The sequence below is a fragment of the Rana temporaria genome, chromosome 8, assembly GCF_905171775.1.
Source record: "Rana temporaria chromosome 8, aRanTem1.1, whole genome shotgun sequence".
NCBI classification, from domain to species: Eukaryota; Metazoa; Chordata; class Amphibia; order Anura; family Ranidae; genus Rana; species Rana temporaria.
Window position 1 is genome coordinate 161,384,360 of NC_053496.1, and position 72,089 is coordinate 161,456,448.

At 43.6% G+C, this 72,089-nt stretch overlaps 1 protein-coding gene across 2 annotated transcripts; it reads right to left on the minus strand.

The window, feature by feature from the left end:
• Nucleotides 1-2,002: 2,002 nt before the first annotated feature.
• On the minus strand, nucleotides 2,003-46,710 carry LOC120909310 (membrane-spanning 4-domains subfamily A member 4A-like). Of its 2 annotated transcripts, XM_040321057.1 has the most exons (7): nucleotides 46,623-46,709; nucleotides 35,421-35,687; nucleotides 30,136-30,249; nucleotides 23,432-23,488; nucleotides 19,642-19,785; nucleotides 11,180-11,302; nucleotides 2,003-2,812 (listed from the first exon to the last, which is right to left on the minus strand). In XM_040321057.1, exons 2-7 carry the CDS (start codon nucleotides 35,673-35,675, stop codon nucleotides 2,678-2,680), a joined length of 828 nt encoding a protein of 275 aa, XP_040176991.1. In that variant the 5' UTR covers nucleotides 35,676-35,687; nucleotides 46,623-46,709; the 3' UTR covers nucleotides 2,003-2,677. The 2 variants fall into 2 exon arrangements, with proteins under 2 accessions (XP_040176991.1, XP_040176992.1); XM_040321058.1 differs by lacking the exon at nucleotides 19,642-19,785 and having other exon boundaries at nucleotides 46,623-46,710.
• Between the last annotated feature and the right edge of the window lie 25,379 nt (nucleotides 46,711-72,089).

The window sequence follows — 72,089 nt, forward strand, 5'->3', positions numbered from 1 at the left end:
ATGCCATTAAAGTTCATGTGTGTATAAAGAAAGGCATTAAACTATGTATGTGATCACTATAAAAAAAGAAGAAAAAATACATTTATAATGCTATATATATATATATATATATATATATATATATATATATATATATATAGTAAGATTGGGGTGATCAGATTCCAGCTATAGGTGTGTTTTCCAGTGAGTATGCCAATCCAGAACTGAGTTTTTAAGGGCCTGGTAGCCCACTTTTATTTAAAAGCACAAAAGTTCACAAATACAACAGTATTTCTGCACCTTGCATAACCAACAGTTTAGCCTCCTGGCTTCCATACTTGCCATCCGGCTGTTTCAGGCCTTTAGCCTAGGCCTAAGTTCTGTTCCTCAGAACAAACAGTTTCCTAGGGATAAGCTCAAACCTCGCTTTCTCCCGATAAGCGTCTTGCTGCTCAATCATCAAACGACATCTGCCTCCTGCAGACATGCATGCCCTAGCTGCAACTAAGGATGAGCTCCGGCGTGTTTCCATAGAACACGTGCAGAGCCGCCAGGAAGTGAGCACGGCGCTGCGCTAATCACAGCCAGGGAGACATTTCACGATCCCTGCAGCCGAGCATCGGGACAATGTCTCCCTGGCTGTGATTAGCACAGCACCGTGCTCACTTCGTGGCGGGCTCTGCACGTGTTCTATGTGAACACGCCGGAGCTCATCCTTAGCTGCAACCCATGCAGCATCTCTGACTCCTCTCAGAGGGATTGGGAATCCACCTGATTCCCAGGAACAAACTTCCTGTCTGTTGGGTGGGGCTCTGAGCCATGTCAGGTCAGAACTAAATAACTCAAGACACAGCTGTGTAATTAATGTCTTTCTCTTCAAAATCTGGCATAAACCAGCAATCTTTCACATAGCACAGATTCCCACCATCACAATATATATATATATATATATATATATATATATATATATATATATACATCCAAAAATGTTTTGCCTTTCATTTCTTATTTAACCTCTTATGGATGCTCCACACTGATATACTGCAGCAGGGTGGCCCTCCTGCGTAAAATCACATACCTGTACTTAATTTCTGGGTCTGGGGCGCACGCCGTTAGCGACCCGTTCCCACTGTGATTAGACACAGTGGGAGCCAATCGGCACGTCCGGCGGACCTGATTTCTACCGGGACCCGCCGATCTTTCTCAGGAGAGGTAAAACAGCAGTCTGCCTATGTAAACAAGGCAGGCTGCTGTTCTGTGAGAGGGGAAGATGGAGATGCTAAGCAAAAACACAGATTTCTGTCCCCCCCCCCACACACAGTTAGAAAGCACTCTCTGGGAGCACGTTTAACCCTTCAATTGCCCCTGATGTTAACCCCTACCCTGCCAGTGTCAGTACAGTTGCAGTGCATTTTTTAAGCACTGATCACTGTATTAGTGATACCACCAAAAGAAAGCTCTATGTGTCTATTTGTGGGGACAAAGGACATCGACTTTATTTGGGTACAGTGTCGCACGACTGCGTAATTGTCAGTTAAAATAACGCAGTGCTTATTGCAAAAAATGACCTGGTCACAAAGGGGGACCTTCTGAAGTGGTAAAACTGAATATGTTCTTTTACAAGGTGAGTGTTCACATGTACAGTACATTAGGTCCCTGCTGCTGCATAGAACAAAAATCAAAAATAACCAAGCTTCAGCTTTAAAATTGGGATGTACAGACACAAAATATTAATAAAGCAATGCGCACACTGTTCTCTAATGACGTCTATCAGGCACAGGAAAAAAAATATAAAATAAAAGAGTAAGTTATCCTTTAAAGAAATCCAACCTTAGGCCCGGTTCACACCTTTACTGTGATGGAGTGAAATAAAATGTCTGTTATCTTTCTCCTAACCACTCAAATATTGCTTTCCTTTCTTTTATTTCTTGTTGCGATGTGTGTGTGTATATATATATATATATATATATATATATATATATATATATATATATATGTGTGTGTACACATATACACACATACATGTATGTATATGTGTAATTTTGCATTACATTAGTATTATTTTCCTTGAATGAAAGTCATGACAGTGTTAATCTTATCCCAGAGTGTAAAACGAGAAACAGATGTCTTCCAACCCCCTCCCACCGTGTAAGGGAAAAATGGCCCCCATGTCCTGGAATGTTTGCATCGTGGCAAGGAAGAAATGTAACGAGAGAATATTATATGTGGATGAGCCAATCAGATGCACCCATATGTGATGATGCTTGCTTATGTCACTTTGGCTATAAAGCTGTGATTTCAATAAAGCTCTTCCCTTTTTTCTGTTGGAGACAACAGAGACTGCAGTGTGAGATTTCTTCTGCATGCATGTGCTCACATAATCATGAATTTGGCTCAGCGGCAGAATAGAACATGTATCCTGGAATTGAGGGAAAATCTATTACACTACATTGGCCTTTTAGGTGCGGTATCTTTGAACTTTAAACACACACTTATTAATTCAAGTGCTTTACAGGTGTAGCAAGCAGTATTAATTAACACATCTAAAATGCACATGTGTGAACCTTAAAGTTCAAATCAAGTGACATTATCTGACCACAGTTTACAATAATATTTAAAACGTATTCTTCTTATGTGGGTTGAACTTCTATTATAAAGCTGATGCATGCCATAAAAATGTATAGGTAACGTGCTCTTATTAAGTAATAGGTAGTCTGACATTGTTTGCTGGTTGTGGTTGCTGTGGTTCTGCTGGATATCCATAAGTAGCACCAGTCATGGAAACTGCACCAAGATTCACGGCAAACGCACCATCATTCCGTATCATGAGTTGCTTAAAAAGAGGTAAAAAAAAAAAAAACATGAGCATGATGTTCCTTAAAGTCAATGTATAGTATTTTCTGTATTATGTTTATTTTAGCATATACTATGACATATTACAGACGTGATATCATATGCTAGGTGGACCTGTAGTATTAAACCTTCTGTACTTACCCTGTTTTCCCCAAAAATAAGCCCTACCCTGAAAATAAGTAGGGTACTAAAGTTTGTCGCCATTTCACGGACGGATGCAGTTTTAAGATTTGACATTTTGGGTATGTGTTTAGTTGGCGCAACCTCATCTTTTATATTTTACTGAACAAATTGGGTATTTACTTGTGTTTATGTACCCTAACAATTAGCTTTGCTTACATACAGTAGAATCATTTTTTGAATATCTTTAGGTGAAACTTTTTCCAGGTCCTACTATGACCAGAAGTTATCAATTGGCCTTGCTGTCCTTGTTCTCACTGATCCAAAACTGTCTTGCCACCTGCCAATTGCTATCAAGCTCTCGTTGCATGATGACACAGCAATATAAAATTGTCCAGCAGCAGGACATATTTAATGTGGAAGAATTGGCTGAAATGTACTAGAGACAGGGAGGTGTGCAGATGACACAAGTAAATTAGCCAGCAGCAGGACATTTTAAATAGCAAGGCTGGGCCCAAATGGACTAGAGAAAAAAAGCACAGGCTGGGGCTTTACTACAAGGATTAAAGGGGTTGTATCCTATGCATTAAGGTGAAAAAACTTCTGGCAGTGACTGGCCCCCCCCATTTTACTTACCTGAGCCCTAGAATTTCCCTCAGCGGAGACACGCTCTTTCTCTGCCCGTATTGGATAGATCTATAGCAGCGCTTCTCCTAGGGGGTTATACGATGCGGGGAGGAGCCGCAGAGGGACCCCAGAAGTTGAGGATCGGGGCCCATTCGTAAAGCTTCCTCTTTTTTTTTAAATAACAATCCCTTTAAGATACTGTAGGGGACAGAGCAGTGTAAAACTAACTAGCCACAATATAGGCATGCACCAGTTATCCCTGATTAAAACTAACTTTTATTATCTATGGGTATAGGGGGGGCAGTAAATATGAAAAAAAAATATATAAGCAAGTGTATAGACAGGTGAAGTCTACTTTCTCCACTGCAGGTGGCGCTATCTCCAGCAGCACCATAGTTGAGAAGAAAGCCAGGAGGAACATGGTTTACTGGGGAAGCGATCAGACCCTGGCGACAATCTTGGGTTAGGCAGAGGCTTTTTAAGGGCCTTTCTCCCAGGTTTGGTGCGTTTTTTTTTGGCAAGTTGGTGGTTTAGGGACAGGTAGCACTAGGTAAAGGTTTCTGGCCAGGAGGGAAAGTGTAGGGTCGCATCTCTTCTGGAGACTTCGCTGAATGAGCACTAGACGGTCAGGCTGCTTCTGTTCCCTCTCTATAGATGTCAGTCCGGCTGGAGTCTGCTTTTCCGTATTGTTGAAAACTGTGAGTACACCTGGCTGGGTAGCCTGCGCTCCAGTTTTGTTGTGATCTGTTGCTGCATTACTTCAGTACAAATTTTGACACCCCATTGTGTGAATTGACGCCACACACACTGCACCCCACCTACAAGTGGTTTAGGTGCGCACTGTCATTACATTTTGTTTTTTTTTAGAGACATTGAATACCCAAATTTAGGCCCCCCCAAACTAAAAAGGGACCATATCGTTATAAAATGAACATGAAATTGAATCCCCGCTGACAACAAAAATGCATGTGCAAGGGATGTCAAAATGCAGGTACCCCATAAAAAAGGATTATAGTTCTGCAAATTGTGAAAGTAAAACTCATGGCATTTCTATTAAATCACCAGTAGATGGCAGCATAGAGTTAAAAGCCTGAATGACACAGAACACATTTTAATGAATACTGTTAATAACAGGGGGAACCAAAAAGACTGACCATTGTTTCTGGTGGGAACGGAATACCAGTTGCTACCCAATCTATCAGTCTGAAGGTCATGTGTTTGTGTCATTGCAGGTAAGAGGCATAGCTCCCAACTGTCCCGGATTTTGAGGGACTGTCCTGACTGGAAGCAATGTCCCTCTGTCCCTCATTCCTCCTCATTTGTCCCTCATTTTGGTCAAATCTATAGAGTTGTATATAAAATGCACTTTTTATCTTTTAAGTGTTTTCCAGCCCTAAACCTTTCATCTGATTTCTATATTGCTGCATTTGTAAATTCCAAAAGCCAATATAAAGAAATAGTAGTAGTAAAGAAAGCACTTGTGGGTTTAACCAATCTTGTTTTTTTTTGTACAATTCTCCTTTAAGGGGGCATAGCAAGGGGTGTGTCCTATGCCTGCATACTTTTGCTGATAGGTGTCCCTCATTCCCATCTCAAAAAGTTGGAAGGTATGAAGAGGGAGTATAGTTAAAGCTATAAACAGGATGACATTGATTTAATTTACATCCCTAATCAGTAAAGGCTTCTGTCGCTGTGTGTGATTAACCACTTAAGGACCGCCTCCTTCACATAAACGTCGGCAGGATGGCATGGCTGGGCACAAGCACGTACAGGTACGTCCTCTTTAAGTGCCCAGCCGTGGGCGTGCGACGCGGTCCGAAGCTGGAGTCCCGCGATCGGTCCCCAGAGCTCAAGAATGGGGAGAGCTGTGTGTAAACAAAGGGGTAGATTCAGGTACCTTTTGCGCCCTCTTACAGAGGCGCAGCGTACCGTTTTAACACTGCGCCTCCGTAAATTACGCGGGAATGACGCGGGAATGACGGGTATACTTAGCATTGGCTGCCCCTGCTAATAGCAGGAGCAGCCTTACGCGTAACCCGACGAACGTAAACGACGTAAACTGCGTACGTAGGGCACACGTACGGTTGTGAATCGGCGTTAGTATGCAATTTGCATACCATACGCTGACCACTACAGGAACGCCACCTAGCGGCCAGCGTAAGAATGCAGCCTACTATACGACGGCATAAGAGCCTTATGCCAGTCATATCTTAGGCTGCAGTCGGCGTATCGAGCTCTCTGAATCAGGAGCAGTCGATACGCCGGCGCAACTAAGCAATTGCGCTGCGTAACTATGGTTACGCAGACGCAATTGCTTTCTGAATCTACCCCAAACTTCCCCTGTTCTTCACTGTGGCGCCGTCATTGATCGTGTGTTCCCTTTTATAGGGAAACACAATCAATGACGTCACACCTACAGCCACACCCCCCTTTCAGTTAGAAACACAAATGAGGTCGCACTTAACCCCTTCAAAGCCCCCTTGTGGTTAACTCCCAAACTGCAATTGTCATTTTCACAGTAAACAATGCATTTTTAATGCATTTTTTGCTGTGAAAATGAAAATGGTCCCAAAAATGTGTCAAAATTCTACGAAGTGTCCGCCATAAAAAAATTGCTGATCGCCGCCATTAGTAGTAAAAAAAAAATAAATTAATAAAAATGCAATAAAACTATCCCCTATTTTGTAAACGCTATAAATTTTGCGCAAACCAATCGATAAACGCTTATTGCGATTTTTTTTTTTACCAAAAATAGGTAGAAGAATACGTATCGACCTAAACTGAGGAAAAAAATATAGCAAAAAGTAAAAAATATTGCATTTTTTTTCAAAATTGTCACTCTATTTTTGTTTATAGCGCAAAAACTAAAAACTGCAGAGGTGATCAAATACCACCAAAATAAATCTCTATTTGTGGGAAAAAAAGGACGCCAATTTTGTTTGGGAGCCACGTCGAACGATCGCGCAATTGTCAGTTAAAGCGACGCAGTGCCGAATCGCAAAAACTGGCCAGGTCCTTTAGCTGCCTAATGGTCCGGGTCTTAAGTGGTTAAGAACATATCAGCACTTGTGCAATTGTTTATCATTTTCTATGAGGACATTTTTTCTGTATATGAGAATGTTATTATTACAGATAAGGATCCGCTCTGGCGTGTTCACAAAAAGCCCGCCAGCTCTGTGCAGAGACCGCCAGCACTGCGCTGCGCTAATCACAGGCAGTGAGACGTTTCCCAATCTCTGCAGCTGCACATCGGAACAATGTCTCACTGCCTGTGAATAGCGCAGCGCAGTGCTCACTTCCTGGCGGGCTCTGCATGTGGGCTTTGCGAACACAGATATAGATGTGTATTATTATGTATGAACGGAATAGCAGTTGCTACCCGGTCTATCAGTCTGAAGGTCATGTGTTTGTGTCAGTGCAGAAACGTTTCAATAAAAACACTCCCTTCGCACATCGGAATTATTGACCATACTTTCAGCATATGTGCAACACATGCATAAAATAAAATAAAAAATTTAAAACGGCGCATGAATTTTGAGGGGAATCGCACGCAATTTTTTTTTCAAAAAATTACATGAGGTCCCCGACCCCAAAAAAAAAATGTGCAAAGTAAATAAAAATCTAGAGAGTCCTTTGTCAAAAAAAAAAGTCCCTTGAAGTAGATCCAACGTCACGATGATTGCCCAACCGCTGACCCAGAGGACAAAAAAAACAACCCTCACTGACGCTTTGCTGCCACCGAATGACAGCAAGGCCACCTGATGACATCACCAGGTGATCCCACACCTTTATGAAATAATTGATTGATAAGGTCATATGCTACGTCATCAGAAAGCATAGGGTTTAACAATAGAGGTATTGTTATATATTGTGACAGGAAGTCAGGTAAATCTGTGGTTGTTGTCACAGACGGGAGATACATTTATGCCTTCTGTAGACAATACGCCAATTGTTATTAGGCATCGGCTGCAGAAGTAGCCAGAAAAGGTTTAAGGGCGTTGGAAAACTTCAGCTGTTCAGAATGAGGCAATTAAGGCCTATATAAGTAATCCAGAGGATTGCCACTGATTTGCTCCATCCTGAGGCTTTGTGAGTAAGGAGAGCAGTAGCTTAAAGTCTTCTGAGGAGGTGAGGTGGTGATGGATTTTTCTGTGTGACAAAAATCAAAAAGAGACTATTGTTTTTCTGCTGTATTACCAGCAGTGTCTGCCCAGCACTAGGCTGTGCCAGACTCCCTAGATAGGTTCCTGTGTGGTGAAGGTAGACGCCCCAAGTGGCTGGGGTTTATTTTATGTTTGATTTTGTTTATGCTGTTTGGATGCTTGCACTTGTTTCCAGCAAGATGGAAGAATAAACCAAAATATTTGTTTTCAACCGTCTTCGACTGCCTGTCTGTATAAATTCAGTGTGTAGTGAACCCATCCAGGGAGTCACACACCCCGCTACCGAGCTAACCCCTTACAATATAGAAACCTAAATAATATTGCACATCATATTGGACCGCAAAGCCCTCATAAAAGCACCCCCTCGCACCATATTAATGCTTTAACATAGGGTTTGTTATGTATTTAGGGGGGACCCCACACCATTTAATAAAATTAGTCTTTTAAGGGAACCCCACCACAAAGGGATTGTTATGGATTTGGGGGGGGGGCATGCTGTTATGTTTAAAAAATAAATAAATGCTGGTACTTTTTTGGGGGAATCTAGCTGATACCAGATGAGTCATGGACGTTAAGGATACAGCAGCCACTGGCTATTCATTGGCTGTTAAGGATGCTGCCAGCTGCTGATGTTAATGTAGCACCCTGGTCTTGAACAGGGATGCTGTCAAATCTAATTTGCTAGGTGGTAACTAACCTGGCCATTTGTTGGGCAAAGAATCAGGAGATCTCCTAACTCTGAGTTTGATGCACCTCTCTCCCTTACCACTGGGTGGCATTGCCACCTATGGCAGTGGAATGATAAGGGTGCATAAGAACTTGGAATATTAGTGGAGGTTGCTCTAGCCAATTTGGTCCCATAGCCTGCTGGGAGAGCCTATTTATTTAGGAGGAGCCAGATGATGGAAGTTCTGTTCCACCTGGGTGGCTGTCAGGATGGACATGCAATGAAAACTCCCGGCTGCTAGGCAAGAAGCCTGAGGTCTATCCGAGAGTTCCCTGGTTGTTAGGCAGTCTGAGGCCTACCCAGGATAAGAAAGAGCAGCGTAGGGTTGGGGCTTCATGTCGGAAGCCTACAGAGAACCCCTCTTTGTCAGAGGTGAAGGGACAGAGTTGCTAACGGAGGACAACCATTCCTGTCACCAGAGGCAAAGCTTGAATCAAGGTCAGAGGTAAAGGGGAAACTGGCCTCTGTCACCGTCAAGGGAGAATGCTCCTATTATCAGAGTCTGAGGCCCCGTACACACGTCCGAGGAACTCGACGTGCCAAACACATCGAGTTCCTCGTCGAGTTCAGTGTGGAAGCCGCCAAGATCTCGGCGGGCCGACTTTCCTCATTGAACAACGAGGAAATAGAGAACATGTTCTCTATTCGGCCCGACGAGTTTCGAAACGGAGCATGCGCAGTAGGTCCGGCGTGGGAGCGCGCCTAATTTAAATTGTACCCGCCCATTCGATTTGGACCGCCTTGCGCCGGACATATTTTAGATACACCGCCGCAAGTTTCCAGGTAAGTGCTTTGTGGATCGGGCACTAAAACTGAAAACTTGCAGCGGTGTAACGTAAACGGCTTACGTTACACGGGCGCAATTGTACCTGAATCTGGCCCTAAGTCCTGGTAAATGCCCATTTCAGAAGTTGGTGACGGTGGCACGATTTGGTGGATTAGCAGTCATATATTTGTTATAACACGGAGCACTGCATCACTGGACTTTTTTTATGGACACAGTTTATTTTATTTATTCAATATAACTGACACTGGAAATTTGGCATATGGTATTTTTTTTATTTTTATAGGTTGGATTTCTTTGCGTATATAGCATGAATGTTATTATTTATATTGGGTTCACCATCGCAATAACAAGGTTGTAGGATTGGCGCAGCAACACATTTTTTTTCACATATATTTTCATACACTTTACCATATTGGAAGTGTACACAGTACTGCAGCAGATCCACAGTATACACAAAAAAATAATAAAAAAGGTTAGCGCCGGTGACACATAATATATATTTAACATGCAGTATTTTAGTAGTGTTTAGTAGTAGTAAATTGCAATTTTTTTTTTAATAAATGCTAAGAGGTATTTAATCATGGATCTTAACCCCTTCAATACAGGGCTTTTATACCCACCTCCATACCAGGCCTATTCTGGCACTTCTCTCCTACATGTACAAATCCTCATTCTTTTGCTAGAAAATTACTCAGAACCCCCAAACATTATATTTGTTTTTTTAGCAGACACCCTAGGGAATAAAATGGCGGTCATTGCAACGTTTTATCTTATTTTTCAAACGCCTTTTTTTGGGGAAAAAAAATGGTTTCATGAATTAAAAAATAACAAAACAGTAAGTTAGCCCAATTTTTTGGTAAAATATGAAAGATGATGTTACGCCAAGTAAATAGATACCTAACATGTCATGCTTTAAAATTGCACACACTCATAGAATGGCGCCAACATTTGTACAGGTTTCCAGTTTAGAGTTACAGAGGAGGTCTAGTTGCACACGCTCTAACACATGCGGCGATACCTCACATGTGTGGTTTGAACAATGTTTACGTGGGCGGGACTTACGTGTGCGTTTGCTTCTGAGCGCGAGCTACCGGGGACAGGGGCGTTTTAATTTTTTTATTATCTATTTATTTTTTATTTTACTTATTTATTTATTTTTTACGCTTTTTTTTTTACTTTTTTTTTTTTTGATCGCTTTTATTCCTATTACAAGGAATGTAAGCATACCTTGTAATAGGAATGGTGTGTGACAGGTCCTCTTTAAGGAGAGATGCAAGGTCAATAAGCAATAAGACCCCACTCTCTTCCAGGCTGAATATTATAAGATTGCGAAAAAAAATCACAGATCTCATGCTTACTAGCCTCAATTTTGGCTCTGTTTTCTTACGGGTACCCAGGCGTGACGTCATCACATCGCACCCGGGCCTCCGACGGTCATAAAGATGGTACGCTTGGCACGCTTTCCCTTGCCATCGGGGGCCCGGGAAAGGATCGCCCTGCGCCGAATAGGAAGCATAGAGATGACTGGTGACCAGATGGTCACCAGTCATCTCTATGCTTCCTATTCGGCGCAGGGCGATCCTTTCTCCGGGCCCCCGATGGCACGGGAAAGCCTGGAGAAGCACCGGATGGTGGCGGGAGGGGAGGGATGTCCCCTCCCGCCGCCTATAAGAACTATCAAGGGTCAGAACCGCCGCTATGATCATTCTTATGGTGAGCAGGATTGCCGCCGGAACACAATGATATCTGAATGATGCCTGCACCTAGAGGCATCATTCAGATATCACCACACAAAGTCCAGGATGTCATATGACGTCCACCCAGAATAGGAGATCCCCTTTGTGGACGTCATATGACGGTGTGCGGTATTGAAGTGGTTAGAGTGGTAGATATGCTTTGGGAATGCAGTCATTTGTCTCTTACCTGGGGAAAGGTGGAGTTTAACTTTGACATGGACATACATCCAAAAATGGAAATAGAAAATGTCACAAACAATAAAAGGCCATTTGCCGCCAGCAGAAGTGCAGTAACCACAAGGCTATATATCTGTCAATAAAAAAAAAAAACACAACAATTAGCTTTTTAAAAGGAAAGAATAGTGTATTACTGGTGTGTACATATTTTGCAATATCAATTCAGCCTTCATATAAGTTTCTTTCAATGGGACTTTCCCATGTTAAATTTTTTTTTTTCTGTATTTCCCTACTATTACAGCAGACATAATGGGTGGGGAGGATCGGCAGCTCTAAAATGCAAAGGAGTCCTGCCCCTACACAGTATTATAAGTCAGTAATGGGGAAGATCAGCCACAGGCAGAGCTTCGACAATATCAGTGACTAGTTATTTGCGTCCTACTTGCATTTCCAAGGGACACAGCTTCCACTGTTCAAATCCTCTTTTACCTACTATAACATCAGAAAATGCTTCCAGAAATGTTATTAACAGGTTTTATTACCTTAGGTATACCTTATATTACCTTGCAGTAGGACTGTGAACGTACCCCAAGGGTTAACTGCTTCTACATCTAAGAAACACAGAAAAGAGGATCTATTTACTTAAACCTCTGCACTGATAGACCAGTTCCTGCAGCCTTTGCTTTCTATCAGGGACTGTACTTACCGAGGCCGAGATGCTGAGGACGGCTCACCTTTGCGACCCAGCATAGTCCGCCCTCTGGAGTTGGGACAGAGGGGGGAAGGCACAAGGAGGCACCGGTGCCGGAAGCGGGGTGGTAGACTTGGTGCGTTGGTAGTAGCTGAGCAGACGTGGTACACTGATGACAGCTGAGGGTTAGGCAACTACTGACAGGAAGTTCAGGGTTTGTAAACAGGAACCGAAGACAAGTCCGGGGCACAGGCCGTAAGTCAAGGGCTGGAGAAGGCAGGGGAAGTCCGAAGATACAGGCCAGGGTCAAAGGGCAGGAGACAGCAGCAATCCAAGGTACGTAAGCCAAAGGGTCAGAAGTTCCGGGTGAGAGGAGAGTCGTCAGGAAGTCCGGGTCAAGGCAAGGAGATGTGGCAACAGGTAAACACACTAAAGCTGATGACAAACCAGCAACCTGTCCAGGGGAAGCTGCTGGTTTAAATAGGGGCGTCAGGCCTCTGGTCCCAGGGCTGCCGCGTGCGCGCCCGTGTACACGGCGCACCGCTGTACCGCGCATGCGTGTGCAATTCGCACACAGGCATGCGGCGTAGCACAATTCTACCGTGCATGTGCGCAAATCTGTCCGAAGTAGAACTGGTACCCTGACACTTTCCCATGCTGTCTAAGTTGTCTAAGGTCCTTATGTTATCAAGACCAAGGCAGAGTGCATAGCCCTGCAATGGACATGATGCTGCCAAGGGGCAGTCCACCACTAGAGCATGGTGATGCACCATCTGCCGGGGGAGCTGAGTTCCTGGTAAGTTAAAGTGGATGTAAACCCAATTTTTTATTTTATTTTTTTGCTGTCACAATGTAGAGTATAAGGCCTTGTACACACCATAGGTTAAACAGAGGACAACGGTCTGATGAACCGTTTTCATCGGTCAAAACGGATCGTGTGTGGGCCCCATAGGTTATTTAACCATCGTTTTAAAAAAAAGCCAACTTGCTTTAAATTTAACCGATGGATTCCTAAACGTTAGGACAAAACCGATCGTTAGTAGGCACGACCATTGGTTAAAAACCCACGCATGCTCAGAATCAAGTTGACGCATGCTTGGAAGTATTGAACTTCGTTTTTTTCAGCACATCGTTGTGTTTTACGTCACCGCGTTCTGACACGATCGTTTTTTTAACCGATGGTGTGTAGGCACGACGGACCATCAGTCAGCTTCATCGGTTAACCTATGACAACGGTCCATCGGTCCGTTCTCATCGGATGGACTGATCATATGTACGCGGCATAAGATTTCCTATCATCTGTGCCTAGTCTTGCCACAAAGAGTTAATCCAGCTCTGAGCAATCCTATTTTCTTTTTTCAGTGAGATAAACGAACAAACAGGAGAAAACTTGTGTCCGTTCCGCCCCCTTGCTGTGAGTGACAGGTTATTTACATATCTCATGCACTAGACTGGAGACAGGCTTTATTTTTTAATTCCCACCCCCACTCCTTTTCTGAAGTCATGCGGTTACTTTTCTGTATTTTGACTGGATGGTAGTAATCATGGCAGAATTTAGGAGAAAATGTATGTTGACAAGGGGAGTGTAGAGGTGGGCGGGGAATCTACTGACATCACGACTCCACCCACCGAGCTCCAGACAACAGACCCACCCACAGAATCTGCAGTTTTTCAGTTCGTATAACACACAGAGGGGAGATATTTGACAGGTAAGGATACATGCAGGAGGCATCTATATCCTTATAGATCAGCACTATGGCAGTAGTTTAGAAAGGATGAGAGTGGCTTTACATCCATTTTAAAGTGCAAAAACTCTTCCCTACACTAATCGAGCAATCCCACTGCAGGGGATAATTTTTAGACATGTGCACTGTCAAAAAATGTGTTTTTTTTGTTTGTTATTTTTTGTTTTTTTAAATGTTTTCGTAAATTCGGGAAATTAAAAAAAAAAAATTCATTTTGTTTCATTCGTTTTTTTTTTTTTTCGTAAATTTGGGAAAATCGAAAAAAAAATTCTGTTATATTCGTTTTTTTTTGCTTTTTTCTGAAATTCGTAAATTCGGGAAAATCGAAAATTCGAAATTCGGAAATTCAGAATTTTCGGATTTCCGAAAAGGCAAAAAACGAAAAAAACAGTAAAAAACAAATGAAAAACGAAAATTCGTAAATTCGAAAAATAAAAAATTCGAAAATGAAAATTCGAAAAATAAAAAACGGAAATGTTTTCGTTAAAAAACTAATTAGAAACTAAACGAATTGCACATGTCTAATAATTTTAAAGCTTCTGGGAGTTGGGCCCTAAATATAAGTTTAGGGATCCCTTTGTATGAGTTAATATTTTCCCACGTACACAAATTGATTAACAGTTCTCACCACAGCACACCACATCAGCCCCAGCACACCGCATCGGCCCCAGCACACCGCATCGGTCCCAGCACACTGCATCGGCCCAGCACACCGCATCGGCCCCAGCACACCGCATCGGCCCCAGCACACCGCATTGGCACCAGCACACCGCATCGGCCCCAGCACATCGCAGCACACCGCATCGGCCCCAGCACACTGCATCGGTCCCAGCACACCACATCGGTCCCCCGCCAAATCACATAGCCCCCAGCACACTGCATCGTTCCCACCAAATCGCATTACCCCCAGCACATGGATGAGTTTTACGGGCAAAGTGAGGAAGCTTTGGGCACAGTGGATGCATTTGATGGCCCAAGTGAGACAGTGTTATATGGCCCAAATGAGACAGTGTTATATGACCCAAGTGAGACAGTGTTATATGGCCCAAATGAGACAGTGTTATATGGCCCAAGTGAGACAGTGTTATATGGCCCAAGTGAGACAGTGTTATATGGCCCAAGTGAGACAGTGTTATATGGAACAGTGAGGCAGCCGTTTGATGGCACAGTGGCTGTGTTTGCTGAGTGCAGTGGCAGCGGATATGATAGCAGGCTCTGCTCTCCCATCAACTCTACCCCTCGCCCCCCCCCCCGCCGAGTACATGATTAGTGCGGTGGGCAGGGCTGTTAACCATCTCTCCGCCTCCGCCCGCTCCCCGCCCGCTCCCGCCCACTCACTCAAGATGAAACTGCGGCGATACTTCAGCCCAGCCTCCTGGGATTGATGACAAACATCTCCCAGGAGGCATAGCAGCGCTGTGCCGCGGCAGGAGAAAGAAACTCACGGCGAGAACACAGTGAGTTAAAAAAAAAAACATGCCAAATATGTTTAAGGGGGCAGTATGCTATAGAATGCTATAAAGTTGAAAAACAGGGTGGAATTCCGCTTTAAGTTAAAGATGCCATCAAATCCTAATGTTTCCTTCTTTTAGAGATATTTCCGAATCCCCCTTTGTCACCCCCTCTTTTTCTTCCTTTGCCCTCTGCCTTTTGGTCCTTAACCAGGCTCTAAAAAATGCCTCTCCTAATTATCAGATGGCCATTTTCCAAATGGATCCTTAGCATGTTCAGGCCGAGGTCCAAACCCCTTTTCCACCTGCACCAGCTCTCCCCATCATCTCTGTTATTCTCATTGTAATAAGTTAATAGTGAAAATTGATTGGATAATGGTAATGGCATCATGGGTAAGGGTGTCAGGGGTTTTCCATACCCACCTCTATAATGCTCACTCTGTATGCTTGAGGTCCACCATCCCCTCCCCTGTGATCAACAGTGGGTTGTCCACCTGGGGGTCTCCTTACTTTGTACAGGAAACGTTTATGGGGAACTGTGTCAAATGCTTTTGCAAGATCCAGATACATCACGTCTACGGGCCTTCCTTTATCTAGATGACAGCTCACCTCCTCATAGACGGTTAATAGATTGGTTTGGCAAGAACGATTCTTCATGAATCCATGCTGATTACTGCTAATGATACCATTCTCATTACTAAAATCTTGTATATAGTCCCTTATCATCCCCTCCAAGAGCTTGCATACTATTGATGTAAGGCTAGCCGGTCTGTATTTCCCAGGGATGTATTTTGGCCCGTTTTAAAATATTGGTGCTGCATTGACTTTTCTCCAATCAGCTGGTACCCCTTCCCATTGTCTGGCAATTACTTGACTGAGTTCCCTAAGGACCCTCGGGTGCAAGCCATCTGGTCCCAGTGATTTATTAATGTTAAGTTAGCTAGCAGCAAGGAGAATGTTTAAAAAAAAACAAGATGAATAAATAAAAACCTGTGCTCTGTGTCCTTAAAATCCTAAACTGTAAAAATCACATTCCAAAGACTGCTGCAACCCTCATATTGGAAAACAAAAATACGTGCAATTAAACATCCAAAATGGGTGCACTGTCCTTTTTAGTATAAAGTGTTCAATAACTCATCCAACCAAGCATGAAATTACATAAGATTTAAACATTCCTTTTAATGTATACATACTGTATATCATGTGCAAAAATGTCAAAAAAGCATGTGCAAAAATGTCATGAAAAGTGCCCAAGTGCAAATTAAAACAAATTATTATAAAGTTCAATACACCATCAGTCTAAAAAAAAGCTCATATAAATTCATTAAAGGGGAAGTCCACCCCAACACTAAAATCTCTACATCTACAAACATCCACGATCTAAGACTAACCTATCTAGCCCTGTAAAGAAGAAATCGCTACATGTACCTTTTCTGAAGCCGATCCGATGCAGTCCCACGCTGAGCTGTCAGGAGCGGATTTGCTGTGGAGGCAAGTGCAGAGGAGGCAGACGACAACGGAAGCTCCATAGTAAGCCTATGGGTGACGTCACTTCCCAACCGCTGTCTGCTGTCTCCACAGCAAACCTTCCGCCCCTGGAGACCAGACCGAAGTCGCTTCAGAAAAGGTATGTGTAGAGATTTCTTCTTTATAGGGTTAGATAGGTTAGTCTTAGATCGTGGATACTTGTAGATGCAGCAATTTTAGTGTTGGGGTGGACTTCCCTTCTAAATTTTCAGTGATAAATTGATAATACATTTCTTCAACTTTATAGCTAGTGCTCCAAGTGCTGCAATACACTTGCCCAGTGTGACTCCACCATTTCTCTTACCTGAATGAATAACCTCCTCATAAAAGGTTAAACACAACATGAAAAAAAATGCTCCTCGGTCCTAGGAACAATTTATCGGCTCATTACTGTATCAGACCAGTCCTGTAAGCTACAAATTAAGGTATATGGTTGTAGACCCTCTCCTGTACTATATCAGCCATCTTTAATCCTCTCTTGTACTACGCTAGCATTCTCTGACCCTCTCCCTCTCCTGTACTATGCCAAGAGTCTCTGACCCTCTCCTGTACTATGCCAAGAGTCTCTGACCCTCTCCTGTACTATGCCAAGAGTCTCTGACCCTCTCCTGTACTATGCCAAGAGTCTCTGACCCTCTCCTGTACTATGCCAAGAGTCTCTGACCCTCTCCTGTACTATGCCAAGAGTCTCTGACCCTCTCCTGTACTATGCCAAGAGTCTCTGACCCTCTCCTTTACTATGATAGCATTCTCTGACCATCTCCTGTACTATCACAATTCACTCACTCAATGATAACCAATAAAGCTTTTTTGTATCCTACATTGTGTTATGACTTGACCTGCTTGAGAGAACTTTCTCTTTGTAGCGCCTGTGTACTTTTCAGTACAGGTGTCAAATTTAGTTGGGGAATGAGAGAGTTACTTTGCTCTCATTTATATTGATCTGTTTAAATTGGGCTGTTGCCACTCCTGGACTGTCCTGTGTGTTCATGCTGTGCTCCGAAGATACAGTTCCATCTTGGGAGGCAGGTGGCGCCAGAGGGGTCCAGGCGGAGCCGCTTTCCCCAGCAGCCAATGAGAGGAGTGTTTCCCTCGCGGGGCATGCTGGGGGAGGGTATTTCTGTGGCAGACGCCATTTTTTGGGGTCTTCGCCCGTTCCTGGTTCCAGGTGCGGCACCCACCTTCAGGGTGTGTGCACATCACAGGCCCCGGTGATATGGCCTACCAGGCCGGGGCACACATGCTACGTGGAGTTCCTGACTCTGGGCCCTCATGGCCCAGAGCAACTGATGCGGCAAAGGGGCCCCAGTGACTTACTGGGTCCTTCATCTCTTATTAAGCAGATCCCAAGCGAGTTGTGCTGTTCGGTGGGGAGTCGGTCTGAGGTGAACCCGGAGGCAGGTGATCCAACAGGGCTTAGAAGAACCATTGGGGATCTGGGTGACCGGACACTGACAGGTTGTATGCTGCAAACTGTCAGTCGGTGACCCCAAAGATACGAAGTCTACCTGAGGGAGATTCAGGCAAATTATTGACTGGGAGGATTCGCTCTACCATCCATGTTCCTGAGTATTGGGCCTGTGGCAGAGGTCTCATTACTAATCTTAATTCTAATAGCCAAGTCGGTGGCAGAGACTTGTTCCTTCCCAGAGGTTCTAAGTGACGCTCTGGCTGCCAGGCCTGTGAGAGGGACCTGTCCAGGGGCACTTTACCCACTTCGGCTGAAGTGGCGACGAAGCAAGAGTTGCTATTGGAAGCAGGACTGCTTCCGTTTATCCATAGGCCTGAATCTGCAAGTTCTCCTTTCACCAACCTACTTCTATCTATCTCAGTTTGACTGTTGGTCATGTTGGACCAGTAATAAAGCATATAAAACTTCACCCTGCTATCTGGACATTCTGTTATTGCTCTTCTTCATCATCATCATCATCATCATCCCTAGACACATCACAGAGGTAACATAATTATGCCGATCCCAAATCTAACGAGCAGCTCCTGAGCGGGTAGCGCTACATCTTTTTTTGTGCTATATGTTTATGGGTCCATCAGAACTGCGTCCCATGGGTTACCATGTGGATGAGGTTTGAATACTATTAGTGTTTTTTTGAAATTTTCTAATTCTTCTTATATGGTAGATCCAGGCAACCACCTCCATTTTTTTCCTCTCCTTTACTATGCCAGTATTCTCTGACCATCTTTTGTACTACATCAGCCATTTCTGATATTCTTTTGTACTACGCCAGCATTCTCTGATCCTCTCTTGTACTACATATGCCAACAGTCTCTGACCCTCTATTGTTCTACACCAACAGTCTCTGACCCTCTCCTGTACTATGCCAGCAGTCTCTGACCCTCTCTTGTATTACAACATGCAGTCTCTGACCCTCTTCTGTAGTACACCACATCCTGCAACATCTGTACCATGTCTGCAGTCTCTACTGCAGTTAATTAGTCGAGAGACAGTCAATCTCTAGCAACAGATTAGTGATTGGTAATGATGTACTGTAACCTCTAGCAACTAATCAGTAATCATGATTACATTCATTTTTTTGAGACTGTGTGTGGTTCTCCATCCCAAAAAGCAAATAAACACAAATTGGGGGGGGGGGGATCTTAGACTCTATTTAACCACATTCCCTTTAAGCCGTTTCCATTATTTAGTGTAATTTAAGCCACAAAATGGGTGCCCCAATCCTAATTTACATAACGCTTCACCTGGCTTTCTGGAAAAAATAGTGACCCCAAAAAGTTTTTGCAAATGTTGCCAACTATGGCTATGGCCGGCCATCAATGATTGGTGGTGTTTTTCAATGTGATTTCTCAGCAAAATAAAACATGGAGGAATCAGGGATTTTGCTTTTTGAATATTAAAATGAATTAAATAGCGTTTTCGGTTTGTGGTACTCAGATGCAATGTAGTCCCACTTTAAGCTTTGACCATAAAACCTGGAAGCTGATTGGTTTCTACTTGGAACTGCACCAGATTTTGCACTGTACAGTTTACTTCTGTTTTAAGTGAAAATTATAACTACTTTCCAGTCAATAAAATATAACTTACAGGATCCAATGAGAGTTCCCCTCCATAGTAAAACCAGCGCCCATTAAAATAACTTGCACCGAATGCCAGGTCAAGTGCATTTATAATCGTTGCAGCCAAGCTGAAAATGAAGCTTATGATGTTCATGGCGAGGGAGCCTTGGATCTGTGAACAGAGCAGAGGCAGAGTAATCCATGACATGGAAGCTATGCAGGATGATGCATGCATATAGAAGTGTATATAATGTTTAGCTGTTAGGATACCAATGGTTTTCATCAGCTACTGGTGTAGAATGATACTGAAGTATAAACTGAATTTTATAGGTTTGTGAACTTTTTTTTTTAAAGTTAAACCCAGGGTATAAAAAGGAGGGATACCTCTGCCAGTCTTTCTCAATAATTTTACCCCCAGATCTCCAGAACGGGATCACATCATTGTAACAGAAGCAATGTCCCAGAGCCTTGTAGGACCCCTTCATCAGGGTTTGGTAAAATATCAGGGGTAGAAAGACCCCTGATTTGTCTCACTTTTGAAACAAAGTGACACAGTCCTCAACCTCCATTTCTGCAGCTTTAGTTGCATAGAATGAATGAACAAACAGGAAAAGCAAAAAACAAAGTTAACTATATTTCAGTTATAAATGAACACAGTGAGTGATTACTACTGAAAAGGAAAGGGCCAGTAAATTAAATATTTACAGGTCCCTTCCCCCACTCTCCATCCTGAAATGATCCCCTGAACAGCTGGCAAGAGAGGAGGGGAATCTAGCAGCATTGCCGGGGGGGGGGGAGTCCACAGGGGGGCCTGGGCAGCAGAAGGAAACGGGAACCTAGACAGGAGGGGCAGTGCAGTGGGGGGCAGCGTTTACAGGATCCCCTATAATCCCTCCTGCAGTGGCTAAAAGCTGGTGTGGAGGAGAAGCTGGCTTTCAGCTGCTGCATATGCAGAAAAAGAGTCGCCCTTGGGACTTTAAATGAGGTGGTCACAGTTTGCCACTGAGTAACAAAAATAGTAACAGTATAGATTTTTTATTAAAATAGATGTACATACATGAATAGTACAGCATGGTAGCTCAGCCAATGGATTTGCACATAATAAAAGGTAATTAAAATTGATACAAACGTTATACAATGCAGTATATACAAATGCATGCATCAGAGAACCTGACGCACGTTTCGCGAGATCATTGCTCGCTCATCAGGGGTGGATGCAGATGGAATGTATTTAAAATAGATAGAGATGTGTCACAGTGGTAAATGCACGAACAATGGCAGAATGGGCCAGAACAAACTGGCCCAATACTTACCAATGAACGAAGCCAGTGTCTCCATTGCTGAACCCCCAAATGGACGGCAGCATCCAAGGTGTGGCACGGGAGGTAACTAGGGGGGGAACTACAGTCCTCCTGTCCAGGTTTTGGGGACCAGGAAGGAAGGGACATGATCTACCTGTCACCTGCTGGCAATCAACAGTAGATCACGATTGATGGGTTGCCACACTGTAAAACATTTTAATTGTTTGTATTTTCCAGTGGCACTCCACTTATCACCTTGTGAATAACTCACTTTACCGGATATGTGACCCTTTAAATTGATATGAAAACCTCAATGTGCTCATTTAATTTTTTTTTATCCTCCACAGGTTATCTTCCTTTCTTTCTCTTCTCTAGTTCTGCGGTTCAAAATTATCCTCCAGAGGTCTCCATGCCAACTGCATCCTCGAGCCCTATGCAGTGTGTGCTGCATGCTGGAGCAGTATCTGTCTGCCTCCTCTCTGTCCTCTGGACTGGAGTATGGACTACTTATCTCTGCCAAACACCTGTCTCAGCAGGTGGCAGATCCTGTCACCAGATGACCTATTTTAAAACCTGAGTCTAGGATTGGATCATTGCTGGATGGTCTTTCCATTTATTTCCTTGTTCTCTGTATTCCTGAAGCCTGTTTGCTTTCATTCCTGATACAGTTACATCTGCCTGTTCACTGGATTACCCTTACCTGTTTATGTCTGCTGCTCATCTGTGTTTCTGAACTCAGCTTGGTTTTTTGACCAAGTTTCTGCCTTCTGAGGTTGTATTTTGCTGCCAGCATTCAATAGGGTGACCATGTGTCCCGGGTTGCCCGGGACAGTCCCACATTTTGCAGGTCTGTCCTGGGCACCTTCATTCCAGGACAATACAGTGTCCTGGAATGAAACTGACACAGCCACCCCCCCTGGGCCAATCTGATGCCCCCAAAAAAGGCTGCCACATCACCGTTTTACTCACTGACAGTACTTGTCCTGGCCGGGAATGCATGGAGGAGCACAATCCCCGCCCCCTGCTTGTTATAGGAGTAACATAATCCCACACCAGCCAATCAAGATGGCCAGAGACCCTACACCCATAAGACGCTAGGGAGAAAATGTCTATGTCAGCAAGAATGTTCATTCAGGAGCGGAGGTAAGTATTTGCAGATATGAACAGTTTAAGAATAACCTAATAAACAACTCTAGAGCTACATCTGCTTGTTTGTCAAGTAAATAAAAATTATGCATACTGTACACATGTACACTATTTATTTAATATTTACTTTTCTAACTTTACTTAGTCTTGAATAGGAATGAGCTTCATGTTCGAGTCGAACGTATGTTCGACTCGAACATCGTATGTTCGATCGTTCGTCGAATTACGAACAAAACGGGTCGTTCGCGCCAAATTTGAGTGACGCGCCACGGCCCATAATTTACTGCGGCATCGCGCGCTGATGATTGGCCAAGCATGCACTATGACCCGCATGCTTGGCCAATCACAGTGCGCAAAAAACGGAGAGCCATAATTGGCCAAAGCCAGGGTGGCTTTGGCCAATTATAGCTCAGGGGGTTTAGTACACGCCCCACACTATAAAAGGCCGCCTGCAGGGCGGCCTTGTGTAGTGTGTTTCGGCAGTTAACAGAGAACAGAGAGAGACAGAGAGAGTGTCATTTTTTGCAGGTAGATAGAGCAGGCAGGCAGGCAGGCTAGTCAGTTAATGTTACAGTGTGTAATGGATATATATACATCCCAGGTGTTGTACATATATTTATACACTGTATAGCTTAGCTAGATCAGTTCTTCCTAATTTACTGTCAGGCAGGTGATTGTGCTATTTAAATACGTTATCATAGGCATACTATAGACACCCAGCAGGTACAATATGCAGGAGCAGTGATTTTAATGATGCTTAAATAAAAAATAAAAAAATGAAAAATGTCTTTAAATATTGTACCTGCTGGGTGTCTATAGTTTTCCTGTGAAAACGTCTTTGAGAACCCGGGTCTTGCCCGAGGGAACATGTATCAATGGAAAAAAAGTTTTAAAAACGGTCGTTTTTTCAGGAGTCTTGCTTCTGAAAAAACGACTGTTTTTTTAACTTTTTTCCATTGATACATGTTCCCTGGGGCAAGACCCGGGTTCTCAAAGATGTTTTACGACAATAACTTGAATATTGGGCTTTAAAATGAGCACTTTTGAATTCGAACGTTCGAGTCCCATAGACTTCAATGGGGTTCTAAATGTTCGCACGAACGTTCGGTCCGTTTGAAGGTCCTGGTGCGAACCGAACGGGGGGGGTGTTCGGCTCATCCCTAGTTTTGAACTTAGTAAAAATGCACACTGTGTGGGCAATTATTCCAGATATAATTGCTCCGGGCTGTTCAGGTTATACTGATAGAACTAAAGTGCACAAGAATTAAATGTCCTGGATTCTTATCTACTACAGAATAAATTCAATGTACAAAAGCCAATCAAACTCTATAGACCTATTAGCAGTAGAAAGATGTTACAAAAAGCACTTACCAAACATATGTTGGGTTTAGGCTGTGCTGCGACTGTCAGCGATCCCGCAATGATATACTGTAATATAATAACATGTAATCAAGAAGATACATATTGGGCATCAAAATCAATTGCCGATGTTATTTATAGACAGAGGGTCACTTGAAAGCGTATATTGTAATCTGATCTTCACTTAATGGGTCCCTTAAAGTGTATATTCACTTTTGCACTAAAATTGGGATACTTATTATTGTATATTAGTTATATGTATCCATTTACATAGAACAAGTTTAAAAAAAAAAAACATTTCAAATTTGCAGCTTACCTTAGATGTTCTATTGTGGACAGCAAGGAAAAATTCTACTAGTTTGTCTTTGTGTATGAGAGGGCTGGACAGCTGTGTTTTCCATAATGAACCTTGTCTGTACTGTGCAGGCCAATCTTCCTGATCAATTGTAACTATATTTATACACTATCTGTCCCAAAAAAGGGTTAACAGTGTAGAGGCTGAGCTTCTTGAATTTTATTTTAACCACTTGCCAACCGAGCTATAGCTGACCACAGATCTGGGTAAAGTGCCAATCACAGCGGCTCTTTGCATTGTGATCAACTGTGATTGGACACAGCTGATTATGTGGTAAAAACACTTGCTGGTTATCGGCATTCCTTTCCTCACACTGTCACAGCGTGAGAAGAGGAGAGCCAGTAACTGGCAAGTGTGAAAGGGGGCATCTACACTGATAATTAGGGGTACTGATCATCAGTGTCCTGATTATCAGGCTGCACCTATCAGTGCAGCCTCATCAGAGCACATCATTAATGGAGAAGAATTACCTGTTTGCTAAATTTTATAACAGAAATTAAGAAAAAATGTTTTTCTCAAAAGTTTTTTTAGCAAAAAAAAAAAACAGTGGTGATTAACTCCTTCCCGTCTGTGCTATAGCCGAAAGACGGCTACAGCGCAGGCCTTAATTGCTGGGATAGCGTCCATGTACATCCTCCCGCCCATGAGCTACCTGTGTGCCCCCTACGGCGGTGCGCTTTGTGATCCCCGGGCCCAGCTAATGACAGTTGATCATGTGACATCGGAGGGACATCAGTCCCACACACGGAGAGCCATCGCCACCTCATTTGTGCCCACCAGTACCACCTACCAGTACACACCCGTGCCACCTCCCAATGCATATCAGTGCCCACCAGTGCCGCTTATCAATGCCCACCCATGCCACCTCTCAGTGCCACTTATCAGTGCCCATAAGTGCTATCAGTGCTGCCTATCAGTGTCATCTATCAGTGCCATTGAGTGCCACCTTATCAGTGCCCATCAGTGCGGCCTCATCAGCACATATCAATGAACTAGAAAAATTACCCGTTTGCAAAATTTTATAAAAAACAATAAAACTGTTTTTTTTCCTGTCTTTTTTTCCTAGCAAAAAAAGAAAAACCCAGTGTTGATTAAATACCACCAAAATAAAGATCTAGTTGCGTGGGGGAAAAAAGATAAAAACTTAATATGAGTACATTTAATGACAATTTCGCGGTCATGCAACAAAGAGTGATAGTGCTGAAAGCTGAAAATTGGCCTGGGCAGGAAGGGGGTGAAAGTGGCCAGAAGGCAAGTGGTTATTGAGGACAGGCTTAGGACAGACGCACTCTGACTGTTAAAAAAAACCTAGCATTCCTCCTGAGAAATATCTAAAAAGTAAGAAATGTTTTTTTACATTTTTTTAGGCATGCTGTGTGAATGGAAATACATAAAAAACATACTGAATGTTTTTTCAAATTTGACTGCAAAAGTGGAAATACGCTTTAAGTTCGATTTTTCAATCAATAACAAACAATGCAACACGCGCACTGTATTGTTCTGTACTTTGCAGTTGACTGAAAATATGATATAGATTTATAAATGTAACTGACTATTTAATTGACCTTTAATTACAATCAGTTCTCCAACACACATGTAGGGACATCGGGTGTTTGTCCGTTCACCGAACAGCAAACATTATGGGGCGTTTGCGGCAAATTCGAGCGCCGCGGAACTCCCCATAGTGCACTGCGAGATCGCAGGGCATTAGCAAGTTGATGATTAGTCAAAGCATGCACCTGACCTGCATGCTTTGGCCAATCACAGCCAAATACACACACACACACACACAGTCAGTCTAGTGCGGTGATGGCGAACCTTGGCACCCCAGATGTTTTTGAACTACATATTCCATGATGCTCATCTACACTGCAGAGTGCATAAGCATCATGGGAAATGTAGTTCCAAAACATCTGGGGTGCCAAGGTTTGCCATCACTGATCTAGTGTGTGTGTGTGTGTATGTTTATATATATATACCGTATTTATCGGCGTATACCGCGCACTTTTTTGCCCTGAAAATCAGGGCAAAATCGTGGGTGCGCGGTATATGCTGATACCCACTTTCCCGCGCCGAGTTTGAATACTGCGCCGACATATACAGAGCGCAGTACACTCGTGTATTGTCGGGCAGTCTCGGCTCCTCCCGTGCTGACGTCCTGGACGTACAGGACGTCAGCGCGAGAGTAGCCGAGCATTCCCGACAATACACGAGTGTACTGCGCTCTGTATATATCGGCGCAGTATTCAAACTCGGCACGGGAAACGAGCGGGGAGGACGCAAGGACGCCGCAGAAGGACGCCGCACCCGACGAAGAGGACACCCGAAGCCGCAGACGGACGCCGGACACGACGAGGCCGCCGATGGGCGCCACGCAAGACACCAAAACTGTAAGTACAAAAAAACTTTTTTCCACAGGAATTCGGGGCAACTTTAGGGGTGCGCGCTATACGTGGGAGCGCGCTATACCCCGATAAATATGGTATATATATATATATATATATATATATATATATATATATATACACACACTGCATTTAGTGTAGACTAGATGTTCAGTGTAGACTCTATATTCAGTCAGTGCAGGCAGTGTATTTGATTATATATATCTCACAAATGTGAGCACACCCCTCATATAATAAAATATTTACAAAAATGTATTTTCATGTGACAACACTGAAGTAATTACACTTTGTTATACAAGCTGTACACTCACTACTTTACATTGTAACAGTGTAAATTTGCTGCCACCTCAAAACAACTCAAGACATTAATGTCTAAACCGCTGGCAACAAAAGTGAGTACATCCAATTGGGCCCTATTAGCCATTTTCCCTCCCCAGTGTCACGTGACTCATTAGTGTTACAAGGTCTCAGGTATGAATGGGGAGCAGGTGTGTTAAATTTGGTGTTATCGCTCTCTCATACTGGTCACTGGAAGTTCAACATGGCACCTCCTGGCAAAGAACTCTCTGAGGATCTGAAAAAAAGAATTGTTGCTCTACATAAAGATGGCCTAGGCTATAAGAAGATTGCCAAGACCCTGCAACTGAGCTGGGTCTTGGTGGCTAAGATCATGCAGCAGTTTAATAGGAGAGGTTCCACTCAGAACAGGCCTCACCATGGTCAACCAAAGAAGTTGAGTGCATGTGCTCAGCGTCATATCCAGAGGTTGTCTTTGGGAAACAGACGTATGAGTGCTTCCAGCATTTCTGCAGAGGCTGAAGAGGGGGGTCAGCCTGTCAGTGCTCAGACCATACGTCACACACTGCATCAAATTGGTCTGCATGGCTGTCGTCCCAGAAGTATTACTGGAACCATGTCCTGTGGTCTGATGAGACCAAGATAAACGTATTTGGTTTGGATGGTGTCAACCGTGAGTGGTGGCAACCAGGTGAGGAGTACAAAGACAAGTGTGTCTTGCCTACAGTCAAGCATGGTGGTGGCAGTGTCATGGTCTGGGGCTGCATGAGTGCTGCTGACACTGGGGAGCTACAGATTATTAAGGGAACCATGAATGCCAACAGGTACTGTGACATACTGAAACAGAGCATGATCCCCTCTCTTCAGAGACTGGGCTGTAGGACAGTATTTAAACATAATAACGACCCCAAACACACCTTCAAGATGATCACTGCCTTGCTAAAGAAGCTAAAGGTGATGGACTGGCCAAGCATGTCTCCAGACCTAAACCCTATTGAGCATCTGTGGGACATCCTCAAATGGGAGGTGGAGGAGCACAAGGTCTCTAACAGCCACCATGGAGGTCATCATGGAGGAGTGGAAGAGGACTCCAGTGGCAACCTGGGAAGCTCTGGTGAACTTCATGCCCAAGAGGGTTAAAACAGTGCTGGAAAACAATGGTGGCCACACAAAATATTGACACCAAATTTAACACACCTGTTCCCCATTCATACCTGAGACCTTGTAATACTAATGAGTCACATGACACCGGGGAGGGAAAATGGCTAATTGGGCCCAATTTGGACATTTTCACTTAGGGGTGTACTCACTTTTGTTTCCAGCGGTTTAGACATTAATGGCTGTGTGTTGAGTTAATTTGAGGGGACGGCAAATTTACACTGTTCTACAAGCTGTACGCTCACTACTTTACATTGTAGCAAAGTGTCATTTCTTCAGTGTTGTCACATGAAACGATATAATAAAATATTTACAAAAATGTGAGGGGGTGTACTCAATTTTGTGAGATACTCTATATTACTCTGCATTTAGCGTAGACCATGGGTCTTCAAACTACGGCCCTCCAGTTGTTCAGGAACTACAATTCCCATCATGCCTAGTCATGTCTATGAATGTCAGTGTGGTACAACCGCTGGAGGGCCGTAGTTTGAGGATCCCTGGCGTAGACTATATATTCAGTCAGTGCAGGCAGTGTATTTGATTTTATATATATATACATATATATATTGTAAGGGGTTAGCTCGGTAGCGGGGTGTGTGACACCTTGGATGGGTTCACCACACACTGAATTTATACAGACTGGCAGTCGAAGACGGTTGAAAACAACGTTTTTGGTTTATTTTTCCATCTTGCTGGAAGACAATTGCAACAGCATAAACAAAATCAAACATAAAATAAACTCTGGCCACTTTGGGGCGTCTACCTTCCACACAGGAACCTATCTATGGAGTCTGGCTCAGCCTAGTGCTGGGCAGACAGTGCTGGTCATACAGCAGAAAACAATAGTCTTTTGATTTTTATCACACAGAAAAATCAATCCTCTCCTCGCCTCCTCAGAAGACTTTCAGTGCTGCTCTCCTTACTCACAAAGCCTCAGGAATGATGCAGCAATTCAGTGGTAATCCTCTGGGCTACTTATAGAGGCCTTAATTGCCCCATTCTGAACAGCTGAAGTCTTCCAACACCCTCCAACCTTTCCTGGCTAGTTTTTGCAGCCGACGCCTAATAACAATTAGTGTATTGTCTAAGAAGGCAGAAATGTATGTCCCGTCTGTGACAACACCCACAGATTTACCTGACTGCCTGTCACAATATAAAGATATACACACACACACACACACACACACACACACACACACACAGTGCATTTGGTGGTGTACAGTATATAATACACTCCAGGTGGTGTATTCATATATACTGTATTAGATACAGTCTAGTTAGTATATATACTCTGCATTCAGTGTAGAGTATATATACAGTGCATTTGTTGGGGTACAGTTTCTAATACACTTCAGGTGGTGTACACAGTATATAGTGCAATACAGTGCAGCCGGTTTACAGTTTCTAACACACTTCAGGTGGTGTACACAGTATATAATACAGTGCAGCTGGTGTACCATTTCTAATACAGAGATCGGTGTGTGATGTCATAAGCCTAGGCTAAGGACCAGACAAGAAACAGGAAGTGGACTGTATAAGTAAGGGTTTGACAAATTTGCTTGGAATCTAGGAGCCAGCTAAAAAAGTTAGGAGCCAGAAAACGCACTCCGTCCCGACGAGCTTGCGCGCAGAAGCGAACACATACGTGAGCAGCGCCCGCATATGTAAACGGTGTTCAAACCACACATGTGAGGTATCGCCACGATTGGTAGAGCGAGAGCAATAATTCTAGCCCTAGTCCTCCTCTGTAACTCAAAACATGCAACCTGTAGATTTTTTTAAACATCGCCTATGAAGATTTTAAAGGGTAAAAGTTTGTTGGCATTCCTCGAGCGGACGCAATTTTGAAGCGTGTCATGTTGGGTATGAATTTACTCGGCGTAACATTATCTTTCATAATATTAAAAAAATGGGGATAACTTTACTGTTGTCTTATTTTTTTATTTAAAAAAGTGTAATTTTTTCCCAAAAAAGTGCGCTTGTAAGACCGCTGCGCAAATACGGCGTGACACAAAGTATTGCAACGATCGCCATTTTATTCTCTAGGGTGTTAGGATAAAAAATATATATAATGTTTGGGGGTTCTAATTAGAGGGAAGAAGATGGCAGTGAAAAATAGTGAAAAATTACATTAGAACTGCTGTTTAACTTGTAATGCTTAACTTGTAATACCAACAGCCACCACCAGATGGCGCCAGCTCACACATCTGGTGGTAATAACTTGTAATACCAACGGCTCACCACCAGATGGCACCACCTTCCAAGCCAAGTCGCCAGGATACCATTTCTAGTCGCCATGGCGACCTGGTGCCCGGGATTTGTCGAGCCCTGGTAAGGTATTTACTGGCAGAATTTCCTTTTTTTTTTACTATCCAAAGTCAAAACAAGAGCAAGAGTCATAAACATTTATCTCCACCATTCAGGAGAATACTCAGTGTTGTGAGCTAGGGGGGAAAAAAATAAACATTTGCCGCTCAGTTACAGCATTAAACTATACTTACAAACATAGGACACCAGAATGAAGTAAAACTGTAAAATGTTATTATACCACTTCCAATGAAGATCGATATTATGCCAAGAGCAATCTCTAAGATGGCCACAATGATTACCAAACTCTAAAGGAAAGAAATAAAAGGTTAATGCAGGTTTGTGTTCTACTAAATTAGAAAGGTATCAGATAAAGCCAACGTGTTTCAGGGGAAATTCCTCCCCCTTTCCTCAGGGCTAGAGTACAGAACAAGTAGAAAGGGGAGACCTCTGCCTTGAAACATATTGGCTTTATCTAATACCATTATTCAATAAAATTACTGGGCACTCCTCAATGCCCACTCCAGCGTTTGGCTTCTACTGAGCATTCTCTTTAAAGCTTCATAAGGGCTATCGCACATCAGCCCTTATGAAGGAGGATTGTCTGCTATGTTATATCCAACACTCTCAAGTTCTCATTTCTATTAGTCCAACCAGAGAGAATGCAGGAACTGAATATGTACAGAAGGGAAAAGGAAGACATAGTTGCAATCTTTCAATGTGAAGGGTGTGAATAAGGTCCAGGAGGGTAGTGTCACTTATAGGGGTACAGAGGGTATATTGATGAGGGAGACTGATACACAATGATTGTTGTCTGCTACATGTCATTGGAAATTAGCCAGTTTGCTGGGCCAGGATGACTGAGAAATTATATCTTGGACTACATGAGATGGGGCAGTAATGTAATCCACAATATATTCAAGAATGTCTGGAAGAACTAATTACAGGTTGTTGATTCTGAACCCAACAGGTCAATAGAAGAGTGACTCATTCATGTGGGAACACAGACTGTTAAGGGGGTAATTAAGTATGCTACTGTCATGTAAACTAACCTTACTCTGGCTTCTAAAGACCTTTCATTGTGTGATGATAATTGACACTGCATTGTGTGAATTTCTATTGATGATAAATGTGTATTGTATAGAAGGTGAGAGAAGCCGGAGTCGTGATGTCTGTCTTGTCAGCTCTAGCTAATTAGCTCATGTGGATTGAGTCAGACCTGGTGCCTGAAAGTCTGACTAAAAGATGTGTATTGGGCTCATTGTATAATGTTGTGGGTGGAGTTCAGTCATTGTTCCTTGGGATTTCTAACTGTATAAAAGCCTGAGTTTCCCATTAAAAGATTATATTCGTTTGAACCTCAAACAGAGCTTTGTCTCGTTATTGGGGTTCGTCTGCTGGATTGTGGAGTGTTGATAAGCTGTCGTGGGTTGGTGGAATGGAATATGGTAAACATCGTTAACTCTTGACCGTTATAACTTATATACTGTAAGAAACAATATGTCACCACCTACAAATTACAAGCTTGTGGGAAACTTTTCTCCTGACACCGCTGATATGTGTTCCCCTACATTACTAATTTCCCGCTTCTTAAGTGATAATAGCAGAAGGAGATCTGACCTGTCCATGTATGGAAGGAGAACAGGGAAGACAACCTGTGTCAATAGGTAAAGAAAGGGTAGGATGGTGCAAAATTCAATCGGGCATAGTCTCTATATAAGAAAAGTCCAGTGGTAAAAAACAGGGCAGGTGACATAGGGGCAGATTCACGTACCTCCGGGCATCTTTCCGCCGGGCGCAGCATATCTAAGATACACTACGCCGCCGTAAATTATTATTTTTTTTTAATCCTCAAAGAATTTGCATCGTAAGTTACGGGGGCGTAGTGTATCTTTGAGGGCGCGGAATTCAAATGGATGTAATGGGGGCGTGTTTTATGTAAATACGTCGTGACCCGACGTAAACAACATTTTTTTTGAACGGCGCATGCGCCGTCCGTGGTGGTATCCCAGTGCGCATGCTCGAAATTAAACCGGAACAAGCCAATGCTTACGACGGTGAAGTCATTTTACGCAAATCCCTATTTCGCGAACGACTTACGCAAACGACGTAAAAAATTCAAATTTCGTTGCGGGAACAACGGCCATACTTAACATTGAGTACGCCACCATATAGCAGCTTTAACTATACGCCAGAAAAAGCCGAACTCAAACAACGTAAAAAAATGCGCCGGCCGGACGTACGTTCGTGGATCGCCGTAACTAGCTAATTTGCATACTCGATGCGGAATTCGACGGAAACGACACCTAGCGGCCGGCGGAAAAAATGCACCTAAGATCCGACGGCGTACTAAGACGTATGCCTGTCGGATCGATCCCAGATGCCGTCGGATCTTGTTTTGTAGATACAAAACAAAGATACGACGCGGGAACTTTAAAATTACGCGGCGTATCACTAGATACGCTGGCGTAATTCTTTTGTGGATCTGCCCCGTAGTCTGTAGGAGAAAGCACCAGCGGCAGCTACCAAGAAAGTAGAAGCAAACTCTGAAAGATACAATGGAGAAAAGCAAGGAACGCCAAACTAAGTGCAGTATGATAAGTGTAATTTATTAGGACAACATAAAACAGTCAAATGGCTACTCGCAAGGCAGAGGCATAAGTGGGCATGTAAACATAAGGGGATCCGGAGGCACTGTGCAATTTCCTTTCCCGAGAAGTTAGTTGCGGGTGCGTGTGCGGGCGGCATGGTGGTTGAGCCAGCGCGTGGCCCGGCGTACAAGTGCAGGCGGTGCGGTGGGTGAGCCGCTGAGCTGTCCATCCGCTCGGCGCTCGCACAGTCACACTGACTGTATGACCGGAAACGGCGCGGCTGAAAAAACATGTGATTTGGTGAATGTTGGCTGAAAATGTTCTGTCGTGTGTATGAATACCAAGTTCACGGCCAACGACAAAAATCCACATACATGTCTGATGGAAGTCTTATTGTGTGTATGTGGCTTTAGATGAACTAAATGCAGCCACCACATCTAAAGCCTCTTACACACGATAAGACTTCAATCAGACTTTTCCGTGGATTTTGGCCCAAAGGGGCGTTGGCCGTGAACTTGTTCTGCATACACACGGCAGAACTTTTTCAGCCAACATTCACCAAATCACGTGGTTTTTCAGCTCTTTACCGACGTCCTTTGGGCAACTTCTGCTATTGTTGTCCGATCTTTAGCATTGGTTCTGAGCATGCGTGTTTGTCCGATGGACTTGTGTACACACAATGGGATTATCCTCATTGGACATTTGATGTTTAAGAGCATGCACAGCGAACATTTGTCCATTAAAAAACGAAAACAATTGTCCGATCGAGCAAACAGACGGTCGGATGGTCCGATAAAACACGTCCGTTGGACCGTTGTTGTCAAAAAGTAGGATCGTGTGTATGGGCCTTTAGTCTGTTAGTCCTAGAAAATCGCACTCAGACCGTGAAACTTGGAGATTTCACATCAGAAACACGGACCATCACATGCGGAGTCCCGCAAGGATCACCCCTCTCACCTGTACTCTTCAACATCTACATCCGCCCGCTCCTCAAAATCATCAGCAAACAGGACCTGTGCTACCACTCCTATGCGGACGACACGCAGCTGTACCTTCGAATCACCAACAAAAAAAAACAATTTCATGAACTAGGAAAATGTCTTACACTGATCAACAATTGGATGACGGAAAGCTCCCTCAAACTCAACGGATCCAAAACGGAGCTACTCACCCTTCATGCAAATAGGAAATCTATCTCCAGGACCACATGGACACCACCCACCATCCTCGGACAAACCATCGCGCCAAGCAATAAAGTCAAAAGTCTCGGAGTCATCTTTGACGCAGACATGACGATGGATGCACAAATAGGATCAGTCGTCAGCGGTTCTCATCATCTGCTCCGCATGCTACGTAGACTCATCCCCTTCATCCCGGAACAGGACACAGCAGTAGTGGTGGGAACTATCATCAACTCACGACTCGACTACGCAAATTCACTCTATTTAGGACTACCGAAATACCAGATTTCACATCTACAAGTCGTCCAAAACACGGCAGCCAGACTGGTAACTGGTAAAAAACCTTGAGGTCCCTCCACTGGCTGCCCGTACAGGACCGGGTGACATTCAAGACACTCTGCCTCACCCACAAATGTACACAGGGTAAAGCTCCTCAATATTTAAGCGAGAAAATAAAACCCTACGTCACCAAGCGCGTGCTCCGATCAACCAACCAAAACCTTCTACAAATCCCCAAATCTCACTACAAATCTAAGGGAGAACGTAGATTCTCGGTCCAAGGACCACGGCTCTGGAATGCTCTACCCACGACCATCCGCTTGGAAGAAAACCATCGGGTTTTTAGGAAAAAACTGAAGACCCACCTCTTCTGAAAGACCTGTACAACTCTGGATGCCAAGCGCCTTGAGGCGATTAAGTTCGCATTTGTTGCGCTATATAAGTTTCTCACTCACTCACTCAGTCAAGTCCAGCTAAAAACTGTTAAGCTGCAATATATTATTTTGGGGGGCGTAATACCATACTTTAAACTAGGGTTGTCCCGATACCGATACTAGTATCGGTATCGGGACCGATTCCGAGTATTTGCGGGAGTACTTGTACTCCCGCAAATACCCCCGATGCCTCATCCGATACCACGCCCCCCCGCCGCCGCCGCCACCGTTACGCCGCATTCCCGCTGCCGCCACCTGGTTAATACGGGCGGGGAACATTACAGCTTTCATTTGAGCAAGGGGGAGTGTCTGTACGCGGCGCGAATCACTACAGCTATTCAAATGAAAGCTGTAATGTTCCCCGCCCGTATTAACCAAGCGGTGTCGCGGCAGCATGCAGGTAAGGGGGACATGGCTGCATATATGGGGGGACATGGCTGCATATATGGGGGGGACATGGCTGCATATGGGGGACATGGCTGGATATGGGGGGACATGGCTGCATATGGGGGGACATGGCTGCATATGGGGGACATGGCTGGATATGGGGGGGACATGGCTGCATATGGGGAGACATGGCTGGATATGGGGGGGGACATGGCTGCATATGGGGGGGACATGGCTGCATATGGGGGGGACATGGCTGCATATGGGGGGACATGGCTGCATATGGGGGGACATGGCTGCATATGGGGGGCACATGGCTGGATATGGGGGGGACATGGCTGCATATTGGGGGAACATGGCTGGATATGGGGGAACATGGCTGGATATGGGGGGACATGGCTGCATTTGTGGGGGGACATGGCTGCATTTGTGGGGGGACATGGCTGCATTTGGGGACACATTTAAAAAAAAGTATCGGTACTTGTACTCAGTCCTAAAAAAGTGGTATCGGGACAACCCTACTTTAAACATACAAAATGGTTGAGGAAAAGTGTCCTGAACTGAATTTATCCCTGGCATGTTTAAACAATGTCAGGCACTTACTTACCCCAAGAGCTTTTGGTTTCCCCTTCAAAAAGGCCTCATAAAAATTCAGTAAGTATGCCTGTGGCACCACAGTCCACACTGGTTGGGAATTGAAAGCACTGGTCATAGGTGGACCTACTTGGACCCCCATCTGTGGTGATTGAGTCATTACAGCTGGGTAATTACTTTGGCTATATGTCGGCACAGCGCCAGTCTGCGTATTGTATTGTTGGGTCCCATAGTTGTTGCTGGTTTGCAGGTTTACCGGGAAGGACATTATGAAAAGTCACTGAAGGAAGAAACAAACACATAAATGAACACACATAAAGAAAGCCAAACTAATTCTTAGGACATATTTTTAATCTCATAACAAACGTATGAAGCTCTGAACATAGCGCTTATAGATTCAATTTTATTTTATTAACCACTTGACGCCCACGCTATAGCCGAATGATGGCTACAGGGCAGACCCCAAATGCCGGGAGGACGCCAATAGGTGCGCGCCCCACGCTGTGATCACCTGATACTCGGGTGATTACGAACCCAAGTAAGGGACCGGTCCCGGCCCCTTACCATGTGATTAGCTGTCAGCCAATGACAGCTGATCACGTGAAGTAAACAAAAGGCAGTAATCGTTTATTTTTTCTGCTTACGCTAACAGCGTGGGCAGAAAAAAAAGCCGATCACTGGCTTATGTGTAAGGGACATCGGTCCCGAGGAGGAAGGAGGCAATTCTGCCTCCTCTGTAAAGTTAGTACCCCCTGCCAGTGCCACCTGCAATGCCCACCAGTGCCACTTATTAATGCCCACAAGTGCCACCTATCAATGCCCACCAGTGGTGCCAATCAGTGCTTCATCAGTGCCACCTAGAAGTGCTGCCCATCAGTGCCCATTACTGACACATATCAGTGCCCATCACTGCCAGCTATCAGTGCCCATCACTGCCAGCTATCAGTGCCACCTATTAGTGCCACTTCTCAGTGCCCACCAGTGCCACCTATCAATGCCCTACAGTGCCACACATCAGTGCAAACCCTCACAGTGTCACATCGCAGTGCCCACCAGTGCCGCCTACTGCCATCTATCAGTGCCCATCACTGCCACCTATCAATGCCACCTATTAGTGCCACTTCTCAGTGCCCACCAGTGTTACCTATCAATGCCCACAAGTGCCACCTATCAATGCCCACCAGTAGTGCCACTTCTCAGTGCCCACCAGTGCCACCTATCAATGCCCTACAGTGCCACACATCAGTGCAACCCCTCACAGTGTCACATCGCAGTGCCCATCACTGCCACCTATCAATGCCACCTATTAGTGCCACTTCTCAGTGCCCAGCAGTGTTACCTATCAATGCCCACAAGTGCCACCTATCAATGCCCACCAGTGGTGCCAATAGTGCCTCATCAGTGCCACCTAGAAGTGCTGCCTATCAGTGCCCATTACTGACACATATCAGTGCGCATCACTGCCAGCTATCAGTGCCACCTATTAGTGCCACTTCTCAGTGCCACCTATCAATGCCCTACAGTGCCACCCATCAGTGCAACCCCTCACAGTGTCACATTGCAGTGCCCACCAGTGCCGCCTATCAGTGCCCACCAGTGCCGCCTATCAGTGCCCACCAGTGGCACCTTATTGGTGCCTATCAGTGCAGCCCATCAGTGCAGCCCATCGGTGCCTATCAGTGCAGCCGCATCAGCGAACATCAATGAAGGAGAAAAATTACCTTTTTGCTAAATTTTATAGCAATTTTTTTTAACAAAAAAATAAAAACCGCGGAGGTGATCAAATACCACCAAAAGAAAGTTCTATTTGTGGGGAAAAAAATGATAACAATTTTATTTGGATACAATATTGTATGACCGTGTGATTGTCATTCAAAGTGCGTCAGCGCTGAAAGCTGAAAATTGGTCTGGGCAGGAGGGGGGTTTAAGTGCCCGGTAAGAAAGTGGTTAAAGGGTACATCTCTTTCTATTTGTCTTCTGGCCAATATGGTGACGTTTTGGGCGAGGTTAACTAAAACTGGCTGCACACAATATCTGGTGCAGCTGTGCATAATAACCAATCAGCTTCTAACTTCAGCTTGTTCAATTAGGCTTGCACAATAAAACCTGGAAGCTGATTAGTTACTATGCACATTTGCACCAGATTCTGTGTGCTCCACTTTAACCACTTGAGCTCCAGGAGATTTTACCCCCTTCATGACCAGACTATTTTTGCTATACAGCACTGTGTTACTTTAACTGACAATTGCGCGGCCGTGGGGCACTGTACCCCAATAATATATTTGTCCTTCTTTCAAACAGAGCTTTATTTTGATTGGCATTTAACCACTTGACCACTGGGCACTTAAACCCCCTTAATAACCAGACCAATTTTCAGCTTTCGGTACTCTCACATTTTGAATGACAATTACTCAGACATACAACACTGTACCCAAATTAAATTTGTATCCTTTTTTTCCCGCAAATAGAGCTTTCTTTTGGTGGTATTTGATCACCGTTGGGTTTTTTATTTTTTGCGTTATAAAAGAAAAAAGACTGAAAATTCTGTAAAAAAAATGATTTTTTCTTTGTTTCTGTTATAAAATTTAGCAAATTTGTATTTTTTCTTCATAAATTTTGGCCAACATTTATACTGCTACATATCTTTGTAAAAAATAACCCAAATCAGTGAATATTATTTGGTCTTTGTGAAAGTTATAGCGTCCACAAGCTATGGTGCCAATATCTGAAAATTGTTTGGGGGTATTGCAGAGTATTGTGCGGGGGTATTGCAGAGTATTGTGCGGGGGAGGGGGGTATTGCAGAGTATTGCGCAGGGGGTATTGCAGAGTATTGTGCGGGGGGTATTGCAGAGTATTGGGCAGGGGGTATTGCAGAGTACTGCACAGGGGGTATTGCAGAGTACTGCACAGGGGGTATTGCAGAGTATTGTGCGGGGGGTATTGCAGAGTATTGCGCAGGGGGTATTGCAGAGTATTGCGCAGGGGGTATTGCAGAGTATTGTGCGGGGGGTATTGCAGAGTATTGGGCAGGGGGTATTGCAGAGTACTGCACAGGGGGTATTGCAGAGTACTGCACAGGGGGTATTGCAGAGTATTGTGCGGGGGGTATTGCAGAGTATTGTGCGGGGGGTATTGCAGAGTATTGTGCGGGGGGTATTGCAGAGTATTGCGCGGGGGGTATTGCAGAGTATTGCGCGGGAGGTATTGCAGAGTATTGCGCGGAGGTATTGCAGAGTATTGCGCGGAGGTATTGCAGAGTATTGCGCGGAGGTATTGCAGAGTATTGCGCGGGGGGTATTGCAGAGTATTGCGCGGGGGGTATTGCAGAGTTTGACGCCGGTTTGTTTACATGTGATCGCTCCGTCATTGGACGGAGCGATCACGTGGTAAATGGCCGCTATCAGCGGCTATTTACCGCCATCCGTGATGCGCCTGGTCCCCTGGACACGGAAACACTCCCGTGTGCGCGCGATTCTGGGAGGACGTCCATGGACGTCCTCCCAGAGTTAAGGAACCGCCTTGTAGCCGTAATTCGGCTATGGGGCGGTGATTAAGTGGTTAATCACGTCCTGCGGTTTTTATTTTTTGCGCAATAAACAAAAAAATGACAGAGAACAAAAACACACAAAAATATTTTTTACATTCTGCTCTAAATTACGTCCAGCAAAAAAATTAGAAAAATCAAATTCCTTTATCAATTTAGGTCAATATGTATTCTGCTACATATTTTTGACAAAAAAAATCCCAATAAGGCTCCTTTCACACTGTGGCGGGAGCCGCGGTATAGTGCCGCTAAAAATAGCGGCGCTATACCTTCGGATTTGCCAAGGGGCCCCAGCTGCATGGGGGCCCCTGCACTTTCCCCAAAGCAGCTTATCCTTGAGCCCGCGCTGCCCTGAAATTTGGGGCACCATGATGGCACCGAGAGTGATAGATGCACAGGGGAGGCAGTCTGCCTCCTACCTACTTGATGTCTGTTTACCTGCACTGTCATCATTGTAGGGACCCCAGAGCATTACTTTGCCCAGGGGCCCATGACGCTATGAAGACTGCCCTAGGGAACATATTTAACCCCTTGATCGTCCCCCTAGTGTTAACCCCTTCCCTGCCAGTCACATTTATACAGTAATCAGTGCAGTTTTATAGCACTAATCGCTGTATAAATGCGAATGGTCCCAAAAATGTGTCAAAAGTGTCCGATATGCCTGTCGCAGATCGCAAACCATTACTAGTAAAAAAATAAAAATGCAAAAAATAAATAAAAATGCAATAAATCTATCCCCTATTTTGTAGATGCATAAACTTTTGCGCAAACCAATTTCTATGAGCTTATTGCGATTTTTTTGTACCAAAAATATGTAGAATGATACATATTGGCCTAAACTGAGATTTTTTTTATTTATTTTTTTAATTGTGATTAATTAATTAACTGGTTGCCGACCAGCCGCTGTCGTTTTACGGCAGCAGGTCGGCTCCCCTGCGCGAGAGCCCGTAGCTATACGTCTGCTCTCGTGCAGGCCACTAGGGCCCCCCGCTCTCCCCCGACTCCCGTGCGCGATCGCTCGTTACAGAGCGGGACCGGGTGCTGTGTGTGTAAACACACAGCTCCCGGTCCTGTCAGGGAGAGAAATGCTGATCTTCTGTTCATACAATGTATGAACAGAAGATCAGTCATTTCCCCTAGTGAGGCCACCCCCCCTACAGTTAGAACACACCCAGGTAACATACTTAACCCCTTCCCCGCCCCCTAGTGTTAACCCGTTCACTGCCAGTGGCATTTTTATAGTAATCAATGCATTTTTATAGCACTGATCGCTATAAAAATGACAATGGTCCCAAAAATTTGTCAAAAGTGTCCGAAGTGCCCGCCATAATGTCGCAGTACCGAAAAAAATCGCTGATCGCCACCATTACTAGTAAAAAAAAAAAAAGAATAATAAAAATGCCATAAAAATACACCCTATTTTGTAAACGCTATAACTTTTGCGCAAACCAATCAAACGCTTATTGCGAATAAAAAAAAAAAAAAAGTATGTAGATGAATACGTATGGGCTTAAACTGAGAAAAAAAAATGTTTTTTTTATATATATTTTTGGGGGATATTTATTATAGCAAAGAGTAAAAAATATAATTTTTTTCAAAATTGTCGCTCTATTTTTGTTTATAGCGCAAAACTGCAGAGGTGATCAAATACCACCAAAAGAAAGCTCTATTTGTGGGAAAAAAAGGACGCCAATTTTGTTTGGGAGCCACGTCGCACGACCGCGCAATTGTCAGTTAAAGCGACGCAGTCCCGAATCGCAAAAAGTGCTCTGGTTTTTGACCAGCAATATGGTTCAAAAAGTAAAAAATCTATTTTTTTTTTCAAAATTGTCGCTCTTCTTTTGTTTATAGCGCAAAAAATAACAATCGCAGAGGTGAACAAATACCACCACACGAAAGCTCTATTTGTGAGAAAAAAAGAACGTAAATTTTGTTTGGGAGCCACGTCGCACGACCGCGCAATTGTCATTCAAAGTGCGACAGCGCTGAAAACTAAAAATTGGTCAGGGCAGGAAGGGGGTGAAAATGCCCAGTATGTAAGTGGTTAAAGGGATGAATGCGGCAGCCCTAGTTCCCATAGACGTCAATGGGCCTGAATTGCACCTGACCCGGACCACTGCACTTCCCCGAAAACCGGCAGGACTGTTTTTCAATTTTCACCGAATCCGCATTCCGTGATATGTGAAAGCAATGTTTTTTCACATCATCATGAGAATTGGATGCCGTTCAAAATGCATTCACTTTGCAAATGTGTGAATCTATCCTAAGCCCTGGATCATCACAGCTCCATTCCGACTCAAAGTGGATGAAGTGGTTAACCCTTTCTTCATATAAGCTCAATACCAGCATGGGCTGCGACAGCTGCGTTATATACAGAGTGATTCTCATAAAGATTTTAAACTTTTTTTTTTTTTTTTTAAGCCTTTTTTTTTTGCATAAATATGTATTTTTACCCATTGCTAAATTAACAGTAAGTGAATTTAACCACTTCAACCCCAGAAGATTTTTCCCCCTTTCCTGACCAGAGCACTTTTTACAATTCGGCACTGTGTCGCTTTAACTGCCAATTTTGCGGTCGTGCGACGCTAAACCCAAACAGAATTTTCGTACTTTTTTTCCCACAAATAGAGCTTTCGTTTGGGGGTATTTCGTCACCTCTGCGTTTTTTTGTTTTTGCGCGTTAAACAAAAGAACAGCGACAATTGTGAAAAAAAAAACACAATGGGCCAGATTCACAGACGAGATACGCCGTCGTATCTCTGTTTCTATCTATGCGACTGATTCATAGAATCAGTTACGCATAGATAGCCAGAAGATCCGACAGGTGTAATTGTTTTACACTGTCGGATCTTAGGGTGCAGTACCGCGGCCGCCGCTGGGGGGAGTTTGCGTCGTAAACCAGCGTCGGGTATGCAAATTAGGAGTTACGGCGATTCACAACGGATTTTCGCGTTCGCTACGTCGCCGCTAGTCTAGTTTCCCGTCTCAAAGTTAGTCGTCGTTTTTGGTGCCTTAACTTTACACAGCAATCGTATTGCTGTATAAAGTATGGCCGTCGTTCCCGCGTCGAAATTTAAAAATGAACGTCGTTTGCGTAAGCCGCCCGGGAATACGGAATTACGCTACGCGCGTCGCCGTTCGGAAAAATGACGTCACGGCGCGCAAAGCACGACGGGAATTACGAAACTGAGCATGCGCAGTAGGTCCGGCGCGGGAGCGCGCCTAATTTAAATGGCACACGCCCATTTGAATTGGCCCGCCTTGCGCCGGAGGCCGCCGGCGTAGGTTTTCATCGCAAGTGCTTGGTGATGGTGAATCAGGCACTTGCGATGAAAACTTGCGGCGGTGTAACATATCTACGATACGTTACGCCGCCGCTCTTCTATGTGAATCTGGCCCATTATCTTTTACTTTTTGCTATAATAAATATCCCACATTTAAAAAATAAATAAATAAATAAAAATTCCTCCTATTCCGATATGTAATCTTCTACATATTTTTGGTAAAAAAAAAAAAAAAATGCAATAAGTGTATATTGATTGGTTTGCGCAAAAGTTATAGCGTCTACAAAATAGGGGATAGAATTATGGCATTTTTATTATTATTATTATTGTTTTACTAGTTATGGCGGCGATCTGCGATTTTTATCGTGACTGCGATATTGCGGCGGACACATCGGACACTTTTGACACATTTTTGGGACCAGTGACAATTATACAGCGATCCATGCTATAAATATGCACTGATTACTGTATAAATATGACTGGCAGGGAAGGGGTTACCACTAGGGGGCAATCAAGGGGTTAAATGTGTTCCCTAGGGCAGTGATGGGGAACCTTGGCACCTCGGATGTTTTGGAACTACATCTCCCATGATTCTCAACTACACTGCAGAGTGCAGGAGCATCATGGGAAATGTAGTTCCAATAAATCCGGGGGGCAGAGGTTCCCCATCACTGCCCTAGGGAGTGATTCTAACTGTGGGGGGGGACTGACTGGGGGAGATGACCGATCGGTTTCCCTATGTACAAGGGACACAGCATTGGTCTCCTCTCCCTAACAGGACGTGGATCTCTGTTTACACACACAGATCCACGGTTCTGCTCAGTAACTGGGCAATCGCGGGTGCCCGGCAGCCATCGCGGCCGCCAGGCACGCGCATCGGCTCCCCAGTGACGCGGCGCGCGCGCCCCCTAGTGGCTCGGGAAGGCGAAGACGTCATATGACATCCAGTCAGAACCCTCATCGTCCCGCCATCATATGATGGCGAGCGATAGGCTACTGGTTAAACATGTATGGGATAAACACAGGGGGCCAGATTCATATACAATGGTGCAGATTTGCACCGGCGTGGTGCATCATTTTTAGACTACACCGGTCCAGCGCGGAGAGGCAGTTAGGTGATTCAAGAAACTTTTTTTGTCTACGATGCCCCAGCGGGGCGGATTTTAGACGGCGTAAGGCGGGATAAGGCCAACTGGGAGTCACCCTATGCTAATGAAGTGCCGACCGTGGCGCAGGGGTCACGCCGGGGTGCATCTTAGACCGCACATGCTCAGTGACATCCAGGGGTAAATGCCCCAATCTGCACATGCTCAGAACTGCGCCCCGGCGTGATCCCTGAGCTACGCCGACCCACTACCAAAGCCCAGTCCATGAATCAGCCCAGACTTCCGCCCTGCAGGTGCAAATGTACTGAAGCTTTTTTTTTTCTAAGCTAGGTCGTTTGCATTGTGGTGGGGCAGTTATGGCTGATGAGGAATCCTCAGGTGGGCGGATGACCAATTTCAGCCCAGAGGAGAGGGCTGTAATTATTGAGGGCCTCTCCCAACATGGGGACCGCCTCTATGTGTTGTCCAGCAAGTGCTGTTGCTCAGTTAGTTTGTAACGCTGCTGCTTTAGCTGCTCTCCAGCTGACCTCTGCAAGTTTGGTGCAAAGTTAAGTGTAACTTTGCACCGGAAATTTCAGCTCCGCTCACCGGGAGTAGCCTGCGCCGGTCAAGCTTAAGGCCCCTTTCACATTGAGGAGTTTTTCAGGTGGTAAAGCGCTAAAAATAGCGCTGCTATCCCGCCTGAAAAACTCCTGCACTGCAGACTCAATGTGAAAGCCCGAGGGCTTTCACACTGAGGCGATGCACTGGCGGGAGACAAAAAAATCTCCTGTCAGCAGCATCTTTGGAGCGGTGAGAGGAGCGGCGTGTATACCGCTCCTTCACCGCTCCTTCCCATTGAAAACAATGGGAACCGCGGCAATACCGCCCGCAATGCGCCTCTATAGAGGCGCATTGCGGGCGATATTAACTCTTTATCGGCCGCTAGCGGGGGTTAATACCGCACCGCTAGCGGCTGATACCCGCGGCAATTCCGGCGGTATAGCGCCGCTATTTTTAGCGGCGTTATACCGCCACCGCAGCTCCCGCCCCAGTCTGAAAGGGGCCTCAGTTGATGAATCGGCCCAAAAACCTAATTTGCATATTTAAAACACAAAAACCATGGCCGCGCCAGATCCGACCAGCGTAAATCTGTGCCAACGCCGCGCCGGCGTGGAAAGGTTACACCGAGGCGATGAAGTCTATTTGGAGGCGTAATCTGGTTCTCTGGGTACGGCGCAGCGATCCGCCGGCGCAAATCTGCACTTACGCCGTGCATCTACCAAAAAAACGGTGTAAGTGCTTCATGAATCTGGCCCACGGTCTGTATTGTACACAAAAAGGCTAAAACAAACTTTTTTTTTACATGTTAAAAAAAGAGCAGGCTCCAGGGACAATTTGTTTTCTGCCATCACTCCCCTGTGCTGTACAAGTTTGTTATTTTGTGTATGCCAAATTTACCAAGCTGAGCAAGAACACAGAGGACATTTATGCCGCGTGCACACGATCGTTTTTCGGCATTGGAAAAAACAACGTTTTTCCAACTTCATTATTAAAAACGATGTTGCCCACACACCATCGTTTTTGAAAAAGGATGAACAAAGCGCGGTGACGTACAACACGTACGACGGCACTCTGAAGGGGAAGTTCTATTCGCCTTGGGGCTGCTTTTAGCTGATTCCGTGTTAGTAAAAGACGATTTGCGCTTTTTTGTCTGTTACAGCGTGATGAATGTGCTTACTCCTTTATGAACGGTAGTTTTACCAGAACGAGCGCTCCCGTCTCATAACTTGCTTCTGAGCATGCGCGGGTTTAAAACGTTGTTTTAGCCCACACATGATCATTTTTTACAACCCGAAAAACGACATTTTCAGAAGTCGAAAAAAGATGTGAAGCCCACATACGATCATTTTAAATGACATTTTTAAAAACTTCATGCCGAAAAACGATTGTGTGTACGCGGCATTAGGCTCTGTTTCCAGTATTGCGACCCGAAAGTCACGCATTTTTTTACTGTGATTTTGATGTGACTGGAAACAATGCATGTGTATTCTTGAAGTCTATGGACCTCAAGTTGTATCAAAGTGGAACCAAAGTAGTGCAGGGACTACTTTGAAGTCGCTGTGACTTGAAGTCGCACAGATATGAACGGTACTCATTGGAAATCATGGGGAACGACTTTGCAGTCCCAAGTCGCATGATAAGTCGCACTAGTGGAAGCCGAGCCTTACCCATACGTGGTCAACCTAATTATTATAATAGACCACTGCTGGTTTTGACCTTTGCTAGGGCACAACAAAGCCCTCATGTTTTAAAAATGTAGAAACTATTAACCACTTGAGACCCGCGCTATTGACAAAAGACGTCAACAGCGCGGGTGCTCAAGTGCCAAGTGGACGTTTTTGGACGTCTTTTAAAGTGCATTACCCGCGCGCGCCTCTGGGGGGCACGCAACGGGTAAACACTGTCCCGGAGCATCGCTGAAGAGCCGATGCGTGTACCTGGCGGCCGCGATGTCCGCCGGGTACACGCGATCGTCGGTAACACAGCAGGGACATGGAGCTCTGTGTGTAAACACAGAGCTCCATGTGCTGTCAGAGGAGAGGAGACCGATCTGTGTCCCCTGTACATAGGGACACAGCATCGGTCACCTCCCCCAGTCACCCCCTCCCCCCACACAGTTAGAACACACCCAGGGAATACATTTAACCCCTTCCTCACCCCCTAGTGTTAACCCCTTCCCTGCCAGTCACATTTATACAGTAATTAGTGCATTTTTATAGCACTGATCGCTGTATAAATGTGAATGGTCCCAAATTTTTGTCAAAAGTGTCCCATACGTCTGCCGCAATATCGCAGTCCCCATAAAAATCGCAGATCGCGGCCATTACTAGTAAAAAAAAAAAAAAAAAAAAAATCATAATTCTGTTTCCCATTTTGTAGGCGCTATAACTTTTGCGCAAACCAGTCGCTTATTGCGTATCGGCCTTAACTGAGAAAATATATATATATATTTTTTTTTAAATTGGCATATTTATTATAGCAACCAGTAAAAAATATATATATATATATATTTTTAAATTGTCGCTCTTTTTTTGTTTATAGCGCAAAAAATAAAAACCGCAGAGGTGATCAAATACCACTAAGATAAATCTCTATTTGTGGGGAAAAAAGGACGTCAATTTTGTTTGGGAGCCACGTCGCACGACCGCGCAAATGTCAGTTAAAGCGACGCAGTGCCGGAAGCTGAAATTTCGCCTGGGAACGAATGGGGTTTATGTGCCCAGTAAGCACTCTTACCTATTTTGTGTTCTGCTGTTCTGTTTTACCAACTGATTGCTTCGTCCTTCTTATGTGGTGCCACCCCTATACAAACCCAAACAAGGATTACAGCAGACAATTTTATTGGCACACTTTGTTTTCCTAAAGAAGCCACGCGTACTATTGAAATACATGCAAATGTAATCATCCTTTCATTGATATAAAGAGTTTCTTTTGGAAATGTAGCCAAGATGTATTATAAATAAAGCTTAGTGAGTTTTTTCCTGGAAGAGTTTATATTAGGATGGGTTCTTCCTGGTTCTTTGTGTACTAATGTCTTTGTCCATTATCAAGGATTAGATGATCGTTTGCTTAAATATTTGAAACAGAGTGTGTTGGCTCAGTAACCGTTTTAGTTGTCACTTGCTGTAATAGATATGTTGTATTGTAAATTCATGTTGCTATCCCCTAGTGAGGAATCCAGCTAACATTTGGCGAGCCTGCCTGAGGCTTGTTTCAACCTATGCATTTTTTAGTTTTGCAGAAACGCACTACAGTCCATTTAAAGCGGAGGTCCGCCCAATTTTTTTTTTTAAACGCCAGCAGGTACAAATACTGCAGCTGCTGACTTTTTTAAAATATGGACACTTACCTGTCCTGCGTGCCCGCGATGTTGGTAGCCGAGGTCAAGCAATCACTTGTCCCTCTGCTGCACCCGCCGCCATCCTCTCTGAGGGAATCGGAAAGTGAAGCGTTGCGACTTCACTGCCCGTTTCCCTACTGCGCATGCGCGAGTAGCGCGGCATGCCGTCACTGGTTCCCCGCTCTCTTCTAGGAACAGTGTGTTTCCCAGAAGACAGCGGGGGTGCGGGTAGGGGCGTGACCCCAGCACAAGTCTGTTCCCGGAAGTGGGTGAAAATACCTGTCTTAGACAGGTATCTGTACCCCTCTCCCCCCTAAAGGGGCCAAATGTGACACCGGAGGGGGGGAGGGTTCAGAAAAGCGGAAGTTCAATCTTTGGGTGGAACTCCGCTTTAAGCGTTTTTGCCGGCTGCCTCGCGCACTTATATATACGTTGCTTTGAATCTGCTGCCTACCGGTTGCGCCCTGCCCGGGTCTCCGTGACCATGCCCATGGACTCGATGTCCACTGGTGTCCCGCAATCGGGTCACAGAACGGCAGAACGGGGGTATGCCTTTATAAACAACGCATTTCCCTGTTTTGCCTAGTGACACAACACTGGTCATCTGCTCCCTCTCATCGGGAGCAGTGATCAGTGTCGTGTCACAGTAAGCTACGCCCCCACATAGTTAGAATCACTCCCTAGGACACACTTAACCCCTTCCCCGCCCCCCACTGGTTAACCCCTTCACTGCCAGTGTCATGTACACAGTAATCAGTGCATTTTTATGGCACTGATGGCTGGATGAATGACACTAGTCCCAAAACGGCGTCAAAAGTGTCCGATGTGTCCGCCATAATGTTGCAGTCACGATAAAAATCTCAGATTGCCGCCATTACTAGTAAAAAAATTATTAAGAAAAATGCCATAAGACAATCGTATTTTGTAGACGCTATAACTTTTGCGCAAACCAATCAATAAACGTTTATTGTGATTTTCTTTTTTTTTATTTTTTTACCAAAAATATGTAGAAGAATAAGTATCGGCCTAAACTGAGGAACAAAATGTATTTTTTATAGTTTTTTTGTGGGATATTTATTATAGCAAAAAGTAAAAAAATATTGCTTATTTTTTCTAAATTATCGCTCTATTTTTGTTTATCGCACAAAAAATAAAAATCTCAGAGGTGATACCAGAGGCGTATCTAGTGAAAATGGCACCTATGGCAAGCACTGAAACTGCGCCCCTGTCAAAACATTTGAAACTTTTCAGATAACCAGGGACAGGGAGGGATGCAGTGCGACGAGGACATAGAGGGACAATGGGGACCACTGGCGGCTGGTGCTGATTTTTTTTTGGGGGGGCGCAAACAAACTGAAAAAAAAAAAAATCAATTGCAGCCACTGTGCCATCAATGGCCAGTCATAGGCCGTCATGGGGGCACCTGTCACGCCCCTTCCCGGGCCAAGTAGCAATATCTGTGCTGGCGCCGCGCTTCAGCAGGCCGGCCGCGATGCCGGGACCTACATTAGTGTGGGAGGCGGCCGCAGGAGGACGGGTGGGGGTTTTTCCGTGTAGGGGGTAGCTTTTTGCTGCCCCCCTCCCCATGGCGCCCATGGCACTTGCCATGGCTGCCATACCCTAGATACGCCACTGGGTGATACCACCAAGAGAAAGCTCTATTTGTTGGAAAAAAATTACGCCAATTTTGTTTGGGAGCCACTTCGCACGACCGCGCAATTGTCAGTTAAAGCGGCACAGTGCCAAATCGCAAAAAGTGGCCCAGTCATTTGGCAGCCAAATCCTCTGGGGCTGAAGTGGTTAACATTGTTTCCTATGGATGTAGTTCACATCTGTGCATTTTATGGAAAGGGACGTTTTTCTGGTTTTTGGTTCCATAGGGCCAGATTCACAGTGGAGATACGACGGAGTATCTCAGATACTCCGTCGTATCTCTCAGAGTAACTATGCGACTGATTCATAGAATCAGTTACGCATATATAGCCAGAAGATCCGACAGGTGTAATTGTTTTACAGTGTCGGATCTTAGGATGCAGTACTGCGGCCGCCGCTGGGGGGAGTTTGCGTCGTAAACCAGCGTCAGGTATGCAAATTAGGAGTTACGGCGATTCACAACGGATTTTTGCGTTCGCTACGTCGCCGCTAGTCTAGTTTCCCGTCGCAAAGTTACTCGCCGTTTTTGGTGCCTTAACTTTACACAGCAATCGTATTGCTGTATAAAGTATGGCCGTCGTTCCCGCGTCGAAATTTTAAAATGAACATCGTTTGCATAAGCCGTCCGTGAATACGGAATTACGCTACGCGCGTCGCCGTTCGAAAAATTACATCACGGCACGCATCAAGCACGACGGGAATTATGAAATGGAGCATGTGCAGTAGGTCCGGCGCGGGAGCGCGCCTAATTTAAATGGCACACGCCCATTTGAATTGGCCCGCCTTGCGCCGGAGGCCGCCGGCGTAGGTTTTCATCGCAAGTGCTTGGTGAATCAGGCACTTGCGATGAAAACTTGCGGCGGTGTAACGTATCTACGATATGTTACGCCGCCGCTCCCCTACGTGATTCTGGCCCATAGACTTTAATGGATCAAAAGCGTGTATTGAAAAACGCAAAATGCACCTGCAGTATGCAAAGGTGTGAATCAGGCATTGTAGTTTATTTGGTGTTTTTCCACATAGGGCAGTGCCTGGGGATGCCGTTCACTGCTCTGCCCTTTACCGCAAATTAAAACAGAGTAGGGATGAGGTGAGTCTAGTTCATATGTAAGTTAAGATTAAACATTTTAGTGGTGGGACGCTTGGCTTAATCTCAAACTTTTGGGTTGTTTGGTGGAAATTGCTTTGCAAAACCACTCATAATAAATTGCAAAAGCAATCAGTGGCCAGAGGCTTGCACCTGACTCCTGCTCATGTGCAATACTTTAGCCAATGAGGGCTTGCACCTAAGTTGCAGCCCACACACTATATAAGGCTGCTTCCCAGAAGCCCCTTGTCAGTGTGTTGGGAGTTTAGGGAGAGAGCAGTGAGCTGATAATGCTTTTAGGAAGGAAGAGTTGGTTAATGTAGTGGGCTGCTACTGCTTTATATAGTACTCAGTGCTGTATGTTTGCTGATACTTTGCAGTGAATTGCCATTTATGTGACTTGGCATGTAAGCCCTCCTGTATTCAATGTGATTTCCTAAAACCCAACAATCTTTTTTAGGATGGCTTTTTTTGGCAGGCTATGTTACTGCTGTTTTTTGTGTTGTGTTTTTTTTTGTTTTTTTTGTGTGTTTCTTTGCTCATTAGTTTAGTTCTCTTTTTATTATATTATATATTATATATTATATATTATATATATATATATATATATATATATATATATATATATATATATATATATATATATATATATATATATTTTTTATATATATTTTTTATATATATATATATATATATATATATATATATATATATATATATATATATATATATATATATATATATATTTTTTATTTATTTATTTCATTTAACAACATAAAGAAAATCCATTTAATTTTATTTTAATGTTTTGGATGGGGGTTTGGGTTTAACCACTTGCTTACTGGGCACATATACCCCCTTCCTGCCCAGGCGAAATGTCAGCTTTCGGCACTGTCACGCTTTAAATGAAATTTTGCGAGCGACGTGGTTCCCAAACAAAATTGGCGTCCTTTTTTTCCCCACAAATAGAGCTTTCTTTTGGTGGTATTTGATCACCTCTGCGTTTTTTTATTTTTTGCGCTATAAACAAAAAAAGAGCGACAACTTTGAAAAAAAAACAATATTTTTTACTTTTTGCTAGAATAAATATTATATATATATATATATATATATATATATATATATATATATATATATATATTTTACTTTTTTTTAGGCCGTTAGGGATAATGGTTAATAGAGATGTCAGCGATGGCTCCTCCAGTGTGGAAGATGGTCTGAATAAAACTATGCAAGCTGAAACCTTGGTCTGGTTCTGCCAACCCTAGCGCACCATCTATAGCATTGAGCATACAAATTTTGCTGCACCAGTTTCTAGAGCAGGAAAAAAATACACCCACATGCCCAGAGCCTAAATACCAGCATGACCAAATTTCTGGATTTACAACACCTGCCTTTGCAGTTGGTGGATTCTGCCCCCTTTTGGGCAGGGCTGTCTTTAATTGATTGGACCCTGGGCAAAAAAATTCTTGGGGGGAGCCCCCCAAGCAAATTTGCTCTCCACCTGCTCAGAGACATATAATAAATATGCGTTTAGACTTAAAATCAGTTTACTGTATCAGATCAGGCAGTGATTGCGATTGGTTACAGCATATCATTACCACTTACTGACTGGATGCTAGAGGTTACAGCACACATTATGGCTCACTGATTAGTTGCTAGAGGTTACCGTACATGATTTCTTCTTGATTGGTTCCTAGAGATTACTGTACAGTAATATTGCTCACTGATTGGTTGCTAGAGGTAACAGCATATCATCTCTTCACTGCAGAGGGGCATGATCTATATATATGAATGCTGCCTTAATTTACATATGAATGCCGCTGGCCTCAACTATTTACATATAAATGCAGTCACTATTTACATATGAATGTGCCTGTTATTTACATATGAATGATGGTTATTTACATGTAGATACAGGGTCTGCAGGTGAGTCATCTGTACACAACAATAGGGTAGAGATGGGCAGCATTATTAGCAGCACTTTACACTGAGATCAGGACGCAGCAAAGGACTAAAACTTTAAAGGACAAGGGAATTTAAACTGGGATAGATGGAAAGTACAGTATGAGGCAGCTGCTTTGGGCCCCACAACAATGACAGGGCCCAGGGCAGTTGTCCCTTTTGCCCTGCCTTAAAGATGGACCTTCTTTTGGGAAATGGCATCTGGAATACTGACACTGTGGAATAGCATAGGCTGCAATCTTTAATCCGTAAGGCCATTTTTACCCTTCACTATGGACCAAGACTGGGATGCCATTAAAGTTCATGTGCGTGTAAAGGCAGCCGTCCCAATATCTTTGTTAATATAGTGTATATAAAAGGCAGAGGTTCGGGTCTCAGAGCGTGGGTCAGTGGACTAAGAATCGGACTATGGAATATACATAAGCCATGAACTTCTCGAGTCAACGCCCTCCCCTTTGCACACTGCCTGCACGCCCCCTGTGATCAGAGTAAGGGGCCCGCCCTGGCCCCTTACCACGTGATCAGCTATCAGCTAATGACAGCTGATTACATAATGTAAACAAAAGCACTCCCAATGCCCTCTGTTAGTGCCCACCAGTGCAAAACAGTGCCACCTATCAATGCCCACCAGTGATGCCAATCAGTGCCACCTATCCTTGTCACCTACCATTGCTAATCAGTGCCCATCACTGCCACCTATCAGTACCAATTCTCAGTGCCCACCAGTGCCACCTATCGATGCCCGTCAGTGCCATCTCAGTGTCACCTCTCAGTGCCCACCAGTGGTGCCTATCAGTGGTGACCATCAGTGCAGCCTCATCAGCGTACATTAATGGAGGGGAAAAATTGCCTGTTTGCAAATTTTTATAACACAATATAAAACTGTTTTTTTATGTTAAAAAAAAATGCAGAGGTGATCAAATACCACCAAAATAAAGCTCTATTTGTGGGGGAAAAAACTATAAATTTGGGTACAGTGTTGTATGACCGCGCAATTGTCATTCAAAGAGTGAGAGCGCTGAAACCTGAAAATTGGTCTGGGCAGGAAGGGGGGGTTTAAGTGCCTAGTAAGCAAGTGGTTAATCATACAAAACCTGGTCTGAAGTTACTCAAGGGGTGCATGTGAGGTCCTGGCACTCATACAAGGGTTTGAGTCTACTGCAGCACACAAAAGGTTCTAATAACATTACAGTAATAAAAGGTTAAACTGTAACCAATCATTGGCATGGTACCTGGTAGGGTGACAGGTTATGCGGTAGAGAGGGGTCCGGTGTTACAGCTCCCTCCCTAATGGTCCATCTCCTTTTGATCCCCTACTACTGTTGTAGGCCTGAAAGCATTACTCTCTGAAAATGGGGCCATAACTGCTGTTCTTTGCAACAGTAATTTTAATGTGGCACCCTCACTAAATTTTAGTTTTAAAGGATCCTTCCTGTGATCTGCAGGAGTTTTTCTGTAGGGTTATGGTGTTTGGGCACCACCAACTCCCAAAAACCCACTTTTTTGCAGCTGTGTTAACAAATGCAGATATGGATAATGTTTGTTAAAGCAGGGTTTATTCTATGCAATTTTCTTTTGATTGTTTCTGCAGTGCTTTTTTTTCTGTGTGTTTTTGCGCACAAAGTTTTACCGCAATTTGTGTTTTGCATTTTCTATGGTTTTTTTTGGCCAAATTGTTGTTTGGAAGATTAAAAAATGCAAATGACGGTATAATTTTAGCGGCAAAAACACACTACATTTTTTTTTCTGCAGCTTCTCCATTGGAGTCTATTGAACCAAAAAAAAAAAGCACAATTTTGCATTAAAAAAAGTCCCTGGCCCTCTCCAAAAACACAGTGACATGAAAAAAAGCATAGATTTGAACGTGTCCCATAGGAAACTGTTAAATTAACTGTAATGCGTTTCTGAAAAAAGCACCAAAAAGCCTTAGTTGGGCTACTTTCACACTGAGGTGCTTTACAGCCGCTATAGCGCTAAAAATAGACCCTGCAAAGCGCCTCTCCTCTCACTCCAGTGTGAAAGCCTGAGTGCTTTCACACTGGAGCGGTGCGCTAGCAGGGCGCAAAAAAAACCTCCTGTAAGCAGCACCTTTGAGGCGCTGTAGAAGCGGTGCATACACCTCTGCTAAAGCGCCCCTGCCCATTGAAATCAATGGGCAGCGCCGCTTTGCGGATGCTTTTAACAATTTTTTGTCCGCTAGCGGGGATTAAAAGTGCACCGTTACCGGCCAAAAAGCGCAGCTAAAACTACGGTAAAACACCGCTAAAACTAGCAGCGCTTTACTGCCGACGCCTGTCCTCCCTAGTATGAAAGTGCCATTTAAAGTGGAGTTCCACCCATAAATATAACATTACATCAGTAGTTTTAAAAAAATTTCATTAGTCCTTTAAGAATTTTTTTTTTTTTTTTTAGATGCCTTTAAAGTGTTGTTGCTAGGCAGAATAGTTATTCTTCCCTCTTCCTGCACCTAGGTGCTTAAGCTTCCTAACCTACACCGCACAGACTCCTGGGAATGTAGTGGGTGTAACTTTCCAGGAGTCTGTGTACTCCCCAGTCTCAAAGAATCATGTGACTTGGACAGTACAGGTGCTGAAACCTATTACACTGCTTGTGCAGCACTGAGCATGTGCGACATCTGCAAGGCTGAAATCCAGGAAGTCATACAGTCTGGCTTCATGATGCCCACACTTAAGATGGCCCCAGTCAATTTCTATTTTATAAAGTGTCTAAATGCTGTAACAACCTAACAAAACGGACCTTAGTTTACAGACTAACTTTACTAGAATACATTAAGCTTGTGTATTACAGGGGTATTTATATTTAAAAAGTGAAATTGTGGCCGGAACTCCGCTTTAAGGAGCTGTAAAGGAGCTGAAATGACTGTTTACAGGGTATAGAGACATAATAGTTAACTGATTCCTTTTAAAAATGATTAAAAATAGATAAAAATCAATCATATAATGTACCTTCAGTTTCTAGTTTCGTTTTTGCATGCTGTTTCCTGCTTCTGTGATGTACAGAGCCACAGAGCCAATACAGGGCAGTGATGGTTTGGAAAACGAAACTGATTGGTGCTGTGGGGTTTTAGACACACAGTATTCACACCTCCCTGATTAGTGACCACAGAGAGAAAGCTCCCAGTACTGTGGTTATCAGAAAACAGACAACCAGGAAGTGTGGAGATCAGAGAAGAATAACAGCAACTTGATAGCAAAAACGAACAATGAGGACATGAAAACAGCACTGCATTAAGGTAAAGGAAGCTATTAAGATAAAAAAAAAATCTTTTACAAACCCTTTAACCTGAATTGGGAGCATACCGGGCACACAGGCTACTTGAGCGAAGGATGGTACATAATATGAACAATATTAACTGATTAGAGCTAGCTATTATCTCATAAGTTCGTTAGCACATGCATAAATGTTTTGAGAAGTGAGAATTGACTATTATAGCTATAGTTCTGGCTACCCGAAAATAAAGCAAAATCATGTCTGATTAGAACTTGCTTGGAATAATGGCAATATGAATATTAAAGGGTCACTAAAGGAAAAAATTTTTTTAGCTGAAATGACTGTTTACAGGGCATAGAGACATAATTGTTAACTGATTCCTTTTAAAAATTGATAAAAAAAACAATCATATAATGTGCCTGCAGTGTAGTTTCGTTTTTGCTGTTGTTTGCTGGTTCTCTGATGTACAGAGAGCCACTAGAGGGCAGTCAGCCAATAGAGAGCAGTGATACTTTGTCTAAAACTCCTCAGCACCAATCCAGTTTCGTTTTACACACAGTAATCACACCTTCTTGATTAGTGACCACCGTGAGAAATCTCCCAGTACTGTGGTTATCAGGAAACAGGCAACCAGGAAGTGTCCAAAACAGAGAGGATTTACAGCAACATCAAAGCAAAAACGAACAATGAGGACATGAAACCAGGACTGCAGCAAGGTAAAGGAAGCTATTTAGCTAAAAAAAAAAATTCCTTTAGTGACCCTTTAAGAGGATATTTAGATGTGATCCCTTCGGATGATATAACTGCATTTGGAGTTACACAGCCAAGGAGCCCAGTGATCGTAGAACCTAGTTAAAGTAAGGTGGGCTTTAGCATAGATGTATTCCATATGTAAAAGATGGTTGAGAATGGCTATGAGATGTTGAATAGTAGGTGTTCTGGGTAATTGCGTCCGTAAAACGTTTTTTTTTTCAAGATATTTTCAGCATATGCGTGGTCAGCCAAGGGCTAATACTCCTGGTGGAACTTCTCAATTTTGGTTGCATTGATTTTTGCAATACCATTTCTTATTATTCAAAATCCTGTTGCACATGTCAATGTACATTTTATTATCCATTATAACAATATTGCCGCCCTTGTCAGAGGGCTTTATTGTTATCCAAATCTGGTATATCTCGCATCCACCTAGCTTGAAGATCCACTAATGGCAAAATAGAAATTAAAGTAAGATAAGTGTATAGTTTTGCGGTAGGCTTATCCAGACACTCAGACCTAGGTACTAATTCCAAAGTGGATTGTATCATCATTACACTATCCTGTGGAAACTGTGCATGAAAAGTGTGAAGAAGCTGGAAATATCTAAATAGATGGGAACTAGGTACCGTAATTATGGGGGTATACCGTGCGCCGGCGTATAACGCACACCCCAAGCTGAGAAGGGAAGTTTTGGAAAAAAATTACTTTTTGGATGCTCAGCCTCGTCGGTGTCCATCTGCTGTTGGCGTCCATTGGCGGCCTTGTCCGGCGTCAGTCTGTGGCCTTGCGCGGGGTCTGTCCAGCCTTGTCGGTGTCCGTCGCGTCCGTCTGCCGGTTCGTCCAGCCTTGTCGGTGTCCATCGCGTCTGTCTGCCGGGGGTTGCAGCGTTGAATTTGGTGCCTCGGCTGTGCAGAGACGGATTTCCGGTGTGTTCGGCTTCTCTCGGCTCTTCTCACGTGGCTGCGGGCCGAGCCTAGCTGAGCGTGCAGTACGCTCGGCTCGGTCTTTGTCGGCGGCGCTCAGAGACAGCGAGGATCGGCTGTCTCTGAGGAGGATCGGCGTATATCGCGCACCCACGATTTTCCCCTGATTTTAAGGGGAAAAAAGTGTGCGGTATATGCCGATAAATACTGTAAATTAAAAGTTGAGGTAAGTGTACAAAAGGTAGATAGTTTCTGATGAGTAACCAATATTAATATTATTATTATTTAATATTATATTTAGTCCATGCAATAGGCTCTGGTGCTTTAAAAAAAATTGAGGAAGAGTAGGGTTAAACCATAAAGGGGTATTCGGAGAGATCACACCCTTTGGATAACACTTGCATCTAAGACCATCCTCCCAGGCTCAAATAGTATTAAGCATAAGAATGGTCACCTGATAAGGTGCCCTACAACCCCTAAATAAAAGTACCTTAAGAGCTTCTGCTGCGTCCAGCCGAGTGGATGAGTTATATAAATCTGGGCTTGGCCACCATATGGCTATAACCAGCTGAGCAGGCAAAAAGTATTTGTATAAATCCAGAAAAGCTAAGCCTCCCTGTTCACAAGGGCTCATCAGGGTGCTTAATTTATACTTTTTTTTTTTTTACCCCCATAAAAAAGATGAAAACAGCTGATTTAATCTTGGAAAAAAAAGGATACAGGGAGCCGTTGTGGACAATGTCTGAATACATACATTTTGGTATAATTTAAATTTTTAAGAGATTAATTTGTCCCAGTAATGACAATGGTAGAGACTTCCATGCTTTAAATCAGGGGTGCCCAACCTTTTGAATACAGAGGGCCACTTAAACGACTTAGTAACCAGTCGCGGGCCACAATGAGCGGAGTGGGCAGATGACAGGTCTGTGTCCAGTCTGCATGTGCAAAGCAGACACAGCCCAATCTACTCTATGGGCCCTCCGATCCAATCTGATAGAAGGGGGCAGATCCATTTCTGTTTTTTTAGCAGATCGGATTGGAGGTGGGCAAGTGTAAATGGACCCTCTAATCACCTGCCGCTCCATAGAGGTGATTAGAGGGTTCGATTGGGTCGGACTGATCATGTGAAGGGGGCCTAAGGCTGCTTTTACACTGATGGTCTGCGGTCTATTGCGGCGCTGTGTATCTGGGGTTTTCCCACCGGTTAGCTGCACTTTGCCATAGACGTCTACATGACAGAATAGAGAAGACCACTTGGTCACGTGATGTCATCTAAAAGGAAAAAAATACAATGCTATACTAAGAAATTACATTGCAGAAAGCAGTGCAAAGTGATGGACCTTAGAAACGACAAACATCTGAATGGCCAAATAAAAAAAAAAAAACGATAAAAAGGAAACCATGTGAATAAACATTTAACAAAAATGCACCCCATGGGCGTTAATATGCCCTTCCTACCTTTTTCCAATGCCCCCCCCCCCCCCCAAAAAAAAAACAAAAGACAAGGAGGCCTTATCCCAAAATCTATTTGTTCTACTGCTTTTATATTTGTACTATTATTGGGTTATTTAGCTATGACCTAGCACTAAGCTTTGCATTGAGTGGTCTAGTTTTTTTTTTCTGTTCTTCTTTTTGGTTGGGAGGATTTCCACTCCTTGAAACACCAGAGAAGGTGAGATGAACTATAATTGTTGGAACAGATACATCCATTGGAGATATTTTCTATATTCCTTTTCTGATGACAAATATAACGTGTTTGTATTTATTTAAACTATTACACTGATTAAATCTATTTAAATGCCCGTTAAAGCAGAACTCCGGGGTTTTCAAAAAAATCCCCCATTGGTACATCCCCAGCACAAAACACTAAACAGTTATTACATTTGTGAAATTTCTTACCGTTTTAGAGATTTGTTATTGAACTTTCAGGAAGTCAGCTTTGTGATTCAAAAAATGCATCAACTTTTCTGGCAAGGAGGATCTCTTAGAAGAGTAATTGCATCATATCCTCTTCTCTCTTTCTAACTGTAATCAGCCTACATTCCCCATGAATCCTTGGGATGGAAGTGAATGGAGACACACTAGGCTTGTACATGTAAATGTAAACTCGCCCACTTCAACATAAATCACACCCCTCATTTTGCGGCCAGCAAGCCATACATAACACACGGTATGATAGGTTACAGCCTTATAAATGCAAACCAGTGCAATGTGTCAGTGTCCACCAGTGCCATTTGTCAGTGTCCACCAGTGCCGAATGCCAGGCACCACAAGTGCAGCATGTCTGTCCCACCAGTGTAGCTTGTCAGGAACCACCAGTGCAGAGCGGGAATTATTATTAAAATCGCTTGTATGCACAGCCGGGATCTTCCGCTGTGTCAGGTATTTTTATATGAGAACACCGATCGCTGATGTCCCACCTCCCGGTATTGTGATTGACAGTACATTGTGCCAATACCAGAAGGAGGCGGACATCAGCTATCAGTGTTCTTATATACTCCCTGACTAGGTGACATCCATGCTGTGTCATACAACTGATTTATAATAATCCCAAAGAAAGCGATAGCGGGTGGGTGGTGCAGGGGGCGGTGTGGCAGGAACAATGGAGGGGCATATTGCTGGCAGGGAGGAGAGAGGAGGAGGACGACGACACCACCTCCATGGGCAGCAAGACCCCTTTTCCCCTTTTGCCCACAACAACATATCTGATTCCTCCCTGTTCTTTCAGAGGACTGCAAGGGGGTGTTTTAGACCGCTGGCTGAGCTTAGGAGAGGGATGGAAGCCAGCGGGACATGGTTACGTACGCACAAACGACGCACTTACCGTCCCGCTGGTTCTCCGGCTTGGAACGCTTGGATTGCACGCCAGCTTCCCATTGAGGAACTCTCTCCACATCTCTATTTGCCATGCTGACTAGCCTCAGTGCCGGGTCCAAGGCACTACACAAGTAAGAGGCCATTTGGCGATGCTGTATTTATTTTACAATTTATTAAATAGTACTTCACTATGGTGGTTTCCCTCTCTTTTTGTTCAATATCATGAGAGTGCTTGAACTAAGGAAACGTAGAGCCACGCAGCTGAATCTTGGAACTGGTTTAGTGACCAAATGCTCTATTTGACCTTTTCTAATCAATTAGGTAAACACCTTGTGGTAAGAAGCCATCCATTAGTGCACTTTTGGGGGATCTTCTTGGTGGAGGTGGACATCTCTCACAGCGAATTTCCAACACTGTTTCATTCAGTTTAATCTTATTTGGACACTTATGAATGGACTATATTTATATATTTTAATTTTTGCATTTATTATTTTTGCATTCACTTTAACTGTGTTAATTTTTTGCTAATATTTATTTTTATGCTATTGTTGGTTCAGACGGACCATCTCATATTATTGTTATGGGTATCACTTATTCACTTATTATTTAGCTTTAGCGCCCCCTCTACACACTATCACAACAAGGACATGGGAAAAAAATGGGAAAATAATAGTGGCCACACCAAATATTGACACTTTGGGCCCAATTTGGAAATTTTCACTTAGGGATGTACTCACTTTTGTTGCCAGTGGTTGTGTGTTGAGTTACTTTGAGGGGACAGCAAATGTACACTGTTATACAAGCTGTACACTCACTACTTTACATTGTAGCAAAGTGTCATTTCTTCAGTGTTGACACATTAAAAGATAGAACACATTTTTACAAAAATGTGAGAAGTGTACTCACTTTTAGGAGGTAATGTATAAAAGCATAGTAAAGGTACATCAAAAAACAATTTTTTACCTCTAGGGTAGAAAGACTGTAAACAGGGCCACTTAAAGTTTAGCTGGGACTCCATGCACTACCTTTCCCGTTTTAGGTGATAAAAAAAAAACGGATTTTGTGAAGGCCGTTTATTATTAGTAAATATATTACAATAGTTTATGTATATTTAAAAGAATTGATATACACACGACCCCCTTTTTATGTGTGTTTACTGTCTTCCCTAGATTTACAAAAAAAAATTATGTACTATTACTATATTGTTATATTTATGGGATATGATTTAGTTTTATTATACTATGTTATGTTTTGTCTATTTTTAGTTTCATATGTGGCACTGTAGCTGCATAGGAATATTTACAAGGTCCTGAGGAAACAGACTTATCTCGAAATGCGGAGTCCGTAATACAGTGACTATTTTGAATCCTACGTTGGGCATTTTACAAATTGGTTATTGACCAAATTCAGTAATGTAATAATGGTTTTGCATACTGTATGTTAGTTTTTTTAATATTTGTGTCAATAAAATTTGATGTTTTTTTTTTTTTTTTTTAATTAGTCTGTTTTACTATTGGAGGCATATGTAAAGTCCCACTATCTATGCGTTTCAGGATTTTCTGAATAAACTAAAAGTTTAGTTGGGCTTTAAGGCTTACTCGCTCTAACTAAAGTTAAAAGAATAATATAGACTGCAAGGATGACAGCACCAAGCATTTTGTGAATAAAAATGTAAAAGATATAGAAAAACATAATTGAAATGGCTGTACAAATAATTTATAAATTGAAATCTGTAACAGTAAAAGTAAATCGTTTTCTACACTTACTAAACTTCTATTTACAAAATTAATATACCTGTATTTTAAAAAATTCAATAGATATACTTAATTTGCTTACACATCAGTTACAGTAAGTTACAGGCAATTTAATCTTTAGAATGACTTTAAGATTTAATTCCAGATGTGCTTTCAAAAATGTTGCTAATTAAAATTGTGTCTGAGGGTGAATTTCTGTTTGACCCCTGAAATGTGATGGCTGAGAGCTGCCATCATGGGTTGATCATTTGATTTGATTTATTCTTAATCTTCACAAAGCTTGGGGTCCAGCATTTCACCACTTAAAAAAAAAAATCATCATTTTTAGATCATAAAAGTCAGTCATAAATTTTAACATTTTGAAAGTTAAAATTATGAGAACAAAGTCAAAACTTAAAAAAAATAGTTTGATAGTGATAAGGCAAAACCTTGAATTTTAGAAACAAATTATTTATACATTTTTGTGTGTTTGGGGGTTTTACTTTATAGGAAAGCAAATCAATGCTTCCTTGTGTTTTTTTTTTTTTTTTTTAATTGGACCATATCAGCAGCGTTCCTAGTGAGTGTATGTAGGTAAATTAAAACTTGCTGGACTACAAATAACAGACCGTATATTTTTTTTTTATAAAACAACAAATATTATAAAAAAGGTAAAGACTCAATGGACCACTTAGTCTTTTTCTGCCATCATTCTATGTTTCTATGAACAAGATTGTTTATCAAATTGAACAAGAAAAGAATGCTTAAGTACAAAAATCCCCGTCATTAACAATGAAATCAAACAAGTTGTCCTCCTTGGAGATTAAGCTTGGTGAGCTTTTCTTGGCAGGGCTTATTTTAAGATATGTTCTTCCTTGTTATTCATGTAAAAACGTGTTTGTCTATGACCCAAGGAATAGATCATTTGCCAAAGCAATTGAAACAGATTGTGGTTTCTCATAATCTGTATTTTTTGTCTACAGGATCTATGGATATGATGTGTTGTAAACCTTTGTTGCTACTACATAGAGAGTGTATCCGGCTAACATTCGGGGATCTTGCCACATAGTTTCGTTAGATGTTGTTGACATAGAACAATACTCTGTGCTTGCGGATGCAGTTCACTGTTCTGACACTTTACCACACTTAACCACTTAAGACCCGGACCAAAATGCTGCTAAAGGACCCGGCCAGGTTTTGCGATTCGGAACTGCGTCGCTTTAACAGACAATTGCGCGGTTGTGCGACGTGGCTCCCAAACAAAATTGGCATCCTTTTTTCCCACAAATAGAGCTTTCTTTTGGTGGTATTTGATCACCACAAAAATAGAGCGACAATTTTGAAAAAAATTCAATATTTTCAATGGTTTTTACTTTTTGCTATAATAAATATCCCCCAAAAATATATAAAACATTTTTTTCCTCAGTTTAGGCCGATACATATTCTTCTACCTATTTTTGGTAAAAAAAAATCGCAATAAGCGTTTATCGGTTGGTTTGCGCAAAATTTATAGCGTTTACAAAATAGGGGATAGTTTTATTGCATTTTTTTATTATTTTATTTTTTTTACTACTAATGGTAGTAAAATGGCGATCAGCGATTTTTTTTTCGTGACTGCGACATTATGGCGGACACTTCGGACAATTTTTACACATTTTTGGGACCATTTAAAATGCATTGTTTATTGTGAAAATGACAGTTGCAGTTTGGGAGTTAACCACAGGGGGCGCTGATGGGTTTATGTGTTCCCTGAAGTGCTTTTACAACTGTAGGGGGGTGTGGCTGTAGGTGTGACGTCATCGATTGTGTCCCCCCTATAAAAGGGATGACACGATCGATGCAGCCGCCACAGTGAAGAACAGGGAAGCCGTGTTTACACACGGCTCTCCCCGTTCTTCAGCTCCGGGGATCGATCGCGGGACTCCAGCGGCGATCGGGTCCCGCGGTCCCAGTGCTTCGGACCGGGTCACGGGCGCGCGCCCGCGACCCACGGCTGGGTACTAGTACAGGACGTATCTGTACGTACATGTGCCCAGCCGTGCCATTCTGCCGACGTATATGTGCAGGAGGCAGTCCTTAAGTGGTTAAACATAATTTAAAGGAAATGTATTATTACTATTTCAGCTACTTATAGCGCTGTCAATGCAGAGCTTTACATATATATTATACATTCACATCATTCCCTACCCTCAGGGAGCTTACAATCTAAGGTCCCTAACTCACATTTATACATATACATACCAGGGCCAATTTAGACAGAATCCAATTAACCTCCCAGCATGTCAATGGAGTAGGGAAATGCGTCTTGATTCATCTCCTTAGATGAATTAAGTTGTTGAGATATTGGGCAGTCATACTTACAGGAATGTGTTGCTGTTGTTACCTCAAAGAAGTGTGACCTTGATATTGTTAGATCCTTTTAACATATTTTTCATTATTGTATTAAATATATAGGTTTGTAGAATAGCATAAAGAAGTTCAGAAATTTACCTACTTCTCTTTGTGATGAATTGTATGGTGCATACTACTGACCCCTGTATCATATACGGTATATTGTGCGGAAATCTACGTTCTCCTAGCCGCCATACTCTGTATGCCATATAATCCTGGCCACTGTACTCTGTATGCTGTGTCTACTTATTATACTGCTGACCAGCCCACCATGTATTCCAGTGGTGGAACTACCAGGGTCACACTTGCAATTAGGCTCTGGAGTTTCACAGCAGAGGGGCCAAAAGCCTGGGCTGTAACTCTCCAGCAGGTGCAGGGCTCTGAGCTGTCAATGTCTCTTGCAGCCCAGAGTCAGCCCTGACAATTCCCACCATGCATGGATTGGAGAGGAAAGAGAGAGAGCTCATCAGCTTCTCCTCCTCCTCCTCCTGCCCACACTTCCAGGCAGTGTTGTGCTTCAGAGAAGGGGAAGTTTGGGTAGAAAGTTTGAATCCCAGCAGCAAAAAGAGCAAAGGTGCTGACAGACGCTCCCCATGCATCCACTATGAAGTGTTACCCCTCCCTCCATTCTCTCTAAGGCCCGGTACACACAAGCAAACATGTATGCTGAAACTGGTCCGCGGACCAGTTTCAGCATACATGTTTGGTCGTGTGTAGGCGCGAGCGGGCCGAATTCCAGCAAACATTTGCCCGCCGGGCCTTTTCCTGCCCGCTCGGACATGTATGGTCGTCAGTACAGACCTACCGTACATGTCCGAGCGCCCGCCGTCCCTCGCATGCGTCGAATGACTTCGACGCATGCGTGGAAGCCTTTAAATGGCAGGCCCGCCCACGTCGCCGCATCATCGCCGCGGCGACGCCCCGCATATTGTTTACGCGCGGACTTCTGTACGATGGTGTGTACAACCATCGTACAGAAGCCCTCTGGCAGGCATGTACGGTGAAAACGGTCCGACGGACCGCTTTCATCGTACATGTTTGGTCGTGAGTACCCGGCCTTCGGGGTGTTTTGTGGACTCTGAGCGCCCCCCCCCCCCTTAAATTTGGATTCCCCTTTACATTCTAGAGTCCACAGAGATTCCCCTTACAATGTAAGTGGAAGTTCTGCTGACTCTGATGTAATGGGGGATCTGCGGACTCTAAAGTAAGGAGGGACTCTTGTTATTAAATCCATCTGATTAGAAATGTTATTTAATCACAAAATATTCGTATGTATGCCACAAAACAAATTACTGTGTGCTGCTAAAGTGTTCAGGGTTTGGCTTGAAGAAAAGGTGATAACCTTACTCAGAATTTTGAAAAAAATGAATATTTTTTACTTTTTGCTGTAATAAATATCCCCAAAAATATATCAAAAAACTTATTTTTTTTCCTCAGTTTAGGCCGATACATATTCTTCTACATATTTTTCGGAAAAAAAATCGCAATAAGCGTTTATTGACTGGTTTGCGCAAAAGTTATAGCGTTTACAAAATAGGGGGTATTTTTATGGCATTTTTATTAATATTTTTTTTACTAGTAATGGCGGCGATCAGCGATTTTTTTCGGTACTGCGACATTATGGGCGGACACTTCGGACACTTTTGACACATTTTTGGGACCATTGGCATTTTTATAGCGATCAGTGACTATAAAAATACCACTGGCAGTGAAGGGGTTAACACTAGGGGGCGGGGAAGGGGTTAAGTATGTTCCCTGGGTGTGTTCTAACTGTGGGGGGGGGGGCCTCACTAGGGGAAATCACTGATCTTCTGTTCATACGTTGTATGAACAGAGGATCAGCATTTCCCCCCTGACAGGACCGTAAAACGACGGCGGCAGGTCGGCAAGTAGTTAATGTGTTCAAAACGTGACAACGGCTGTTCAATGTACTTTGTTACAAAATCTTCAATAAAAAAAATAATCAAATGATTAGAATGACTCTTTTTTAAATCACCATTGGCTTAACTAAAAGAGCATTATTTCAAAATGGTACTCTAATAACATGCACAGTCCTTGATTTTCAGCAATATGTGTACAGTTAGAATTCGACTCGAGTTCGATGTAAAATTTGATTTGACTTACAGTCCGAAATTTGGACAAATGTTTTTTTCGTTATTCGGCAATTTTTTTTTATTGTATTTCAGGTATACGAATATATCCGACTGTCAAAATAACGAAAAATTTGTCTGAATAATAATTCAGAACGAAACAAACCGCACATGACTGCTGCACCCTGTATGTTCTGCTATACATTACATATTCTCACACTCTATACACTGTGCTGTACATTACATACTACTGACAACACCATTCTAAACACTGGATATATGGAAAGAACCTGCATTTAGGAATCTATTTAAATTCTTTATTCAATAATCACCAAGTACAAAGTAGCTGCTAACATGTTTTGGCGAAGAGCCTTGTCCACAGCATAGTTACCCACATAACCAGCACCAACATATATACAAAAAGAGACTAGAACCACTCCCATTCATTAGTCAATGCAATTAGCTATAGATGAGAACCAACAATGTATAGAGACCAGGGCCGATCCTAGGGTCACAGGCGCCTGGGTGCAAAAATATTTCTGACGCCCCCACATGGGCGTGGTCATTTTACTACCTCCTCCCCTTTACAAATGTTTCTATGGCAATGACCTAACCACAGAGATGCTCCTCCACAAAGTCTTCATTAACCTGGGATCCTTACATGATCTCTTAACAATAAACAAAATACAGGAAGAGAAGCAGAGTACTTTTTTGGGACCTGGAGGAGGGCCTCTCTGATGGACACAGAGAAGGCTTATGTTAGAGGGTCTGTTGGAAAGACCCCCAGACATACTACAGGAGATGGTCAGAGACTGCAGACATAGTACAATAGACGGTCAGTGACTGAAAACATAATAAAGGAGATGGCCAGAGATTGCATACACAGTACAGGAGATGGTTAGAGACTGCAGACATAGTACAGGAGACGGTCAGAGAATGCAGTCTTAGTACAGGAGACGGTCAGTGACTGAAAACATAATACAGGAGATGGCCAGAGATTGCAGACACAGAACAGGAGATGGTCAGAGACTGCAGACATAGCACAGGACATGGTCAGTGACTGCAGACATAGTAAATGAGATGGTCAGAGACACATCAGTTCAGGACGGACACACACCTAGGCTCAGAACACTAGATCTGTACGTACACAAAAAAGGAGAGAAGGAGGGAGGGCAGAAATCTGCCACTTTGGCGCCCCCACCTCTGCAGGCGCCTGGGTGCAAAGCACCCTGTGCACCCTGCCTAGGATCGGCCCTGATAGAGACTCTCTGAAGGTAAAAAAAAAAAATGTTTTTTTTTGCATAGATTTAAAATGCATTTATACATTGGCACAATAAACGTGAACACAAATTGTAATAATCATCATAGATTATCGTACATGTATTCTGTGATTAACAGTTTTTATTGAAATTTTTAAAACTATTTGTGGGTCAAAACTAAGATTTCAGGAAATGAACTGATTCACAGTGAGAGATATTGATGGAAAATGAGGGCATATGACTATAGAAGAGAAAATGTACGCATCCAACCTATTGGTTGTGGTTCTTAATGTAAAAATACATCAACATTGTATCTAAAACTCATTCCTGTCGGCATTCTCGTTTTTAAGTAAAAAATCCACCAAACATCTCTCTAATAGCTTGTGGCCGGTGACCACCCCTCTAGGTGGATTTTTTACTCTCTCTAGGCCATAAAAAGTGAAGAAGGGCATATTACCATAATGCACATATTTAAAATGTTTAGATACATTCAATTTAACTCTTATCATTCTGATATGAAGCTTCATGAAAGTGTTTGCCCGATTTATTTATTTTTTGTATGTTTGTTTGTGGCAGAAATTACGTGTTTGTGCCACAGGCTAATGATCCATTGGCACTTAACCATGTCCTCTCCACACCTTTTGGACAAAAACAAACTGGGTGATAACATTCCTCTAAACACTGTGCTGTTACATAGTAAATAAGGTTATTCAGTCCACCTTGCGTTATTTTTAAAGCCTCGTACGTACGTACGTACGTACGTACGTACGTACGTACGTACGATCAGATTTTCTGACGGGAATTGTGTGATGACAGACTGTTGGCCTAAAATTCGACCGTTTTGTACGCTGCGTCAGACAATTGTTGTCCAACTTTTCGCCGACAAATGTTGAATGGTAGGCTAACAAATAGCGGTCTGTTGTCCGTTTTTTTTATCGTGTGTACACAAGTCCGTCACACAAAAGTCCAAAATACAAACACGCATGCTCGGAATCAATGCTCACCAAACATGACATTAGCAGAAGGTGCCCGAAGGGTGGCGCTTAAGAGCTGAAATTTCACGTAGTAAGTCACTACGTTCGTGTTTGTTGGCCAACAATTGTGTGCCAATTGTATGCAAGACAAGTACATGGCCAACGCCCTTTAGACAAAAGTTTGATGCTTTGTCTGCAGAAAATCTGATGGTGTGTACAAGGTTTTAGAGTATACATATCTCTGTATATTTTGCTTATGAGGAGGACATCTAGAATTTTTTTTTTTTTAATTTGTCAGTTCTCCCAGCTGATACCACTGCCTGGGAAATGGAGTTCCACATCTTTGCTTTTCTGACCATAAGGATCCCCATTAGCAATAGATTGTGATTATGACTCCTCTTAAGCACCTCCTTTCTAAAGTAAGTAGTTTTAGTTTACTTAAATGCATTTATCAATAAGAAACATCCTCTCCTGCTCTCCCCTAGGACACCCCACTCGCAAATTTACTCACATAGCTGGGCCATTTTACTATTCCCTGTTCCTGAAACCAGTTTTCTATCCTTGAACATACACTTGCCTCTATTCCAATAGATCTAAGTTAGTATGAATTTAAATTGTTTGTGGAGCACAGTGTCAAATACGTTTGCAAAATCTAGATTAATTATGTTTTCTCCCCTTCATTTATTTAGGTTAATGCTCACTTCGTATTGGAATGTTAACAGAATTAATGGACGAAAACAAGTTCTCATAAATCCATTTTTCATTGTTACTTATAAAGCCATTTTCTGTAACATTCTTGTAGCATTCCCACAAACACTGTTTTCCCCTAAGTATCCCCTCCCGGCATGCACAGCGGGGCACCACTCCCACTGGGTTGCTCCCGAGGAAAGATACTTAAAGGGGAGTTCCACCCACAATTTCACTTTTTAAATATAAATACCCCTGTAATACACAAGCTTAATGTAGTCTAAAAAAGTTTGTCTGTAAACTAAGGTCCACTTTTTTGTGAGTATAAAAGTGGCATTAACAATAACAGTTCCAAAAGTTAAGTGCAGAAAAAAATTTCCTTTAAAAAATATAAAGTGCAAAATGCGCCAAAATATATTACAAAAATATATAAAAAGTGAAAGCGTGTGCAATCGTGAGAAAACAGTTCATCAAATAAAGTTCCAAGTTGTTCAAGTGCCAAAAATCCAGTAAATTTCCACCATCCGATGTGCGCCAATGGTTTGCCCCAGCCTCTCACCTCATACAGGTCAAAAACAAGTCTCTCTGTAGATGGAGTACCGTTTCCTCAGCAGTCAATTGGTTACCAGGAAATCCATGACAAGAAAACGCCAACAAAGAAATCAATCTCCCAGCTCATCCATAAGAATCGCATGCAATGAAAGGAGGAGGAGGGCTCCATGGAATAGTATTGCCAGAAAAATGTATTAATAAAACGCATAGTGGGGGCGTGGCTTGGCACGCAGTGAAGATGGCAGCACACTAAAGGAGCTCCGGAGAAGCCGCAGCCTTGAGCCAGTTTTCTGCCTCTTAAACACCTGATAATGAACAAACAGAGCTACCGGACACCGCATACGAGATCCAGGCGTTCTTCTGCAGCACAAACAGGAAGAAATATCTCCGAATTGTTCAAGCAGCAGACCCTATCGAGAAGCGGGGGGTCCGGAGGCAAGATGGCGCCGCCACATGTGCCCGGGGACTACAGCGAGGACTCGCAATCGGCTCCGGAAGACTACAGTGGGGGAACTCCCAATCCCAACCTCCCTCTAACATATGCCGGCATGTCGGTCTTTGCGGCGGACATCAAATCCACTTTCTCTGCGGCCATCACGGACCTCAAGTCAAATCTCCTGGTCCTAAATGACAAGATGGCCACCGCTGAAGCAGCGGGGAAACAGAGAGACAGAGCGATCCACAGGCTAGACAGGATAGCGGTGGCACATTCGAATAATTTCATTGAAATGAATAGGCATATGGAAGATTTGGACAATCGTGGTAGAAGATCCAACATCCGCGTTAGGGGGATTCCAGAATCTGTTGAGGCAGACCAAATCATACCAACCCTGCAAAGGATCTTTAATAACCTACTGGAAAACCCTGAGGACACAGTGATTGACTTTGTGCGGGCCCACAGGGCTCTGAGAGCACGCGGACCAGACACCCAGCCGCCACGGGATATTATATGCTGTATGCAGAGTTTCGCATTGAAGGAGGAAATTATGCAGAAGGCGCGCAGGAATGACAGAATTGTGTTTAACGGCGCAACAATCCTGTTGTTCCAGGATTTGTCGCAAATAACTCTGAAGAACCGCCGAGCTATGCGTCCTTTATTGGACAGGCTCAGGGAAAGAGGTATGCGATACACCTGGCGGTTCCCGTTCTCGCTACTAGTGACCCATAACGGTCATCAACACTCCCTGCGCACGCCGGATGAACTAGCTGCATTCTGTGATTCTCTACAAATCGGGCCTATCGCCTTGCCAGAATGGTACCAGGAGTTCCGACTGCATCCACTGGAAAGGAGCCCGCCGAGCTCCCCTTTTGCGTCCCCGGATGGGAAAAGCCATAAAAAGCTGAAACATGGCAGGCCTGGAGGTTCCTTGGCCGGCACGCCAGCGAACAAAATGGCACACGCATCAAGAATGATGGGAGGTGAGGACATCTAACCCCCAGCGAACGAACAGCTTTGAGTTTTGAACTCTCCACCTTCATGGCTACCCTGAAACCTGTAACACATCCCCAACCTACTTTAAAAGAGGAAACCCGGACACAACCGTCCTCCCGACGTGAGGGACCCTCTCTACACCTGGGAGGACAGCACCGACCGATGGGAACGCTTCTACTTTATTTTTTGTGTTTTTTTTTCTGTTTTTTTACTTTTTCCTTTTCACACGTCTTTCGGGCTTTTTGCACCGCCCTCCAGCGCCAGTGTCCTGCTACCTGGCATGGAGCGCGGGATGTCATCAGCGACGGAGATGGGCCGTGACCAGAAGACGGGCACCGCGACGAATCACCTGCTTTCTCCGCATCGATCACAAAAGCATGAAGCAGTACTGTCAGCTACTCCCTTTCTCTGCTGCCCGGATTTTCAATACTGATCCATGGGCTATACGGATCTGATGTGGAACCGGATTTGTCCCACTGGGCGCCACCTCTGGGAGGAACCGCATCCTATGCCCTCAGTAACACTCATACACACTCGTTGGGTCTACGGCTATCGGACACGGGCGGGGGGGGGGGGTCGCTCGGGCGGGCGGGTTCGTGGATCAGGACACTACGCAACGAACTTGGACTATAGCAGGCTGAGAGTCATGATGCCTGTTCCTAGAGGTAAAATGAGGTTGCTTAACTAGTGGGATACCCACATGTGTTTATTAACAATCAGAAGCTACGGGTTCTGAACTGTCCCATCCTTGCCCTACACGTCCCCTGAGTGGATAGGGGGTTGCTCACCCCCTCCCCCTCTGGGCCGGGCTCCCTCACTCTCCCCCCCTCGTTTGCAGGTCTATACGTGACATCTCTATATTAGGGTGCCTGTCTCTCCCCATACCTTCCGCTCCTCTTCACACAGCACGCCACACGCAGACACAGGGCTCTTGATTTGTCATAAAAACCTTGCTCCAAGTAACACATACACTGTCCCTCACGCGCGGACAGGTCTCCTCACACACTACCCATGATTACAGGGACCCCCACCACAGCCACGATACTACCCGACGGGTATCCATGCAAAGTAATTACTTGATGCTGATTTGTTCTTGTGCCCTGTCTTGTTTTCCTTATTTAGTTTTTGTTCAGTTAATTCATGTTCCGGTTCATCTGTTTATCCACACCATTAAGGCAGAATTACCTTAATAAGTTTGACATTAGCAAGTCTAGGCTGCGGCCACCCGCTCCTCTCTACGGAGATATCCATATATTTACTACTACCAGTTGACTGATAACTAGTGCTGTCTCTGAGGCTGTCGCCTCCCACTA

Excerpts from the sequence above, each read along its gene's own strand:
- LOC120909310 (XM_040321057.1), bottom strand. The coding sequence starts at position 35,675 with ATGTCCTTCCCGGTAAACCTGCAAACCAGCAACAACTATGGGACCCAA. Across the intron at positions 11,303-19,641 it reads GGGAACTCTCATTGGATCCT|ATATATAGCCTTGTGGTTAC; the intron begins GTAAGTTATATT and ends TTTTATTGACAG. Across the intron at positions 2,813-11,179 it reads TAAACTCCACCTTTCCCCAG|CAACTCATGATACGGAATGA; the intron begins GTAAGAGACAAA and ends CCTCTTTTTAAG.